The 72089-nt window shown below is 38.2% G+C and overlaps 2 protein-coding genes across 3 annotated transcripts in view; one reads left to right on the top strand and one right to left on the bottom strand.

The window, feature by feature from the left end:
• The window catches only part of LOC146318199 (WD repeat-containing protein 48), a 14912-nt gene extending 6738 nt beyond the window's left edge, over positions 1–8174 (bottom strand). Inside the window, exons 1-12 of one of the 2 annotated variants that reach the window (XM_084732098.1) lie at positions 8093–8174; positions 7263–7403; positions 7043–7121; positions 6477–6689; positions 6081–6169; positions 4404–4505; positions 3467–3691; positions 1379–1453; positions 987–1089; positions 801–898; positions 258–365; positions 51–147 (exon numbers count right to left, since the gene is read on the bottom strand). In XM_084732098.1, coding sequence (XP_084588224.1) covers positions 51–147; positions 258–365; positions 801–898; positions 987–1089; positions 1379–1453; positions 3467–3691; positions 4404–4505; positions 6081–6169; positions 6477–6689; positions 7043–7121; positions 7263–7403; positions 8093–8140 — 1378 coding nt within the window. In that variant the 5' untranslated portion in view covers positions 8141–8174. The remainder of the gene's footprint in view (positions 1–50; positions 148–257; positions 366–800; positions 899–986; positions 1090–1378; positions 1454–3466; positions 3692–4403; positions 4506–6080; positions 6170–6476; positions 6690–7042; positions 7122–7262; positions 7404–8092) is intronic. The other variant, XM_084732099.1, reaches the window with a different exon arrangement.
• A 14766-nt stretch (positions 8175–22940) lies between these two features.
• LOC146318198 (sodium channel protein type 5 subunit alpha-like) lies at positions 22941–68416 on the top strand. The gene is made up of 26 exons (XM_084731800.1): positions 22941–23220; positions 25371–25489; positions 26618–26707; positions 28457–28585; positions 29645–29736; positions 29888–30130; positions 31076–31139; positions 38470–38611; positions 39647–39844; positions 39932–40114; positions 40199–40570; positions 40706–40841; positions 41645–41883; positions 43200–43373; positions 44016–44372; positions 49866–50276; positions 56081–56198; positions 56356–56510; positions 57958–58131; positions 61018–61140; positions 62479–62751; positions 63717–63770; positions 63863–64000; positions 64266–64370; positions 65734–66004; positions 66968–68416. The coding sequence occupies exons 1-26, from the start codon at positions 22954–22956 to the stop codon at positions 68197–68199; spliced, it is 5859 nt and encodes a 1952-aa protein (XP_084587926.1). The 5' UTR covers positions 22941–22953; the 3' UTR covers positions 68200–68416.
• Positions 68417–72089: the final 3673 nt, after the last annotated feature.

The raw sequence follows: 72089 nt of genomic DNA, 5'->3' as shown, positions 1-72089 counted from the left end.
TGAACTATTGGCCTTGGTGGGCGTGATTGTAATTGGGCCAAATATCTTACACTTTGGGTCAGATCCATCAGAGCTTGAAAACCCAGCATCTTTTGCAGACACCCAGGCAGCGAAGCAGTCGCTCTCATCCAATGTAATTGTGAGCATCTATTGAAAAAGAGAACACGATGTATGAGACCACCAGCTAGGCTCAGGAAGGGAAGTCACAGCTGTCAAGACAGATGAAAAGCTCTTGTATTACCAGGTTTGTGACTCACCCCAGTTTTCAGATCAACAGAGAACCAATTTGGCACATAGACCATCTTGAAGCGTTTTTTAATTTCTTCATCAAATTCCACTTTCCCCAAGTCTTCACCCTTGCATGCCTGATGGCAAAACAGACATAAAGTAAGTTAAACCACAAGTATCATCAGGATTGAGCTCATGAGGAGAGCAGTGTTTCCCCTGTCATTGTTTTGGGTGGGCATCCAGCCCCAGTGTGGGGCTGAAGTGAGGAATGCCTGCATTATATCAAAAAATATCTCATCGTAGGAAGATTCAACTAGAATCATAAAACTAGAAAGACTCCTGTGCTCTTTACAAGAATTAACAACTTTTCTTCAAGTTGAATTCCTGCATTATTAAATGATTTATGTGTTTACAATTTCTAGGCCGTTCGAGTTGTGCTTTTGTTAACCGGAAACCAGACCAACTGGAAAATTGTAAACAATGTATCATCCTCATATTGGCTCAGTTCAGGGAACAGACCTTTAGGTGCAAACCTGTTCCTAGAAATATCTTAACTGCAGCTTGGAGTGTACCTTCAGAACGTCCCAGAAAGCCACATTGTTGTTGGTATCTTTGGTGAGTATGTGTCTCTTGTCATTCAGAATGTGGCACTGGATGATACTGGCACCTCCTGCAAACACAACACAGAATTTTACTTTTGAAAATGTCAGAGATAAGGAAAGAAGATAGTACAGTTTTAGATAGATAGATATGTTTACCCTTGATGACTTGCTCTGGTTGAGTGCACAGTGGTGTCAGAGGGGTAGTGCAGTCGTTGTCATACTCCCCTGATGATCTGAAGTTGTGCATTCCCTTTAGAGACTGCACAGACACATACAGGAAAGAATAATCATTACAGATTATCCTGGATTTTAATAATCACTTCCTCAGTCATCTTTGCAGCAATAGCTGTGATTAATGTAATGCAATTATCTTTTGTGTATCATCCACCCCGTCACAAAGCTGGTTTAAATTTCTGAACAAATTACAGGGGGATTACTGCTGAATAGTATTAGGTGTGGCAACATGCACAAGTCTCTATCTATGCTGTATTCCAGAGTCATTATGTTGACAGTCAACCAGTGATCTCAGAGGTGTCACGCATGCTTACCCATTTATTAACGGATGACTTCGTGGTGGAGACCCAGATTGCTGGAGGTGGGTCAGCAGATCTGTCCAGTTCCATCTGAGCAAAAGAGAAAGACGGCAAAAGGTTGAATGACTCCAAATGTTCAGCTGTGAGCACGGGAATGACTGGAGGAGAGTACAGGGTCAATATTCAGAACCATTTTTTAAACATTTTACCCATTATAAAAGAAATACGGAGCAACTTTTCTGACAATAAATGCTGTAGCTGCTAACAAAGCACAGAAAAGACAAGAATTTAAAAAAAAAGAAGAATAAACAAAACAAAAAACTGTGACAGACCCGATGATCTGACATTTTGAGATCATCGGCATCAGTGTGTTAACAAAGCCGATAAACAATAAATGTCTGCAGACACATCTGCAGGCTGCTCTGGCAGTCTTGCTGCTGTGAAACAATGTTAGTGCTCCCCCTTGTGATTTTTGGGATGGTGGTGAAAGTTAGTTTTGAGCCCTGTACTGTAACTCTCATTCATCCTGCTATAAACATTTGCCTTAATTTCCTCAGTCACCATTGCCTTTCCTAAATGTTAACATGTTTTTCTCATTCTAAATTACCACAACCCTAATCTGAAGCTGTTCTTAGTGAGAGTTAAATGTTAATTTTGACAGCAAATCTTGATTTTGTCATGCCATTCAGTTTCAGTCTTATGTATTCTTTCAGTCTCATATTAGTCTAACTCTACAGTAGATTCTGTCAACTAAATTGTAACATAAAACATACAACATTTCTTCAAACGTATGTTCTTCTCTTCTTCTTCTTAAATAATTGTTTCATTAATACAAGGGCAAATTGATATATATATATTTTGAATCTATGGTCATATTTATAGGGCCAAGTGTTAATATATTATGTATTATAGACCTGCCCTGCACAATGCCCATGTTATTGTTAAATTAGTCTACATATAGTTCCAAAATTACAAACTGCAACTTTACAAAACAGACCATTTATAATAAAACATTGCGTCAGAAACCCGGTCACTTTTTTTTATTCAGGAGCACTGTGTTATGGTTTCTAAATTAACAGTCAGTGTGCCTTTTTTTTTTAGCTAGTGGCCCTGTGCAGCTGTTAAGCTATTAAACATTTTAAAATGCACCAAAACAAAACCCCTACATAACTGTAGCTTAACATAATGTTGTTGGCACATTGTATTATGCACAAGTTGAAAGCAGGAGGGAGAGGACTGAGTGGAGTGGAGGGACAACAGAGCCACCAATCCCACAAACAGCTATTGAGTTCTGGGGAGCTTCGGAGAAGAGAGCCTGGGGCAGAGTTGGACTTCTGGAGGAATACCCTGAGTCATATTGGATTCTGCTCTGATCTGATGGACTTTACATCATGAATGCACAGAGACATACAGGGAGAAGAAGGAAAAGAAGAGAGAGTGGAAGGAAATAACAAAGGGAACTGGAATCTCTTGAGTGCACAGTTCAGTCAGAAGCTGAACTTGTCACAGACACACATCCTTGCTGTTGTCTTGGAGATTGGCTCTCCACTATCTCCCTAACATTTTTTGTCTTGCTTTTATTTGTTGACAAAAGTGTCAGTAGATTTCATAATAGTTTTTGTCATAAATTACTGTTTATTTCATCGTGTCCTTTTCATCAGTGAATAAATATTGTTGACTACGACAAAAAATATTTGTCGAAGAAAAACACTGCTGGAGTTAAATATATATCATGTTATTATGTATAGAATAACGCAGTTGATTACACTTCTGACATATGACATAATTATGTATGGAATTACATGTGACTTGTCTTTGTTTTGATATCAGCATTACATATCAGACACTGCGTTCTCTAAATACTGGCATCGACCATTGAAAAACCCATATTGGTTATGCATGTGAAATGGAAGAATGATAAAACACAAACTACAACCCAGTATTTACCATCTACACTGTAAAGAGGCGCCAGTTGAAAGCACTAGGCAGCACACAGACAAGACCTGTACTGCTCAACAATGAAACTTTTCAAATGAGAAGGTCCTACAAACGACAACAACAACAAAAAAATGTTTTCCAGCTCTAAGTGTACTGGCTTCTTACTTTGAGCACCGGGGCCTTCTCTTCACAGATGAGCACACGGATGTCTGGGTTACGCAGGTCAGTGCAGTAGATCTTTTTGTCTCTGCCACCAGAGTAGACGTGTGTAAAGGCCTCATTGACCTGCAGGGCCCAAACCCCTTCATCGTGCACCCGGTAGGTGGCGATACACCTCTGCTGGCCGAGTGACCACAGTCGGATGGTCCCGTCTGAACTGCCTGACAGGCACTGCAGAGAAGGACAGCAGGTTTAGATTTTAAAACTGTTCTGTTAAGCAGCTGCCACCCCTGCACAGGGTTCTCACACATTTTCATGGACAAAATTTCAAAACTTTTCAATGACGTTTCAAGCACCCATAAAATCATTTCATTGACATTCACAACCTAATAAGCACAAGAGCAGAACTTTATTATACAGTCCCTGGATCACTGCATTTCCCCCCTAGATACAAAGATTCTATTCTTGAGCCAACAGTACTGTATGTGAGTTTTACCTCACGAGCAAAGCATTATTCTCTGTGTTTTAACCTTGCCAGTGCCCAGTATCACTGAAACATATAAGATTCAACCTCTATTCAAACATCACTTAAGCTAGCTGGTATACATAGAGAGAGAGAGACAGAGCATGGAAAGAAAATGAAGACATGTATGTGATGGTTAACAAAATATTGTCACACAATGACACATATTAGAGCTACGTTCCATCAACAGCTACAGACAATAAATTTGCTGTTACGTTACATTACATGGAACGTTTTCCATGGAAGATTACTGTATTAAATTAGTTCATTACACAGGGAAAAATTCCATGATGTCTCAAAAGTTTTCAAGGATTTCACTAATTCCAGGCCTTGAAAACAAATGTTTTAAATTCCATGACTTTTCTGGGTTTTCTATGATCATGGGAACCCTGACTGTATATTTCAGACATTTTAACTCACTTGAGTGCCATCTCGATTCAGAAGCAACGACTTGACGTTGTCTGTGTGACCCTTGAGCTTCATCAGTTTTGCACATGTTCGTGGATCCCAGACTCTCAGAACCTGAAGGAAGGCAGGAAAAAGGAAGGGAGTGAAGACAGGCACTTCTTCAGTACATTCACAGGCACACTAGAACCTTGTTACTGAGACTAAACAAAGTGAGGTTTGAGTAAAGCATTCGTGTGGTTTACACCTCCTATATCCCCTGTTCACATTTTTAAATCCAGTAAGGAGGTTATGATTTTGATGCAGGTTGTTTGGCTGTTTTTCTAGAAATTTTGCTGGCCTGATTTTCATGAAACTTAGTGAAAGGGTGTAGCGTGGGCCAAGAAATAAGCCATTAAATTTTGGAGCAGGGTAGATACAAAAAATTGTTTTTCACTTTCGTTGCGAGATAGGATATTTGGCTTCGGCCAAGGTCTGCGCTCTCCAAGTGCCCCTCTAGTTTGTTATGTAATCTAATTAATGTCCACACAGCCTACAAGAAACATCTTCTGAAAATCTCAACAGAAAGGAAGGGAAAATAAAGCAATGTGTACATGTTCTTTTTAACTCTAATGCATCTGAAGAGAACTTTAAGATCCAAAACTTCCCCCAGCTAGCGATAATACTACCAACATTTATGTAGAAACTGACTCTGAAATCCTTCTGCAGCACATGTGGAATCCAAACAACATGCAGAAATCAACTCAGACATAAATGCTCCACAATAATTCAAGAGACCTTTGAGTAATTTACTGTGCATCTGTAAATCTGTATCTGTTGGGAGTACATTTTCGCCCCATGTTTAGACCGTAAACGTCACATCAGTATCACACTCGTATGACAACAGCGTTCATGCTACACTGAAGCGTCTGTTTTAGTCTTGTCCGCACATTTTAAAACATCATCAAATGAGCAGCCAATGAAAAAAAAACAAATGAAAGCCAAAGAGCTGCCTTCAATATGTGAGAATATTCCTGATCTATTTTTCCATTCACACAATGCATTGTGGCATAAGCCACCAGAGAGTGTGTGTGTGTGTGTGTGTGTGTGTGTGTACACGCGCATAGTAAGTGCCTGGCTGAGCAAAAGAGGGAGCATGCCAGGGGCTGCACTCAGGGTAGACAGGTTGTTGGCGATCAGAGCAGAGGGATTAAAGTTTAGCAGTTAAGTTGTCTTGTTGCAGTAAATGTACAGTGAAGGTTACAGTGCTTTTCCCATAAATAAACACTGCACAGAAAGTTCAAGAAGTTCTCATGTTTTGCTTCCCAGGTGCTGGATGAAGTGAAAGGGGATTACAACCCGGAGCAGACTGAACTGCTCTGTGGCTCAGGAGCAAATTCTGCTCCTTCTAGGTTACAACATATATATATAAAACATATTTATTCAGTGCCTTTTTATTAGGCATAAATAAACACTTCAGGTCACAGTTTATGCCCGTGAGATGCAGCTCAGACATAACCCCGCACGGAGCCTGTGCAGATGGCTGGATAGATTAAAATAAAAAATCCATCTGTTGCATGAGATGTGCAAGCAAAAAACTAGTCTTACAAGCTTGCGGTCGAGACAGGGGGTCAATCTAAAAGCAAAAAGTTCCATAAATAGCCAAGATAAGATGTTAACATATCAATAAATATATGTGTGTGCAATCCAAACCTTTTCTGTGGATCCAGATACAATGACTGTGCCCATCTGGTTCATAGCCAGACTGTAGATAGAGTCCTTGTTCCCGCTAAGTGACGAGGCTGTTAGGAGACAAATTAGAATGAGCCCACAGATACGGAATATATCTCAGTGAAACATTCAGCAATTACAAAACAGTGGCCAGTACAAATTTACAGTGATTAAAATTAAATTATGTATTAGGGATGAAATGGTTACCAATTTCACAATAAACGAAGGGAAAATTCCCATGGTTAGTACTGCAGTTGCAAATTTTAATAATCATTAAAACTGTATCAATACAAAACTTGGTGAAATGATTTCCATTTCATCTCATTTGTACCAGTTTGAAATGGGCAAAACTGTCACAAAGAAACAAACAGTACTTACTGGTGACAGTGTTGTTTGAAGCAGTGAGTGCTGTTAGTGTGTTCACATCCCAAAGGAAGATCTGCCGGTCCAGACCTGCTGATGCCACAAGCTCCTTGTCCTTAGCGTAGGCCAGAGCTTTCACATAGTCCTTGTGTGTTCGTAACGTTGACATACAGAAGCCTTTATGCGCATTCCATACTTTGACTGTTGTATCTGATGAGGCAGATATCACTGAAAATGGAGAACAGTAAATAGTGAATCAGATCAATCTGTCAGCAGAACAGCAGAATGAAAAAAACTGTGTCAGATGCTAAACACTGCATGAACTAGGCATGTCACAAGAAGTGATACTTTGATACCAAATCAATGCCAAAAATCTGAAAACATGATGGTACTTGTTTCATGAGTTTTTATTTCAGGTTGCAAAGAAAAATATCCATGGACGAATTTTAATGTTTTTGCACTTTACCATGGTATCACATTAGGTGTCACTGGTATGAGTTATCGACTACTTCGATTATTTCTATTAAGGGACATCCTTAGCCTAAACCCAAAATAAAACAGCTGTCAGGTATCAAACTCACATGTTTTTCCATTGCAACACAGGACTATGTCATTAACCCAGTCTGTATGATGCTCCATCGAGGCGATGTATGGGTCCTGCTACAATAACAGAGAATACAAATTAAGACAGTTCCAGTATTGAAAATTAGAAAATAAAATGATGCATGGGACACCACAGCTGCCTGATCATGTTGGTGGTGAAATATTTTTAATAGAGATGAAAAGTCTAAGAAGCTCTACTTTGTGCTGGTAGACGCTCCATATCCGGATGATAGAGTCTCTCCCAGCAGTGAAGAGCCGGTTCAGTGCAGGGTCGAGCTGGAGAGCATTCACCCCATTTCGATTGTATTTCTCCACTTCATCTCTAATGACATAGGACACCTGAAACATAAAGAGGAGAGTGAGCACTGAGGTCACACTCTTGTCTCGACCACCTCCAATTTATCCCACAACACACCCACTTCCTCGTGCACTCAACACGCTAACGGTTAAGTTACATGTTTGCGTTGCAAGGACGTACAGAGTTAGTGAAGGAGCTGAGCTAAATGATACATATTTTCAAAATATTTCCCCATATATTCTCATTAATTACGGACAAATTACAACGTGCTTTCATTCGGTGGCAATGAACACTTGCAAGGTGCATGACAGAACCACCGAGCCGCGTACGTTTACCCAGCAATTAGACCGAGCCCAGATACAGTGTAGCTAAGCTACTGTTAACGCTGTAACTACATAAAAATGCAGCTACGACAGCATACGAATCATTTGCGCTAACTAATGACCTAGGGTGTTGTGTTATGACGTATTTAACACGTACTTACACGATAATTATTTACAAAAACATGTAATAATTTAGACGCCAGCGTTAGCAGAACACGCTAACAAGTAGCTAACGTACGCTAAGCTAGCTAGGTTAGCCGGCTCGAATCATGACTCATAACAGCAAAGCTGTCTTTTGCGGGCGGTTAATGATGTCCGTCAAGTATCCCTGTAGCGCTTTTGAAAGCTGTAGACTCCAATGCTGCCGTTGCCAGACACTTAGTAATAATGCAACTATTATAAATTACCTGTACTTTTCTCCGCCCAGCAGCATTTTGCCTGTGATGCGTGGCCATCTTGCATGTTGACAGTCAATTCATGTGATGCTACATCCGGAAAAAAAAGAAAACATATGCACCTGAGCATTATGGGTAATGTGGTTTTCACCAGTAGTGAAACGAGTACTGAAAATCTGTACTAAAGTACTAGCACTGTTACATTTCTAAAATATTACTAATTTACAAGTAAAAGTACTGGTGTTAGAAATATACTTAAGTAAAAGTACAAAGTATTTGGTGCAAAAACTACACAGAGTATTAGTCACTTTTAACCATTGATAACACAGTCACCTGTCCAAACATGGGTTGCAAATTTTGTGCGTTTTCCTTAACCAATAGTTGAAAACACTAATAAATGATTAATCAGTCATTTATAAGATACTAAACACATTTTGCCCTCATTTTCAGTTTTTTCTCTTGTTTTGGTAATTTTTCTCATTTTAAGTCCACGAATGACTGCAAATGGCTGCACCAGACAAAACAATGTCAAATGAGGTGCAATTACTGCTATGTCTACTGATGAAATATCCATGAATACAGTTTTAATTGGTTAAATTCTTAAGAGGAATTAATCGATTAATGCTTGATCATTTATATCCTTATTCCAAATATGTGACATTGCAGCATTTTGTTTTGTTTTTTGTTTGTATGTTGTTGCTTTCATTGACCCATTTGTAATCAGATCACCTTACTGTCTACTAAAATGCAGATGAAAAGTTTGGATATTAATTCAAGCTGTACTCAGTACTCAACTATGATTTTAAAAGTAACTATGTTACTACGCCTATGTACTATGTATCTTGCAATGCTTACTTCAGTACAATCAGTACAATCTACTCATAAAAATACAAGTAGACCAAAAAACTACTTAATTACATTAATTTGAGTATTTGTAATTAGTTACCTCCACCCCTGGTTTTCACTGTCTTCTAGTCTCCCTGTAGAAATGACATTTTTTTTAATCGAGGATTTGTCCAGTTTTCAACAGTGTCAGAGCTTTGGAGACCAGAGGAATCAATACAATATGAGAAGATGTCTTAAAGGTACTATGTGAAGTAATTTATATGTATTAATCACGTTATACGGCCAGTGTGTGAATGCAACGTAACTTAAATGAGCTCTACCAAGACTTTCTTGGTTAACTGTAACAACCTGTGGACTAATTTCAATGAAAAGGAATGTCTTCAGCTCCCCTGCAGCCTCAACAGTGCAACACTAGCTAACATTGGTTTAGAAATGGAGTCTGCTGATGTCAACATACGACCACACCCATCACAAAACAACCTCATCTATCAATATGATGCCGGTTATGTCACATCACAGTTTCGTGATGACATCACTGATTTTTTGTTTTACAAATACAAATACTCCATGAATCAAAATTCATAATAGAAAGAGTCACAACAGACTTTGTTTGCAGTTTGAGGTGTCGTGTCAACAGTTTTATAGATGTCTCATTTATAATTGTGGCTTATGGGGAAAATGCGTTTTGGGCCAGTGGAGAATTTTTTGCTGCAATATCATAAGTGGTCACTGGGAAAAATTGGAAGCAGGGCTGAGGAGCAATGCAGTGCCTACAAAAAACAGTTTTTCCAAGGCCGATATACTTGGTCACTGTTCTCTGGCAATTAGCAAGTATCCTGGAGCAAAGGAGAACTGCAACCAACGCCCAGTCTCCACCAAGAGATAAATTCCAGTGTAGGCACTGCAGGGGTTTTGTGGCCAAATTAGCCACTGGGCTCCTGAAAGAGATCGGAGCTCAACCCAAGCAGCAACTGACTTTGGCTGAAGATGAAGGACCCAGCCTGGGCTGTAAGATGACAATCAACCTGTAGGAAGGGGTAAAAGCAAGGAGGATGCATCTAGGACACCAGATGTTGCCATCAAGCCCTCTGAAAGTTGTGTGGGCTTATCAATGAACCACCAGTGAGGAATGGGTCCCTTTTGATGACCCTAATGAAGTGAATACTCCCACCACCACTCAGGAAATCAAAGAGGTGCTGATTATTGAAAGGAATAGTTGCAACAAGTTCTATGAGCTCAACAATCTAGGTTCTATTATATGTCTATGGGATCGACTTGCTTTTGGAGCCAGCATCAAGTGGTCATTCGAGGAACTGCAGTTTTTGGCATTTCTGCATTGGTTTAATTTTTTAGCCCCAAAGGTTGCTGCTTGGTGAGTACAAGAAAAATGACTGCGGTTAAAGCTGCAGTAGGTAGAAAGCCCAAAAACGGTTGATAGTTGAGTCTTATCTGAGTTAGGTTTCATTTTCTCTGTCCTGAGCCCCTCCTATCAGATGAGCAGTGAAACAAAATTGACTTGACTCAATGTGAAAACACCAAGCAGCCCTCTAATCCTTTAAAGAATGGCTTTGAAAGAAGATAATTTCTCATTATGTTCCTGTTTTATACCACAGTGTTGACATGCAACATGAATGTTGACAATATGGTGAACCTCACCAATGAAGTCTTTGTGCTTCAGTGTCAAAACAGAAATATTATAAATATTATATCATGGTGACATGTGTCAAAATCATATGCTATTGTTTTATTTCCCAACATGAAAGTCTAAATGCGTGCACCAATATGCCAAAAAATGTTAGAATCAGAATATAAATGTGTATATTTTTAATCACATGGTAGAATGTAATCTCCTCCAGGGTGCTTAAAACCCCCCAATTTACCCCAAACAAAGCTACATTGGATATGACATTATGAGATATGTTGCAGCTCTTTGTCATCCAGCAGAACATATACTGTACCTCCCAGCCAAACTTACTCATAGAAAGTCTATTACTGGCCACTGGAGGGCGCAACAACACACCAGCACTCACCACCTCTCAGCCCATTGGAATCACTCTACAATAAAAAATGCTGACAGCTTGTGTTGAACCACGTCCTTTTAGGATTCATTCAAGTGCAATAGGTTTTGGTTCCAAATCGAGTTCACAGCAGGTGATTTCACTGATTAATTCCTGTCTGGGGTTGACAGTGAAATCATTTTCTGTAGGCTTCTGAGTACATGGTTGGCTGACTCTAAACTGTAAGGCAAAGAATGTGGTTTGACTGCAACTGTGATCAAACTTCAAACAAGTTCACATAGTTTTAGATAATTAGACATTCCTTCCATATGCCAAAAAAAAAAAAAAAACAATCCTGACATTAGGTTGCTACTAATGTTTACCATAAAAATATCACTCAGACTCATTAAAACAGCCTATAACAATGTATAGACTCATATAAACACAACACTGTGCGCATTATACTGCATGTTTTTGCATCTTTGTGATGTGTAAAAACTGCCACTATATCTCAGTGATATTTGAGTGTGCCATGGGGCAGCTATAGGAGCGGTAATCCTCTGTGGCCCAGCAGCAGCAGCAGCAGCAGCAGCAGCATCCTCCCTCCCTCATGCTCTTGCTCAAGGGCAAATCGAGGCGCGTCTCTCCCGCCGCTGCGCAGCTGCTGAAGACCGCGCAGGCAGCATCCTCTCCACGGCTCGGGACCTGTCCTCTGTGGGATGACTGCAGAAGTGCCAGGAAGGGAAAGGAAGGAAAGAGGACAACTTGTGACAGCGGTTTCAAAATGTCCAACATAAGGTGATTAGACTATTTTTTTTTTTTTTGTAGAAGTGCAAGTTTTAGTCGGTAAACTTTGGATTCCGGTGATAAGGCGCACTTTTCTGTCCTGCTGCTGGATTGGAGTTTTTAAGTCCATGATGAAGAATAAAGCTTGAAAAGAAGACATGGATTTTGCACGGAGAAACTGGCTGTTCCTTCTTCTAAAACCCGAAGAACTCAACTCTGGAAATGATGCTGTAAATCTCAGAGTTTCCTATGTAAGTACCCGTGTAAGGATTTTTAGATTTTGGACTTAGTATAAATATGCAGACAAAATTTGTAACCTGTTTTGGCTCTTTACTTTTCTCTGAGTAAAAGCAGGATAGTGGAGAACTTCTCCGTACAATAAAGAAATATAAACAAATAAAAGCAAATTAAAGTTTAAAAAACGTCTGGTTTTAGGGTTAATCTATAATGTAAAGCAACACTAACATGGCATATGTTAGACAATATTTGATAAAAAAAAAAAAAAGACGAATATATCAGAAAGAATAAAATGCAAAATATCAGTTTTATGTTTTCATTTTGAATATGCAGTGCTGAGCATTAATGCACTCCTTTAATTTTGTAATTCATTTTCATGATGCTCACTGCAGCAAATACCACACTGGAGTGGCATACATTTCTAACGCACAATTTAAGTGTTTCATATTGAAATTTGATGGGTGATATATTGCATAATGGAGTACCAGGCAGTGGTTACACATTTGAGATCCCCTTTCAAAATCTTTAAGTGATATCTGAAAGATTTGCCTGCTTTTGGAGTAGAATTCGAATGCGCATTATCATGGATATGACTGACAGAGCAGGGCTCATAAAAATAATTTTTCATCAATTCATCACCTGATTCATAGTAATAATTTCACCACTGTTCATTTTGTCGGTCTATACCTTCTGTAACCTACGTATTTAAGCTATCAGATGCAATTACATTGAAAGGGTTTTGCAAAAGAAGTAGGTCATCAGTTCAGTCTGCTGCACCTAGGATCGCAGTATGTACCTCTGGGAGGGCACAGACATGTAACATGGCCCACTAAGAACAGACAATATGTACAATCTCACTTCTGGTTTGCGGTGGAACTTTGTTTCCAGACGTTTTATTAGTATTAGTGGTATTAGTTGTATTTTTATTAGTAGTATTGTTTTTAATTCCAACATCTGTCTGCTCTAATTACACATAATCAGATTGTTTAATTTGATGGCAAACATCTGTCAACAATTCCACATGTGGCACTCGTGTTTACAATAGGTAAGATAGTTAACAAGTCTTCAAGAAAGAAAACAGACCTTTGGTATAATCCAAAACAAACTCATGAATACATGCTGTCCCATTCATTTACAATTTATAGACCTTTGCAAAAGTAAAGAAAGTAGTCCTAAATGAATCCACTAATTTGAGATTATATATTCAATCACGATGACGGAGCAAGTAAATCCAAATACTGTGTTATCCTACTGCCCTGAAATAACTTTCTTAAGGATCTAACCCCATAAATCCAAAGAAAAACCAACCCTAATGTTAGAGTAAAAGTAACGGAAAAGCACAGACACATTCACAATTTTATCTTCACTACATCAACTTTTATATAATTGTTTGTTTGCATAAACATCCCTTATTATTTTTTTATGATTTTAGTACATGTTACATAATGACCAGATGTTACTCTATTTTAAAAACACAATCTGTGATATTAAATGCAGGAAACACAGAATACACGTTTTCTGGCATTTTCAACTACCAAAAAAAGAAAAGATAAGATAAGAAAAAACAATTACAGCTAATAGAAATAGCATAACAGAAATTTTAAAATGTATTTCAAAGCCTTGAAGACATTTTAATAAATAGTCACAACTTTGAACTTTGAATAATATTTGGGTGACAAAGTAACAGAAAACATACTTGTAAGAGTTACACTTGATAAATAACTTGAGAATATTCATAAGGAAGGATAAAAAGTGACAATCAGCAATTAGCTCGCAGTAGAAGCAGTGTCCTTGTAACAACATCTGTTTCTGGAATATAAATTGATAGAAACAGAGATGTACAATAAGATGGATATTTACCAGAGAGATCGACCCTCTCACATTGAAAATTAAAGTCTCAAAGCTGAGAGGAGCTGAATCGACGTAACACAACAACATTACGTGATGTGACGTCATGTGGGACCATGGTCTTCTCTAACATTGTTCAGACTTAGAGTCACAGCATTTCTCAACAGCTTTAAAAGTTTTTTTTTAAGTGAGGTATGTTTTGTTTTCACATGCAAATTTAAAAATGTTTCTCATCATTAGCTTCCTCCATGAAGTCATTCATGACCAATTACTGTATTTGTTTTGTTTTTCAGTTTGACTGGAGAAGGTTTCCAGTGAGAGCAACAGGAAGCAGCTATAAACCAAAGCAAAAAGCTGCAAAATAAATAAATAAAAACAATTTATTCCTTATACAGGATAAGGCCTACAACTACTTTCAACTTAAAGCAGTCTTAATGAATGTTTATGAGTGTAATGACTGTTGTAATTATGGGTCATTTGGTCAATGATGTCATTTTTTCTATTTTTAATGAAAAATGGTTAAATGGTATCACTGTGGTTGAGGTCAAGGAAAGTGTTCATATAATATATTTTAAGCTTTAAGTTTGATAATTAAGCCTGCTGTGGCATGCTTATGACAGGTTATGTCATGGTTAATGTCAGGTTTTACAATAAAGACAAATCAAATGATGTTTTCAAAAATGCCATAATTGACAAAATGACAATTAATATAAGCATGCATAAAGACTCCCTCGAGTTTATGAAAGGTGTAATGTTATGACTGTGTCATGTCAGTCTTATGCAAATCCTTTCAAATTAAGTGTAACATGCAACAACACAAGGGTTTTACTCCAGCAGATTAACAATCAACAAGTCACAAGTCATCACTCAGTGCAGTTCCTAATGTCACAGTACAGTTTTATTCCTGAAGGCCACAAAAAACTTCACATTAGCATCAGACTGTGCACCACATCTCCTTCATCACACAGCATTTACTAAATGTTGCCAGTGTTATTGAACTGAATTTAGTATGTAATATCTTAATTGAATTAATCAATTTGATTTGTTAGAAAGAAGTTAATGTGTTACCCTTTGCTTACACCAACAAAACTACATAATGAGAAACGTTGTATGGTCCACATGTGAAGTGAATGTGTGGTAATTACAAAGTATTCCTTGTAATATTGTCCCCTCAAGTCTACAGCAAACTGTCGCGTTGCTTTAAAAGTCCAGCGTGTGAGATTTACAGTGGTTATATCAGAAATGGAATATGATATTCATAAGTATGTTTTTCCTTGTGAATAATCTCCTGAAATGAAGAGTTATTGTGTTTTTGTCGTTTTTTGTAATTTTCTCAGCTGCTTAATGGGTTCAAGGCAAACTAGAGTTAGTAAACCAGCCAGGCCAATATATCAGCTGATATTAGCTAATTGTCGATAACAATCCAGAACCCAGATTAAATTTAAAATCATCTGGAAACCAAGTTAAGATAACAAGTTAAGATAACAAGTTGATTTTTTTTAACTGTTAAATGTCCTAATAAGCAGGATTGGGAGGGTTACTTTAAAAATTTACAGTTCCTAATTACCTGCTAAAAGTCAGTAACCTAATCCAAGTATCACAGTATTTAATTAATGTAATATGATTACTTTTGGATTACCTCAAGACCAAATTTGGTGAAATTGTTTAGCCCAATAAAATGTTTTTTGGACACTGTAGGTTTATGAATTGTTTACCTGGTTATTCCTTCCTTTGAATAAGGACAGCATTTTCACAGCTGGAAGGCAGAACTTCTACTGTACTATGATGTCCGCCTCTTGATTTATAGATCAAATAATGGCAAAACTTCCACCCAGCGAAGGCATATTTTCACTAGAGGCCATGATAATGAATTACCAACTGAAAAATCAGCTGCGTCTCACTTGAGACCACACAGTAAATCAAAATATTTGTATAGCTCAATATCACAAATCAAAATTTGCCTCAGCAGGTTTTCTCTAAATGTTCGCCACCCCCTGTCCTGTGGACCCTTAAAAGAGTGAGGGCGAACCCCCCCACCAAAAAAAACCTTTGGTAGGATATCATTCTTTATTTCAAAAAGTATTTTAAAGTTGTCACTAAATGTCGTTATCACTAAATGTGTCAGTAATCTGATTATATCTTGTTTCTCTAACGTTGATGAAATAAATTGTTTGCATCCTAATCAAGTAACTCAAGTAAAAAATATATCAGCTTTTAAACCCCCAAATATCGGTATCAGTATCAGTTGGCCTGTAGTTCAAACCAGCAATCACAATGTCACAATGTCATTTGATTTATTGTTCTGAGAATTCAAAACAGTAGTACTGCAGAACACATGTTGTCAAGTCGTCTGTGTGTGTGTGTGTGTGTGTGTGTGTGTGTGTGTGTGTGTGTGTGTGCGTGCCAGTCCATGGCTCTGCTCTACTTTCAGTCTAATTATGATAATTATTTGCTGTGATGATGACCATATCACATCTGGCTGTTATGGGAATTAATTTTCATTCAACTAAAATACTTTTTCTCTCTGTGTTATCTAATTCTTCATCACCATTTCCTAGTGTGCAAATGAAACAGTGCACAGTGGCAGATATTCTCTCTGCGCATTTGACTGTAGATTAACATTATTGAAAGATGCTTTAATTATACACGCTACAAAGCAGAGGTCAGCGTTGTCAGAGCTTCTTACTGTTCTGTATCGTCCTTTTGTGGAGGAAATGCAGCGACAGTCTGTGTTTCTGTGGACGGTTCAACTCATCCTGTTACATCCTGTCACATCCTGACAGAAATATCATTGCTTTGAACCTGTTTATCTGCTTTGTGACGTTGCAAATGGACCTTAACCTATTTATTTTGACAGCAAATGGGAGAGCGCTGGATTCAGTGTATGAGACGAGCTGATCTGAGATCAACCTGGGCCAAATAAGCAGATCAAGTGAAAGCAGATAACTAGCGTCTGGCTGGACGTGTGAAGGGATCAATGCATTTCAGGACAGGAGGAGATGGAAAAGTCACAGAGCTTAGTCAATATGAAAAGGATACAATAGTATTTCTCTGTCAAAGGGGGAACATAGAAATGTAATCCTCTCTTTGGAAAGCTTTTTCAGTTATTAAAATATCAGACTCCGTCACTGGCTAAAATCGGGGTAAATTTCTGGTCGTGGAAAGGCCGTTAGTATTGTCTTTATTTAGACAGTGGCTTTGGTCTCTGATCAGCTTATCTGCGAACTATCTTTATGCTTTATTTAGGTCCAGAGGAACAAAGTTCCCAAAAACGTATGTATTCTTTAAAGGGTAATTCTGCTATTTTAAATCCAGTTTGTTTGCGTGACTTTGGTGTTTTATCACACAAGTATCAGAATGACTCTTTAAAATACACACAAAAAAGGTCACAGCATGTTCTGCAAGGTATAAAACATACTGTTTTTGTCAATGGAGACTTTAAACAGAGCAATATAATCTATGTTTCTGGTTAAACAAAAATGATCTTACCCTGTAAAGCTGGAGTAGGAAATGTATTCATGACATCATGGGGCAAAAATTCCATAATAACCCTGAAGCATAAAGTAATTCAAATGGTCTGTAAGAAAACATGTGTTCCTCCTTCTGGCTCTGTGTTCAGGCTTTAGAAAATTCAGCCTGTGATGGGAGAATGTGGCCAATCACAGTTCAGTGAGATAGTTGGTTGTTCAAAACATCCAGAATTGCGTACTGAACCTTTAACAAAAAGGTGAAGGTCTATCTTTGTGGTGGCCCTCTGCATAATGTTGCCAGATACTTAGAAACACTTTTATCAGAAGCTAAAGCTAAGCCCTGATGGATTATGTTGCAGCTATCATGACCAGGGGCGGATCTAGAGGGGTGGCATGGGGTGGCAGTTGCCACCCCTAAAAGATGTCTTGCCACCCCAGCTGCCACCTTACTAGGGACAGTTCGAGTTCATGCAGCAAGAGATGACGCTCTAATGCATATAATTTAATGATTTGTTCTGGCCGCATTTTTAGGCTAAATGCACTGGCTAAATTTATTCATTCCTGTTGCCACATTTAGATATTTCTATTCAGCTTTATTAGTCATAAGAAATAAAATATCTTTAATATCTATATTTCTCAAGATTTGCCCTGCTGGTTGCCCATTTCAAGGCTGCTGACTAAGGTGATCAACTGAACCAACTCCAAAACTTTTTGTACCTATTTGTCAAGACCTCAATATATGTATAAATAGGGCCTAGATTTAAAAAGACAATAACTGCCCATTAAGTTTTCAGGCAGGATTTCACACAGCTCAAACTATATTTAGTAATGTCTCAGGTAGGCTACAATTTATTTGTCAGAATTAATGGAAATAAACACTAAAAATTGGCTACAGCCAACGTCTGATTTTATTACCGTAAAAGTAAACTAGACAGGCAGTAGATGTTTTCTGTACCAAAGAAAATGTATCACTACAAATCTGTGAAGTCTTCGAACCCTGTACACACAGAGTCTGCTGCACTGTCACCTCTTTATCAGGCTACTGATAGATAGATTGATAGATTGATGGACAGACGGTTAGGTAGGTTGGTCTGTCCGTCCCTCTGTAAGTAGGTAGGTTGCCTATGCCTATGATTGTTTTGGTCAATTCCATATTTATATTTATATTTACTTATATACCTATCTCTACCATTTTGACACATTACTCCACATATTGTTATGCTATATATTATATCAATATTTAAAGCTGCACATACTTTATATTGATAATGGATAAAACGACAGTGTGTACTTTAAAAGGGGTCCCTCATAGTAATGATCTGCAGTTCCGCTCAACTCTACAGAGAGTTTTTGCATCTTTTAACTTATAGTTTTGGTTTTATAGCCTGCAATTTTAACAATTTTGGTTCTGTCTAACAGCTCTCATCCTGATTTTCTGCAGCAGCAGGCAGCTGATTGCACTAAAAAGGCTACCTTACCAACACAAAACAGCAGAGACAGGTTTAGTGACAGGTTGGCAAGCAGAGCGGAACATTTAGAAGATAAAAGGTGACAGATATTTCACTCAGTAGCTGGTAGAGACCAAAATAAAGTTAAAGGGAAAGTGAATATTATATAACTCCAAATGAATACTTTATTCAGTGATTTTATTTTAGCAATTGAAATCATTAAGAGAGAGCTAGAAGGGCATTTTAAAGTATACAGTTGCACTTTGGTGTGATGTTAAAAAATGATATAGTGTATCTTAAAGGTTGCTGACAGGTCGATGTCCAGTTGCTGCAGTTTACTTCAGTTCAGCTGAGGCAAACAAGTGACCGTCATCCCAAATCAGTGCTGGTGAAAACCCCTGGTCAGAGCTACAGACTGTGGACTTAATCCCTCTGACTCAGAACTATGACTGCCCTAGTTTGACAGAGACTGTTGAATAACAGGAAGCTAGTGGTCAGTGGTAAGGGTAAAACATTTATATCGTGTCTCTCGACCTTCCTCAGTATGATCTTCCAATCGGAAAATCAGAGACAATCCAGCTTTTAACTTAAGCCTTTATACATCGCAATTACGCAATGTTTGAATATCGCGTCAGTGTTGGAGACATACTTGTGTCCTTGTTAAATATAACATGTTCTATTACAGTATTATTAGGCTTTCCAAAAAGCTTTGCAAGAGAAAATATTCATGTCTTCCGGTTTCTTGATCACTCTGGAAATTATTTTTTTCAGTCAATGTGACTTTTTAGATTATTGGAAGATTCCATTCATACAAGTTTTACACAACCACATTGATACTGTAAGAACGTGTTTCAGCCACTTTATGTAGAACTTAATAATTCTGCTGTCATCAATAACTTCCTGTCCTTCATTTTCACCTGGGTTTTATTCCCCAACTACAGGCTTTAAACCTGCAGTAATTTATTTTTTGGACATTTCTCTACTTGCACAATGTGTCATTCTCCGTTTTACAAACATTATGTCTGTTTACTTCCTGTCAACTGTAGAGTAACATTACACTTTTTCACTCTTAGGGTGATTTCACATTAGGTACAAATGTTTTGTTCTGTACCCAAGAATGATTGCCTCCCCTCCTCTTCGCTCACCCCTGGTCAGCTTTCACATTAGTACTGTTGTGAGTACACTTGCATCATCACCTACACAAAATTTGCATTTGTTGTTGCTTTTGTGCAGAAAAGCTTAGCCATCACAAGATCTCAATAGCAGCCTACATCCTTTTTTTGGCACAGCTTTTATACCTGATGCAAGCCGTACTTGGATACACATGAACCATACTCAAGACCACCTTTTCAGGTGGATCCAGGCACAGATCAATGAACTTGACTTAGTCACCAAGTGTGCTCAGATCCCGAGTCCCTGATGTGAAAGCTCCCTTAGTTAGTTAGTTCACTGTTACGTTAATGGTCGGCCCAATTTATGTTTGTTTTTGTGTTTACTGTTTTTGAGCATTTTGATAATCACCTCAGTATCTTAGATAACCATTAGCATTGTTAGCTAGTTACTCAGCGTAGCTAGTACCAATATTAGCCTGATTTTCACAGTGTAGCTAATGTTAGGTTGCTATTTGCTTAGAAGAGCTGCCAAAAAGGAAAGTGATTGATGCATGCCATCTTGAGAAAGTGAGCAGTAGCTCCGACCTCATTGCTAGATGAGGGGTCCAGCTAACGTTAATAGCTTTTCACTTATTTCACTAATATTGTTCCATTAATGTTAGCTAGCTACCACAGACAAAATACACATAAATACAGACAAATTTGTCTTGGTGACTTTCAGTTTGAATCTTCTTTTACTCATGTTAGTTTGTGCCTGGATGGTTTTGAACAAATACAAGCTGTCAGGAAGTCAGTGTGAGATCTTGTTGCCAAGATTAATAAAGAGCAGCAGAGCTTGATAATAAGGTGAAATCTGTAGTGACTGTTGCTCTAAGCTGTCGGCGGAAGTTGGCATTGGAAGACAGGTAGCGATCTAACATTAGCCAACCTGTGAAAATCAGGCTAATGTGGGGCTACACTGAGTGACTAGTTAACATCGCTCATGGTTAACTAAGACACTGAATTGGTTATCTAAATGGTCCATCAAAATGATCAAAACCTATATCGAAAAGGAATGGTAAATACTGTTAATAATACGTACAAAGCTAAAAGGTGAAGTGACAGATCATTAAAAGACACTGTAAGTTGAGGATTAAGGTTGGAGGCATAACTTTACAGGAAATAATCAGTTCATACAATGGATATCGGTTACCTTATGCTACATTGTGCCAGTAGAGATTTGAGTGCAGCTTAGCAAGCTGTGAAAGCAATATTAAAGTTGATATGATAAACTTGTTAGCAAACACTTACTAACGGCGTTACTTTTTTCAGTAACGGGTAATCTAACTAATTACTTTTTCTATCGTTACAACGCCGTTACCGTTACCAACACGCCGTTACTGCGCGTTACTGAAGCTACTCACTGAAGCTGTCATCCGACTTGGCTCACACAGACACAGGAGCTGCAAATGTGTGCGTTTTTTCCCTTTGGTGAGGGGGTAGGGGAGGGGCAAGATAACCGCCTAAGTAATGATGATTGGCTAAGGTAAGATTTCATGTTAAGCCAATCAGAGACATCAGGTGGGCGGGTGTTTACACACAAACCCAGCACATAGCAGCACGCGCACACAAACTATCAGAGATAGCGAGTCCGGAGTCGCAGGGAAAGACGGCGTTTTCGAGGTGGAAATACAGGCACTACTTTGATCTCATCGAGGTAAAAGGTAAAAAATGTACATGTTGAGTGTACATTATGTCCTAGAGCAAAGAGTTTGTCCACGTCCGGTGTAAGCAACTCCAATTTAATGAAGCACCTCTCGACGGCACACGCTTCTACTAAACTAGTGGCCAAAAACACTGTTGACACCGGTAATGATGATAGCAGGCCAGCTGCTGTTAATGTGAGCTCCGCTAACAAAGAAGGACACAGAGCCACGCCGTCCAAGCAGCAAAAGCTGGATTAAAAAAAAAAAAGTAACGCAATAGTTACTTTCCCTGGTAACTAATTACTTTTATAGTGGAGTAACTCAGTTACTAACTCAGTTACTTTTTGGGAGAAGTAACTAGTAACTATAACTAATTACTTTTTCAAAGTAACGTGCCCAACACTGATTACATCAAGCAGACTTGGAGCAATGTTCGCACTAATTTCTGGCCACCTGATGAAAATAAGTCCAATATTCACTTTCTTTTAGCTCTGTTTTGTTCTTCACCAACTCCTGAGGAAAATATCTGGCTCTTTAGCTGCCAAATGCTCCATTATGTTCAACAGCTAGCTGCCAACTTCGCCCCACTGCTGTTTGTTGTTGGGCATGCTTAGTTTATCTGAGCTATTTTCCTGAAAACAACTGCTGCACGTGGCTTTAAACTATGAGAATATGAGCAGTGGGACTCACTGTGGACAGTGAACAAGAAGAATGACCTGGAAGGTGCTAAAAAGCACTGTAGAGCTGAGGGAAATGTAGATTTTGCGAGTTTATCACTGCAAGCAACCTCTTTTGACATTAAACACAGTTTAATGTCAATGACATCCATTGGTAATTTGCACAGTGTAGTGTATATATGTATGTATGGTTTGTAGGGTTTAATTTGACCAGACCAGAGTTGGTCATTGTTGGATCAGTGGAAAAATGAGACTTTTTTGGTCAGTTTTATTTTGTTTCTCTCAAGCTTAAATGAAGATGCCGATAAAGCAAAAATTGAGGATCTCTTCTTGACATTGCTGGACACTGTGAACATAAGTTTGGACACTTCTCATTCCTACAACAGGATTTTAGTTATGGACTTCTCCTTTGCTTAAGCGCCTCTCTGGACAGTGGATAAAAAACTTCCTGTCCAATAGGCGACAGCATTTAGTGGTTGTGATGGACAATAAGGTTTTTCTGATTCTGATCCTGCTTCTGAAGGAATTTGAAAAGTTACAAATACTTTTAGTTTGTTGAAGTAACTACTGAAACAAAAAGAACTTTGAATTTTGGGAGGTGATCTGATCTGTGTGTTGACTGAAATGTGAAGCAATGTGGTCCATAAAGCCTGTATGATTGAATTTAATTACTTATTCTTCCATGTCTGTTTTTCTCCATCTTCACTCCCCACTTCCCTGCCTGTAGCTGTAAGTAAATTCTAGTACAGGAGAATCAGGATGAAAAGATGGCAGCCATGCTGTTACCAACGGGTCCTGATGGCTTGCGGCGGTTCACTCGCGAATCCTTGGCTGCGCTGGAGCAGCGGATTGCGGAGGAGCAGGCCAAGATTGCCAAGGATGGCCATGATGCTCACAGGAATGCGGAGCCATCCAAACCCAGGGCCGACCTGGAGGCAGGCAAGCAGCTGCCACGCATCTTCGGTGACATCCCTCCAGAACTTATCGGGATGCCACTGGAGGACATTGATCCATTTTACTACAAGAACCAGAGGGTGAGAGTTTCTGTGTGAACAAAACTAAATCTAGATGTATCAATAACGTTACAGGACAGAGGTAAAATATGTATTTTGGATTTTGAGGTAAACTGTCCCTTAAAAGGATAGTTTCACAATTTTCCACATGACATATGTCTGCTGAACATTGATTGTTTTTACTTGGGAAAAAAGTCAAAATGAGATCCCTTTCTAATATGTCTCCATTTGAAGTGACGTGGGACAAAATCCACAGTCATAAAAAGATTCCAAAGTTTAGTTTAAGTTAGTACGAGACTTCAGCAGTCTGAGTTAATCAAATCAAGTTGGTCCCTGTTTTTGTTTGCCTTGACAGTGTTTAATTAAATGCACAGTATGTAATTTCTGCCATTATGGGTCTCTCAATCAAAATACTAACAAAAAAAAAGTCTTTTATGTCGCTTGGGATCATGGGAGTTGTTGTCTTCACTGTTAAACAACCACCATTGCCGATGAAAATCTGTCTGATACGACTGATTAATTTATTTGAATTAATAATGAAACAAATAATTAAAAATATTTTAATGAAAGTTTTATTCATGTTCTGTTTAGTCACCGACTTCCTTCCTCTCTCTTTGACGTATAATCTGGGGGGCGTTCAGCCCTGACAAAACGTTTAAATGGAAATGGTGTTGTGTTACACACTGCACTTATTTGGCAGCGTTTATATACATGTCGCTTCTGACTGGGTGAATCCTCTGATACACCTATCAAATGAGATAAAATGCGCCTCAAAGCTCGTTGCATACTTCTCACTGTTTTGAGGAAACATGTCATTCAACCCAGAAACCATGGCGATATTGTGCACATCATTTTCAGGTAGATCGTGCCCCTGGTGTTTCCCGTGCTTCCCTGATTATAGTTATATGTGATGCCATTGACAGAAATCAAATGAAATGCACGTTGAATAAAATTACGGATTTCTCTGTGTTTGAACATGGTTGGAAACATTTTGGATAATGCGAGTGCACAACTCAACAAAAACTATAACATAGGTTGCGTCATTTTTAGTCATAGTAAGTCTTTGATTGACCGCTTTGGAAAACATATTTAAAGACAGCAGAGACTGTAGACTTTGTCCCCCATCACTTAAGATTGGACACAAGAGTTAAGAAATAATTTTTGAATGACCAGTATGATCATGAGGAATATTTATGTCAAGTAAAAAGAACTTTTTAATAGACATATGAACACCTGATTATTGTTTTAAAAGACTATTGTTAATGTTCAACATTCTGACTGAATGGTTTTCATTCCCCAAAAACAGCTTGTATAAAATAGATCCCAGATTTATGATTTTTTTAAACATTCATTGACATGACTGCATCTGCAGAAATGATTAATGATGGTAAAAATTGTACCAGATGATCAATCATTGGCATATGATCCGTGTCTGTGATGATCTTGTACTGTTGACTGACGCATGTTAAAATATCAAAGCTCTCATCCGGACTTACGAACATGATACGTCAGTGATCCTCCTGATCAGCTGAGGTTTTCACTGAATTCACTGAGTTGCGTTTTAGAGCAGCTAGCTGAGACGAGAGAAGAGCGACCGCATCTCTTTAGATCTCTTTTGGATGCAGAAATGGGATTAGCAAGTTTTGATTTGCAGAGTAGATCAGACTGCTGCCCATTAATGGGCCGCTTATGGAGAGATGAAAAAGGACGTGGCAGTCATTCTCAGGGTCTCTTTGTTTTGGCATGTGATGCGCTGCTGGATGGGAGGATTATCCAAAGACGAAAAAATATTTAAATAAATGCCACATCTGTTGGGGAAAGGTTCAGCCCGCCTAGAGTTGCCTCCATTATCACAACTGGCCTCGCTCGTTGCGTGTATGTGCACTCACTGCTTTCTTGGAGGCAGGAGTGCTTATGGGGGAAGTTAACACAGATGGTAGACAGAGTGGTAGACTCAACACAGCAGCTACTGTATACTATCATCTCTGCAGGATAAAGAAAACAGCTGAACCGCTGCTCAGAGTGGGCTGGGGGAAAAACAATGTGCTTGCACGTTTGTCTGTGAAATGTATTTATATTCTGATGACTTTATTTACAGTAAATATGCAATAATATTTGAAATGTTTTAATTTTTCTCATTCTGATTTCTGTTTTTTCTGTTTTCTTTGCAGACTTTTATAGTACTTAACAAAGGGAAGGCCATCTTCAGATTCAGTGCCACATCTGCACTTTACCTATTTAGTCCTTTTCACTTCCTCAGATCAATCGCCATAAAAGTTTTAGTCCATTCATATCCTTTTTGACCACCCAGTGCCTGTGCAAAACACCCATGTGACTGCTTGGTTGTCTGTTAGTTTGTTTAAGGGTGATATTAATGAAATTTGTGATACAGTACTGGTGGATGAGCACCATTTTGGGTGAAAATTATTTAAAAAATATAGAGATGATATGAGGATATCTTGGTAGTTAAAGGTCTTAGGGTTGCTTTTGCATGCCAGCATTTGACAACCGCTCCAGAAAGTGTTCATTTCAAAATAAAAGTGTTAAATCAGACTGTGAATTAGGTAGCCATCTGAGAACAAAGCACTTTTAAAACTTAACACCAAAATAATAATTTCATGCTATAAAAAGTCCAGATCTCACACTGGCAGATAAGCCAATTTCTAATATTTACTGATTTCCCCCCGTAGGTTTCTATTGGATTTTTCCATAGTCCCATTTTTGAAACAGCTTTGTAATGGTCCTCTCTGGCATCACAAACCAAATCCCCTCATATCCCTCTTTTAATCTCTGAAATGAAATAAGAGCAAGGAGATTTCACATCATCATGTGACGGCTGCCTATTAGTTCTCAGACAGCCGATTCGTACTTTACATGCAGGAGAGAATCTTTCCTCCAGATGTGTTGTAGATGTCGTAGATGACAAAACTTATAAATAACATCTGTCAACTGTTATTGATTCTCTACAACTGATAAATCACAGCACGAAGTGTAACTGACAACATTACGCTACATATTGTGTATTTGGTAATAAAATTCATAGAAAATTATTTAGACTATTGAAAGAAACTGAAGTTCATTTTTAAATGATTATTCTGATGATTTTATCCTGAAATTTTTCATTTCAAAGTTAGCAGCCTGCAGATCCTTTGTTATTATTTCATTCATCCATGGGAATGATATCATATCTGCCCTGATTTACTGTTGATTTACTTACATTATCCATAATCTGCAGTGACTTCTAATGCCGTTGGCACGCACAGTGATGGTTTATCCGAATGGGTATGTTTCATAGGATTACAAGAGACATTGTGTTATTGTGTGATATATTGTTAGCATATGATAAAAAAAAACTATCTGACTATGAAACTCTAAAATTTCTATTTTCACCATGCACTTTCCTTAACTTGGTTTCCACATTGTTTAGCTTGTTCATAATGTTCACTATATTGACCAACTGTTTCTTCATGGCCATGTCAGATCCGGCACCATGGACCAAGTACCTGGAGTAAGTACACACACCAATATTTAAGCTGTTATCTGACTCTAAATTCTGAGTCTGGGACAGAAAATGAAACTGTGGTTCATGTGTGCTAATGTGAGGCTTTGCTGGGGTTTGTTGTTTTGTCAGTGGTGACTGAAGAATCAGTCGGTAAGTACATGATGAAATCATGTAAGTATATGATGCATGCGATATTCAATTCAGTCAGAAGGCCGCATAGGCACTTTAGAAGGGAGCATGTGATGTGGAATTAAAACGGAAGCTTAATCAGAAATATTGTGATGTTATGCATGATGTGGCCAAGTTGTTATCATCAGTGATTCACAGGCATTTTCAGCATGCGGCACATTATCTACGTTAACAAAGATTTTTAATTTGTTCATTTACTTTTGCAGTGTTAGAAATTGATTTATAATAAATGTGAAAAGATAAACGGTTGAGTTTCTGCCAGAGTTAGATGAGAATATTGATACCACACTCATATCTGTATGATGGAAACTTCAAGAAGTTACATTTTTACATTTAGGTATTTGAACAAAGTAAATAAACGAGATATGATGTGTGAGTTTTAGAGATGTGAGTATGCCAGGCTAACTGTTTCCAGTCTTTATGCTAAGCTAAGCTAACCAGCTTCTGACCATAGCTTCACTTTAACTGTACAAAACTAATTTAAGTATGAATGAACCACTGGAAAGTCTTCATTACAGATGAAACGGCATGAAATTTACATATCACGTTTATAATGGCCAAAATAAGTATTAGTATTATTGCGTTATTGTTAAAATGTGCTAATAAATGTTCAAAAAGTACTGATACAAACACTGAAATCATTTTACCAAGTTTTACACTGAGAACCAGTTCTAATTAGGGTTAATGCTTGACAGTATTTTCCCATTTTTTTAAGCGCGATAATCAAACACGGCTTTAAGGATACGTTTTAATGAAAAATAATACTGATTGACCCTTCCTGAACTCCACCTCTTTTTGCATTGTGCTCTAATAACCGTTCAGCGAGCTTGGTTGGTCAACTTTTTCCTTTCTTGTTTGCTGTCCTTAGATAAACTGTGTGCTAGGCTTGTCTATGTTGAAAAGAAAACTAAATTTTGAGGACAGCTAAAAGACCTGTAAAAGACATATATTCAAATCTTAAGTTAGCTAATATTAGTAAAATGATGCTAACTAGCTTGCTAATCTACGTTAATCATTAGCTGACCAGTTAGCTAGTGTTTTTCTAACATTAGCTAACTTAAAATTTGATTAAGTTGTCACGTTTACATAAAAAGGAGAAAGCTGACTAAGTTTGCTCAACTGTAATTGGAGCACAGATGAAAAAGGTGGGACTTAGGAAAGGTCAGTTGTCTTGCTATCATGAAACTGGTAATCGTTCCATCCCTGGTCTTCACCATGTCTTTTTTTCAGTTGATAGAGTATGTAGACATGTATGTAACATATATTAATGTAGACCACAATAATGTATGTTACTTTTAAGTATAACTTCTTACATGTAGCACACAAACTGTCAATTATATCACTCCTCCATTATAAAAGTTACTACAACTTATCAGCTGCATTCAAAGAATTCTGGGTTGACAGTGTTTGCACATTATTCATTCTTTGATTTTTCATGCTTTGCCTTTTAGTTCTTATTGTTCCTGATCGTGGTTTATTTTAATGCACAAATCCGTTATGATCCTGAAAATGTTACACTGGATTTAGAGCTAACTGCATCCCCCTCCCTCCATAAATATTTTTCAGGTATACTTTCACTGCCATTTACACTTTCGAGTCAGCGATAAAGATATTTGCGAGAGGATTCTGTGTAGTGCCCTTCACCTTCTTAAGAGATCCATGGAACTGGCTGGACTTCACCGTCATTGTGATGGCGTAAGTAACAACATCCTTCATATTATAGTCGTATTTTATTCATCCACTTTCCATTAGCCTTTGCTACAACTACCAGGGAAACATCCAATTAAAAAGCTCCAGTTTTAGTGCAGCCTGTAATGATGGGCAGAAAATCTGTTCTAAAAAAATCTAAACAATCTATTCCTTTTTTCAGTATGTTTCAGTAATGTCAAAGTGACCGTTGTCAGTTAGTCATCCTGAGTGGTGATTTGAAACACCATGAACGATAAGCCTATTGTTGAGGTCAGAGATCTGTGTGCCATGACTGACTACCCATGATGCAGGTGGCAGATTAGACAGGTGACCTCTTGGTGCATTGATGCAGCGTTGTCAGAGACCAATCATCCTGATAGGACATTTGCTTTGTTTGAAAACAGCGAGACAAAAGCTCTTTTCCTGGGTGTGGACACACTGAAAGTTGCCATTACCTTCAGCGATTAATTTGTTTTTGATTAATTATGTTTCAGTCAGCTAATTCATCTGTCATCGCTTCTCACAGATGCTAAACACATGCTATTCTATTAACTCAATCAATCCTTTTATGCAGAGTGCTGCAGAAGTGAGTCCTAAAACCTGTAAATGAATTAGCATTTTTGCACTTCCGGTTCCCTCATCTCAAAGTCAGTAGGTTTTCTGAATGGGATTTTGATTAGATGACTGAAATAAGGTCTGTAGATGACACAAGCTAAAAGCTATAATATATAGCATTGCTTTTAGGCTTAAAAATCATAAAACAGGTGTTAATTTGTAAAGATTATCTTGCAGAAGAAAACATGGCAGGGGAAACCAAGGAACAACATGCCAACACTGGCATGGATGCTCATGCACAGTGTATCCTGGTACATGTAGACACTGCTGGTATGACTACACGGGCTGGAGAGCTCAGCTTTCTTTTCAGTGTAGCACACACTAATCTATTGCCTGACTACATTTACCATCAACACTGACTGGACACCCACATGAATTTTCCCTTTGATTTGTAATACTTTGTTAAATCTCCCTGCAGAGGATCTGAAATTTCTTTATATCAAATTCCAGATATGTGACAGAATTTGTAGACCTGGGAAACGTCTCAGCATTAAGAACCTTCAGGGTACTACGAGCACTGAAAACCATCTCAGTTATCCCAGGTAAGACGACCATCAGCTCAAACCTCAGACCATGTGTCTATGTTTCTTCTCTTGTTTCTAATCATGTCTGAATCTGTTTCTGTCACATAAACAGAAAACCTCACTTATCATTACCAAACATCTGATACATTGTTTCCTCTCCTCTGTCAAGGTCTGAAGACCATCGTTGGCGCTTTGATCCAGTCGGTGAAGAAGCTGGCAGACGTGATGATCCTGACCGTCTTCTGCCTCAGCGTGTTCGCCCTCATTGGCCTGCAGCTTTTCATGGGCCTGCTGCGACAGAAGTGCATCCGCAGCGTCGCGCACTGCATCAACTCCTCCTACAGCTCCACCGCGCCCTTCTTCTGCAATAACAGAACGTGGAGCTCCCGGGCGGACTTCCTCAGCAGCGAAGGTCAGCCAAAAACAAAGAAGACTGGTGTTGAGAAAGCATTTCACACTTAAACAATGCTCTGAATACTGTCCAGCACCATTACAGGGATAGTTCAGATTATTTAGTGTGGGGTGGTATGAGATACTTAGCGATGGTGTATTTCGTACAGCAGATGCTGGTTGGTATGCACCCAATTTGGAAAGGCAGCAGGAGCACCAGTGTAGGAAACAGGCAGGGTCTGCAACAAAAGGGGTCCACTGAAAAGAACTAATATTAGTATGTGTATGCTATATTTAGAATATTTTCACTGTGTTTTCTTGACATCAGACAGCCTTTTTTGACATGAAATGCTGTTATAGAAGCCAAATATCAGTCTTTCCAAACCAACCAAACTCCATAGGTGAAATCAGTCATTTTTCCTTGTAGAACACAGGAGTCAGTCCCCCGCTGCGTCAATCTGCTAGTTTGTTTGTGTAATTGTGTGACGATGGTGAATCCTGACTATCCACAGAATGCACACATCAACACAAACAAGCAAACAAGTCGAGGCAGTGGTAGACCAGCAGCTCCTGTGTTTTGCAAGGTAATGACTGATTTTGCCCATGGAGTTGGTTGGTTTGCAGAGAGCGACATTTGGCTTATATAACGTTGGTTTCCCGCCAGAAAAGGATGTCTGACAGCAAAGTAAAGTGATGAAAATATTCTAAATATAGCATACACTTCAACTGATACAGATATTTTTAGGTGGACCTCTTTTTTTAAAGTGGCTAAAATATGTTGTGTTGCTTAGCTTCCATGCTGGTACTCCTCTCTGCTTCTCTAAACCGTGGATGTGTCGACTGGCATCTGTTGTTGGTAATACACTGACTACTGACCTCATGCAAAGATTCTGAACAATCCCTTAGCATTCAGTGACATTAGAAAAAAAACATTTATTTCTTATACTTCTTTTCCCCTTTTCCTTAGATAATTTTTACAAAGTTGAAGGAGCAAAGGATGCCTTAATATGCGGATACGGAAGTGATGCAGGGTAAGTGAGTGTTTGTCCTGCTTACTGCTTGTTAATCATCTGCAGGCTATTACATAATATCAAAGCGTCTAATGGCTTTTGATCCCATGCATGTCATGTGTATAATTGGATACAGTAGCTTGAGCATCGGGCTCAGCGCAAATAGTTTTTGCAGAACAAGAAAGGCAAAAAAAAAAAAAAAACATCCGATAACAGATGATTTTCTTTAGACTTCATATTTAAATCTGGGACTTAATGTATAGAGGAATGATCCCTTCAGCGGGGGTGGGGGTGGTGGGGGTGTGACGTGAGAGAGGCTGTACACAAGACGACATGTGGTGTGGATAATCACCCTGACTCCACTGGAACCCTTTACTGAGAAACATGGAGTTGCCAGCTGTAGAGAGGGGGGGTCTTTGGAGATTTCATCATCTCAAAAGCTCTATGACATGATTAGGTTTACCAGGGCGGACCGGATCACTTCAGATTGATATTCTATATTGTTAAGAGGGGGAACTGTCCTGATGTCTTAAAGCAGTGTCTCAGGGTTTGTCTTTGTGATGTAACACATTTGACTTAGTCTCTAACATCAATATAAACACGCAGAGACAATATTTTTGTCCGACAGACTTTGTTCCCAATCAAAGGCACAGTGTGAAACCATCCAAATATTGCTACTCAGCCTACGCACTGAATAATCCTATAAATCCAAATGCTTTTGAAACAAGCACAACAGGATGACTTTGCCCATGCCAGGCCCAGTTCAAGGGTTATAGTGAACTAAATACCCATCTGTGTGAATCTGAAATCCTGTAGCTTCAACAAATGGCTTCCATTAGGTGCTCTTGTTAATGATACAAGATAATGGATGATAGCAAATAACAAAAAATGGTGGTGATATTAAGCTTCAGCACAGAAGTTTAGAGCAGATTTTGTCTGTCCTTATACTTTAAAAATAAGTAGTTCTATATTAAACATTTTTAGGCTCTGTGTCTTTCATATAGTATATGGTATCCATAAGCAATTTATTAATAACAATGTATTTGATTGGGAAGTTAAAGTAATCCAAATCACTTTATTGGTAAACAACAGCAATGACACATATTCTGATTTACACCTCTCTACTACTCTACTCTACTGACCTCTTCTCCTATGGATATTGTTGTATTTAGATCCATCAACCATTGCAAAATTACAGGCAAAATATGATTTCTCTTTCTGTGTTCAATAACACTGAATTCAGACAAAACCTGAAAAGGAAACTAAACATGTAGTAGAACCTGGACAGGGCTTTGCCACCCAGCTTTACTTCCAGTGTAGCCCAGTGGCCAGTTGCATTATTGTAGTGAAAAATTCCCCTGCAGCCCGAAAAGTATTTTCCTCCATATGCATTTTTTTTATTATAAAAGAAACATCTATACAACTGTTGACAGGACACCCTGAACTACAAACAATGTCAATTATGATTTTTTTCTATTATAATTTTTTGGTCCATGGGGGTTTTGTATTTGTAAAAACTTTCCTAGAGCAGACAAAAGTGATTTAAAAATCTGTGACATCACCACAATGTAAAGTTTATTGGCTGAGCACACTAAGAACTATAACTATAAAAAATATAGTTCAGAAATCATCATAACTCAAGTGGATGGTGGAGTCCAGACCACAGATTTATAGCTGTGGTGTGGAAACCTATTTTTATAATATAGTACATAGTCAGTGGGCCTCATACCAAGGAAGTAAACCTGAAAACTAGTAAACTTTTTTTTTTTGTTTTTTGTTTTTTCTGCACCAGGTGAGTATTTTGAACCGACTGGGTGCCATTTTTGTGTCCAGAACAAAACTTCCTGCCCTTCCCACATGAAAACTCTGTAACTGAGAGAGAATGAGGGCTAATCCACATAGACTCCAGCTTCATGCCTAGCTAATGTTATCTAGTGCTGATGTTAGCAAGGCTACTGTCTTGAAAAAAATCTAAAATCTGAGAGAAGGCACACTAATAGAACATTTTCTATAGTACATCACTATAAAATCTACATTTATGACCCACTGACTTTTTCAAATTACGTTAATGTTACAGGGAGTATGTTATGGGGAATTTTCTGGTGATGATTAGCTAGTTAAATTTAGAAGGTCGATTGGCTAGCTAACAGTTAGCTCAACTGACATTTAGCATGAATTGATAATTGACACATTAGCACATAACATAATACATACATATATCTTATCTTTTCTTATCTTATCTTATATTAAAATACTCTTAGGCTACTAAAGAAACAGGGATGGTTAAAGTGCAAGAGGAAAGGCAAAAAAAAAAGCCTGGTTTTGTCAAAATTGTGTTAACTGCTATTGCTGACTGACAAGTCATAGAACATAGTTGTTGTTTTTTTTGTTTTGTTTTTTTTGCTTTGTTTTTTTTGTTTTTGTTTTTTTTTCTTGTGCAAATTTAATATTGAGCATTGGTCTTGAGGGGAACCTGTAATTGCTTACCAAACCTTTTTATGTGTGAGTGTGAGACGTCGACATCAATACAGTATTTTGATTCTGACTTGACTCAGTGAAGGTAGTTACACATTTTTATTGGCATCAGAGAGCAGCCAACCCTTTGGTTTTTAATCTCCCTCTGTAACCTCTCCTCCAAAAACACAGGAACTTAATCTACCAAGAAGTAAAATCTGATTCAGTAATTTGTGTTCAAGTCAGAGCGAAAAGAGGATACATTTGAGGGCATTCAGTGGGAAATGACATCATCAAACTCTCATGAATAGTAGGTCAGTAAGATCAGACTCGTACCAATGTGACCTATCCAGCTGTCCCAGAGTTTACCTAGCTAAAAGTCACTGCAATTGGACTTGTTTTTAGATTTGTTGTTGCCTGTTGTTTGTGTTTCTGCCATTTGTGAAGCTCTAGCGGTTCACTGTGATCAACATTCAGGCTCATTCAGGTTTAATCTTTGTTTCTGTGTCTAATGGGTGGATTAATGGCTCTTTTGACAATAAGAGAGCACGGAGGATTAGTCGTTTTGTGTCTCTTTAATTTTAAATTTGCTCTGTCACCATTGAGAATACAGTATTCATGGGATTTTTTTTTTCTTTGTGGTTAAGATGAAAGTTGAAATCAAAGATAAGATGACAGTTATGACAGACTTGTCAGGTTATAGGCTAAAGTAACCATAAGGTAGCTTACGTATTTGTTGGCAAAATGATAGAGACCGCCTTTGAACTTCTATGACATTTTAGATGCAACTTTCTGAGGCTGGCTGTGGAGACAAGCAAGATATTAAGCAGGTCAGGATGGAGGACGTAAAACATAGAGGATGCTTAATCTTTTGAGTGTATTCCAACAAGTAATCCCTGAGTAGATTTCCAAATTAAAGCTTTGGATACGTTATGATGACACACACAGCCACACACATGCACAACAAACACACACACAGACACAAGTGGGAACATATGCACACACGCACCAACATATTCAAATGATATTTTCAGCCTCGATGGTTAACAAGTTTGCGATAAATGATTTGCTCAAAGGTCCAAGCTGTTTCTCGTCGCGCCTACTGTAGAGTTGAGGCGAATGCTTATCCAATCACATCTTAAAGCCACTGTGCATCAAGGATTATGACTTTCAACTTATGCCCTTGACCGGACGGATGTGGGCATGGAAACCCACCGCCTCAGCCCCGCCCACCGCAGGGGGAAAACACTTTGCTGTGATTGACAGATGTTCTTCTGCTCTGCTGCAGAAAACTGATGGTACACTCAAAAAAAATTATCTCTAAATAATGTAAACATGTGAGCAAAGAGCTTTTATAAAGCTCTTACACACTGTGATGTGTTGCTTTGTTTACATGAGATGGCTTTTATGAAAATTTAAAGGATCATACTGTAGTATTTGACCATTTTTGCTCCTTCATACCAAATCATTTATACTCTTTACTTATAGATCTTTTTCAAATGCATGCTGTCAGTTTAAGATTTATAAAGGGATAGCTTGCATTATTTGAAGTGGGGCTGTATGAGGTACTTGATAGTCAGTGTATTACAGGTCAGCATGCCCCCAGTTTAGTGAAGCAGAAAGGGACACCAGCACAAGAGCCAAACAATAAACTGCTGTGGATAGGGTCAGCAACAAACCTGATTTTAGTGACTTAAAGAAAACCTGAATATAAATTTAAGTGTATCCTATATTTAGAATATTTTCACTGCTTTACTTTGCTGCAGACAGCCTTTTCTGATGGCAAACGGCGTTATATAAGCCAAATATCACCCTCTGTAATGCTTTGACTTCTGTGTTTAAAAGGATAGTTCAGATTCACCAAAGTCATGCAATAACACAAACTAACTAACAGCAACTCCTGTGTTCTGTGAGGTAAAATGACTGATTTCACCCGTGGAGTCTGGTTGGTGAGGAGAGAGCAATATTTGGTTTTCTTTCAGAAAGGCTGTCTGATGGTAAACCTTTTTTAAGTGGCTAAAATCCAATTTGCTGACCCTGTCCACAGCAATTCATTGCTTAGCGTCCGTGCTGGTATTCAGACTCTTGAAACTAAAATTGTGTTGTTTAATCAGTGTTACACTATACTTTTTTTTTCAATCAATATGCCTTTAAACTAAATTACAGTGCAATGGCAATAATGTTAAACCATGTTTTAAGAGTCTGCTTACTGATTTCTATACCAAATAAAAATAAATTAAAAGCACTGATTGCCTTTAATTGTAAGAAAATAGGTTCAAAAATCTAAAAGCTAGATTTTAGAAGGGTTAGACATGATGTAAAGTGCACATGATTTGTTTGTAGGGTTTTTTTTAACTTCTGGAGAAGGGCTGTGCCAGATTTTGCCTCACAGGATAAAAGAGATCTAATTAATACGTTTTACCCCTGAGTAATACACTGTAGGATGTCCAGTGTATCACTAATGAGTACAAATGATGTACACAGAAAAGAAAAACACCCTGTGCAGACAGTACTCAGTCCTCTGCTCTTCATGCTAGCTATGGGTGCATGTTGTGGATGTGTGGAGGCAGATCAGATCCCACAGCGAGTCCATGTGGCATAGCAGCTTTCCTTGAGGAATGCTAAACCTGTTCAAGAGCAGTCTCCTGGGACAGTTACTATAGAAACCTGAGGGACATTAGACTAACAGGTGTCTTGTTTTTTACAACATCTAATTACAAGACAAGTCTCACATTCATGTAGGTGTTCAAGTGTCCTCGCTGGTCAGCAGGGATTAACAACCACAACAGTAGTTGTAGGAGTCCATTTGTGTGCATTGCAACTTAAAGGGATAGTTCAGATTTTTTGATAAGGTATTTATTAATAGTCAGTGTAATAGCTACAGATGGCAGTTTAAATGCTCCCCAGTTTGGAGAAGAAACAGGACTACTAATGTAGGAAGCCAAGCAATGTACAGTGGTGAAAAGGGGCAGCAGCAACACAATTTAGACACCTAAAAAAGGTCCACCTGGCAGCAAGGTAAAGCAGTGAAAATGTAGTGTACTGTACTGTAGGTAATACACTGGCATAAGTACCTCATACACCCCCACGTCAAAACATCTGAACTACCCCTATAAACTCTGAGGGTATCCTCACTTACTTACTTACTAATTGAATACTTACTTAAAATGAATCCAACATTAATAAATGGAAGAATATTTTTTAAAACAGGAGCCACTGTGCCCTGCAAAAGCCCATGACACCTTGGATTGGAATTTAGTTGAATGCTTTGGCTCTGATTTTGAGTTAGAAATCTTTCTTTTAATTCAGATTAATTACGTATCTTTTATGCAGCCATTTATTTCCATTAATTAGATTACAGTGTGGAGATAAATGCAGAAATAAATTTGCTGCAGCAGTTATTTTAATTGCCGACTAATCTGCAGACCTTTTCCAAAACCAATAGATTAAATTGTATCTTTAAAATACCCATTTCAAATACCTGAAGCCAAAGGTGACATCTTCAGTGATCTTGTTTTGACTGACGAGCGGTGATAAAAAAACCTCTTTTGGATTTCCAATTTACAGCAAAGAAAAGCTGCAAATCCTCATAACTGAGAAGCCTGAACCAAAGAACAGTTGTTCATTAATATTCTGTCGATCAGAAAAAAAAGTACCACACTCACAAGCTGTGTGGAGAAAGAGGATTAAAAAGGTTGACACAGTATCCTTGATTGAAACAAAAACATACGAAAACTTCCTCTGATTTCTAGTCTTTTTCCATGATGCTAAAATGTGTTTACAGTAGAATTAAAATGTAATTATTAATTTTTATTTCATTAATCATAATTAACTGATCAGATAATATATAATATACACATCCTGTGATTACACACAGAGTGTGCAGTACTTGTCATGTCATGTTTGTGCTTTTTGTGTTTTTTTTTCACCTGTCCAGGGATTGCAGATGAAAAGTAGCTTTTAGCTATATCTCTATATAATGCATCAAATTTCAAGTACAGAGGTTTATATGCATTAGACATGGTCCTTGTCAAATAAAATCGTAAATCAATAAATAAATGAATGAATAAGTAAATATCGTTCATAGGAATTTATATGAAATAATCCTCCTAGAAGTTAGAGCATCAGTGTTAAACACAAGGTGTGAAATAGTCAACAGCAATGTAATATATTCATAAAACATAAGACAACATAATATCTGCCGGTTCTATGTGTGTATGTTTTGTCATATTGGTTTTGTTGGCGTGTTGATCAGTGCGGCAGAGGGAAGGTCCAGTCTGACAGGAAGATGTCGCTGGTCTCACGCAGCCTCCTCTGTCCTCTCTGCTCTGGATATTAGCGAGCATTCCTGCTCAGCTGGCTGGTTGGTGAGATCTACAGCTGTTCTCACAGCAGCGCTCTGCCGCCCAGCTGTTTCCCGGCCATTACGAAATTATTCTGCACTCAGATTGACATGGCAGTCCAGCTTGTTCTCAGCTGCTGGACTTAAATATTTGCTGTAATGCCACTATGCTGACAATGAAGATCAGAGATGAAGGCATGGAGCTGAAATTTTTTGAACTGCAATTTGATATCCATCTGGCTCAGCATAATCCCTTTTGCTCCAGTGCATTTTAGTGCTCCTGCCCGGAACAAATTTCAAGAGGCCTTTATTTCAGTGGAAATAATAGTGTTGATAGCAGTGTATGTACTTACTCACTCATCCGCTTCTCTGCCCGGTGAAGTCAAAGGCCGCAGGGCAGCATGTAGATACTGGAGTTGTTTTTAACTCTGGTAAAAGCAGCCTGCACGCTATATCTGTCCCAGCTGCCTTTGATTTAATTTTGCACAGCCTTTGTTTATCAGTGTTGTCCCATAATCATCCGTCTTCTGCCTTTCGACTGTTTGTGCATTACAGGAAGTGTCCGGATGGATTTGACTGCCTAAAAGTAGGGAGGAATCCAAACTATGGCTACACCAGTTTTGATACTTTCGGCTGGGCTTTTCTGGCCCTCTTCAGACTCATGACACAAGACTACTGGGAAAAACTGTTTCATCAGGTGCAATTTTTAATCTCACTTTTGATCTTCCAATATTCCATGATGATATTTGAGATTGAGATTGTTAGATCCACATAAACTCCAGCTGATCTTCAAATAGATAGAGGATATTTACTGTTTTTACCACCTAAAACACTTAAAGGCTCATGTATGATCTATATCTCCGACACCAGAACTCAGCAGTTACCTTAAACTCCATGGAGGATTCTAGCATCTTTTAGCTCATTGTTTTGACTTTACGGCCTGTAATTTAATTGTTTGGGACCCTTGCAATTCTCTGAACAATATCATTTGCTACAGGAATTACACACCTGCTCAACACCAAGCAGCAGACAGACAAAGTTAGTGACTGGCAGGCAAACACAGGGGAGCATTTAGCAACTAAAAAGCCAGATATTTCCCTCAGAATTTGTGGAGACCAACTCCTTTCACTTTTTACCAGGTCACCAGAAACTTGATTCTAAACATATACTTGTCTGTTTTTTTGCTAAGATATTATGATCCATAACAACTTAAGAAGATGATAGTATATCAGTGTTGTCTTTAAAGCTTATTCTACTGCCCCCAAGTGGTGTAAAACATTCAGTAATGCATCATTAAATAGTTGATTGGGGAGATATGAAGCTATGTCAATGTATTGCATAATGGCAAGAAACACAAGCATTAAACAAAGGGGAGTGTTTTTTACCTGGATTGTCAACTGTCTTTTAATTTGGTAGGTACAATTTACAATGCCTATAATGGCTCTTTTAGGTGCTGTCACCTTTATTTTTTGACCAAATAAGGGATTTAGATTTAAAAAATGGATAAGACTGAGGATTTGTGTAGCTGTAATTATCAAACTGTCTGTTGCTTGGATTGATTTGTGTAGCAGAATCACAGTGCAGAATCTCTGCAATGAAACTACTGAATAAAATACTCACTCGTAACCATACATGACGCCAAAAGTCAAATACATGGCTCAGGTTTTAAAAAACAAGAATTTTCCTTGAAGAAGTGAATATGATTGGACTGCCTTCATGTCTGCTCCCTTAGACGCTGCGCTCAGCAGGGAAGACCTACATGGTTTTCTTTGTGCTGGTAATCTTCCTGGGCTCCTTCTACCTGGTCAACCTCATCCTGGCTGTCGTGGCCATGGCCTATGAGGAGCAGAATCAGGCGACCATTGCTGAAGCCTGGCAGAAGGAGAGGGAGTTCCAGCTGGCTATGGAGCACCTTCGCAGAGAGCAAAGAGTAGGTGCAACACAAACACCCAGCACCCAGTGTTTTTAACAGTCAACGAAAACGAAACCCTATAACATGATTTATTTCTGTCTCAAGTTGGCAGCAAAAAGACAAGCGCAGGAAACAGACTCTGTGTTGTCCCCAGAGTTGTCACCATTTAATCTGAAGGTGGGCAGCATACGTCGAAGCAGCAGCAGAAGAAGAAGGTCGCACAGGACGTTGTCAGAGGAAACAGAGGAAGCTGCTGAAGAGAAGTTTGAACCACTGGATGAACCAATGGTACACACAATGATCACACTCTAAATGTTTTTCTCAGTCTTTGATGTCTTTGTAGGAGCTAATGTGTCCTCTTTGTTTCTATAGCCTCCGCTGTCTCCCCTTCCAGCCCACCCTCTGCTGGCCACGCTCTCCGCTCACCCCCTCAGCACCAGGAGAGGAAGCCAGATCAGCATCTTCAGCTCCTTCAGGGTGCGCAACAACTCCGAGGCTGACTTTGGGGACGACGAGTACAGCGTTCACGGGGACGTCTTCAGGAGCCGCACCAGTTCGACAGCAACACCCTGGAAGAGAAGGACGGGAAGTGTTCGGAGCCACTGCTCCCAGATCTTCACCCCCAGCCTGAACGTAAACGGCCGGCTCAACATCTCCCTGGACCAGAATGGAGTCACCACTCTGGGCCTGCATACTCCCACCTCCCTGCCTGCCCACAGCATGGAGAGGGTCAGGGAAGACACAGTGAGTGATGGAAGCCCGAACATTTCTTTCATTAGGATTTAACCTGACATTTTCCTCACATCTTAATTAAGAACCTACCAAATAAAAGGAGGAGAAAGCATTTTGTTTAATTTCTGGGTGTTTTCTGTCTATCAGAAGCCCGCCAGTGCGGAAGACACATTTCCCATTCCCAGACCTCCCCTGCAGCCTTCCCCGACTGTGACAGACCCTCCTCCAGTACAGAGGAAAAGAGGGCTGAGTTCTGTCAGCTTCCTCAGTGATGCCATGGATGGTGAGTCCTTTTGAATATTAAAATAATAGTTTAAGATTCTGCAAAATACACCAACAGGTAGATGAGATGATTGATAGCACTCTCATATCTGTGTGATAAATATAGTTTATTTTAGAATAGAAAGACTGGAAATCGGTAAGTAAGTCATATGCAGTTAAGTCTTGCCATTACGGTTTATTTTATTTAGGTTTATCTTTATGCTAAGCTAAGCTAACTAGCTGCTGGCTGTAGGTCATATTTAGTGTACAGACAAGAGAGAATCTTCTCATCTTAGTCTCAGTCAAAAAGCAAACAAGCACATCTCCAAAATGTCAGACTATTCTTTTAAATATTTCTCTCATAGCTCTCACTATGTTGAGCTTCAGAGACCAGAGGTATCGACTTGATTCACATGTCTTGGACTCGAGTTGGCCTCAAGTCACTAATTTGATGACTTTAGCCTTGACTTGACAAAATCAAAAAAGACTTGTAACTCAGCTTGGACTTTGGCAAAATTTACTTGTGACTTCACTTGGATTTGAGCCTTTTGACTTGCAACAATACTGAACAATCCTCTCAGCATCTACAAGGTTGTTGCAACAATTCAGTCATTTTGGACTCCTGTAAATTTCACAAAGTCCGTTAACATTTATGTAATGATAAAAACAAAAGATTTTACAGATTGAAGCTAGCATAAAACTCTGGCCTGCTCTGCCTGGTGTTTGAAAAGAAAGGAAAAGCTGTCTTGTTGTGGGTTCATTTTTCAAGGGGGGTTTTAACAGAAGGCCTGAAGATAAATGGTTGACCTCGGTGTCTCTTTGCAGAGTTGGAGGAGTCGAGGCAGAAGTGCCATCCCTGCTGGTACACCTTTGCCAAGAAGTACCTGATATGGGACTGCTGCCCCTGGTGGCTGCAGGTGAAGGAGTGGGTGAAGTACATGGTGATGGATCCTTTCCTGGACCTGGGCATCACCATCTGCATTGTGCTGAACACCCTCTTCATGGCCCTGGAGCACTACCCCATGACTGATGAGTTCAACACGATGCTCTCAGTGGGCAATCTGGTAAGGGCTTTTTAATGATACGGGCGGGCAGGTTTCCAGCATTTGACGCACTTTCTCCCAAGTGCTGTTGGGTTAGCGGTGGAGAGGACTGAAAGCCTCACTGAGAAGACAGTAAAGAGGAAACATTCATTCAGATAATGTACTTCTATATCAGACAGCTGGGGTTTTTTTATAGCCAGTGTTGTGTGGGACTTAAGGTCAAACAGGGCCATGTTGTCAAAGGTTCTGCTTTAGACTATTTGTGATTATCCTTGGTAAGAGGGAGTATTTTTAGCAGCAGGTGGGACTGATTCCCTCATCTGTATTTTGCCATCTCCCCCTGCTGGTAAATTTTAGACTCTGCCAGAGCCTTCAAGTTTGAAAACCTTCTTAAAAGAAGACAAATGGAAGCAATACTTCACCAAGAAGGATAAACTTCTTGAGATGAGCGGGGGTCCTTAACACAAATATACAGATAATACAGTACATAAAGCAAAACAGCACAGATATGCTAACACATACACAGAGATAAGCTCTCCCAGGCTGAGCCAGCCACACACCCACTGATTCCCCTAAATATGCCAAAATAAGCACAGAAAATATACACATAACCATAAACAGCTATATTCGTGAATTTACATGCACCTAGAAAATACAGATAAATTATTTCCATAATTTAAATATTGAAGAAATGAAAGGAGGCAATCGATCTTAGTGAACTGGGTGGGTTGTTCCACTCAGATGGAGCTTTAAAGATTTTGGAGGAATTCTATGAAATTGTTTCAGGGAACCTGTTAGCAAACACTTGAATATTTACACATTAAATTTAGAACATCATTAGCATGCATTTTGAGTCATGTTTAGGTTCACCTGTCCAGTATTCACTCTGATTTACAGCTCTGTTTTGCTCTCCATCAAGTCCTGAGGGAAATATCTTTTTAGCTGCTAAATGTTCACCAACTAGTCTCTGTCTCCTTTCTAATGGTGAAGAGGTAGTGTATACTCAAAAAATGACTAATTTTGACTCATTTTAATAAATTGTGTGTACAAGAAAATTATAAGTTGATAAAAACATAGGAAATTGTTGTAGTTTCATGTGAAGAAAGCAAAACATTTTTGTTTTTAGCAAAACACTGCAATTATTCTTATAATAATGTATTTTTGTTATCATAAGTTAACACAAAATATTCATTTCAATTCATTTGACCCACTATCTATATACAATTATTAATAAGTTTTAAGTACAGAAATTCAGTAAGTTATATTCCACTTGAATGTAAAATCTTAATTTTTTTTTCACCTGTTACTGGTTTTCTGTCCCTCTGCATGTCTTCTAGGTGTTTACAGGGATTTTTACAGCTGAGATGGTGCTGAAGCTGATTGCCCTGGATCCATACTACTACTTCCAACAGGGCTGGAATATATTTGACGGCGTCATTGTTTGCCTCAGTCTGATGGAGCTGGGTCTCTCCAACGTAGAGGGACTGTCTGTCCTGCGATCTTTCAGACTGGTATGCTTTTTCTCTGTTAAATTTCTTTAAAGCTGCTACAAGGAACTTTTCTATTTTGTTGATTTTGGAGGCCCCTGTGGAGAGACGTGGTAGTGTTTCCACCAACATAACCGCAAAATATCATGTCAAATATAAATTTATCCAAATGAAAATCTCTGTAACTTTTGGTGGGAAATATAAACACAGGCTTGTTTCATCTGATTTCAAGGAGAAGCTGAATTAAGAATATTGACTACTGAAATAGCCGATCTTCATGCTGATGGTCTGGTTTGTTTATGTATGTCAAATAGAGGCATCAGTGTTAACCTGAGACTGTGTCATAACCAGTTAAAAAACTCTTTATAATAACTTTAATGAATGCACAAATCTAAAGCCACCGACATATTGGACTCATGATGGATTACTACTCTTTACATGGCAGATTAAAATAAAATTAATACTACATGAGAAATGTACATGGGTAGCTTGATTATTATGTCCAGCTTGATTATTTTTTGATTTGAGAAGAAAACACTGACTCAGATATTGCAAAAAGATTTTTGAAGGTCAGAACATCTTCCAATCCAATATCAAACTTAAACACCCAGTTTCTTGTAAAGATATAAAGATAATTTGTTCTCTTCACCTTGTTGTCTTCATCAGTTACGGGTCTTCAAGCTGGCAAAGTCCTGGCCCACCCTCAACACTCTCATCAAGATCATCGGCAACTCGGTTGGCGCCCTGGGCAACCTGACGCTGGTGTTGGCCATCATCGTCTTCATCTTCGCTGTGGTGGGCATGCAGCTGTTTGGCAAGAACTACCAGGACTATGTGTGTAAGATCGCCATTGACTGTCAGCTGCCTCGCTGGCACATGAAGGACTTCTTCCACTCCTTCCTGATCGTGTTCCGGGTCCTGTGTGGCGAATGGATCGAGACCATGTGGGATTGTATGGAAGTGGCCGGGCAGCCACTCTGCATCCTGGTGTTCATGTTGGTCATGGTCATAGGGAACTTGGTGGTGAGTATTTAACTGGACATTTTAAAATGATTTTTAAATATCTGTCAACAAATCCCATGACCAGAACTGACACAAACTGATCTCACTGAGTCACAGCGTTACACTGGGTGTCATGTTCCTTCATTATGATGAACATGTGCACTGTAGTTTATCTTTAGTAAGTACAAAAAAACACATTGTCAGCATAAATACATGCAAGCACACAAAGTCTACAGCTGAAAAATGTCCCAGACAAATACACTTTTTAGTCATTTTAGGATAACTAGCTCTAAACCATAGCGTCCTGCTGTTTAAGGAGATTATTTAGCCTTTTATTAAAATGAAAATCTATATTTGTGTCCAGTTTTCCAAAACCAAAGACAGGCTGTGGATGCTGGAAAGTACTGAAAGAGATGCTGCATCCAAAATCAAAATCACATATGCACTAACAAAATGTGTACTCGTGTTCAACATACTCAGTGGTATGTATCTATTTGGACGCACTACTCAGCTTGTATAATGTCACTTCTTGAGAGTCTACTTGTGTAACCTTTGTAACCTCAATCAACATTGAACTAATTAAAAAAAATATATTATGCCAAACAACTTGAAACCTTACTTACACTTAAATTGGAGGTTATTAATGTCCACCTTTGTCTGTCATGTTACCGCCATTGTTGTCACTACTGCATTGTACACCTTGACTGATACTAGATTTTTGGGGCCGATGCTGATACTGGAGTTAAAAAATTCCAATATCAATATATCAGCCAATATTCTTTATACAAAATATACACTTTTATTTTTACTGTATTCCATGAAATGTGGTTATCAAACACTTGTGACAAAGATATGTGGAGGCAGGATAGGATAAATTATAAATGACTGTAGATTAAAAAATAAAGATAAAAATATATATTAAATTTGAAATAAGAAAAAGGATCAAATATACACAAAATGTTCCCTATAAATCTAACAAATTAAAGCAATCTGTGTTATGCTCTGTAAAAGTTTTTTTTTCCAATGTAGTGTCCAGTGCTTTCATGCCATTTTTTCCCTAGAAACAGTATGCACCTTGGTGTCATACAAAGGTTTCGGAGACACCTAAAAAATCTCAGATACTGTTTTAGCGCACTAAACAGCGTGTCAGTATAGAATCTCAGACAATATCACCAGCCTTACCATTTAACAGTGTGTAACAGGAAGTCTGCCTAGAGAGAAATTCAGGCACACGTCAGTGCAACCAAGTGTAGCTGCTGTCAGATCAAAGTGATGATGTCAATGATGATGTGTAATCAGGGATTACGTTGCACCAATGAGGATTGGTGTTTCCATATTATGAGGACGGGACATCTTTGTTGGTGGCACTTCATGATACATTTTGCAAACTCAGATATCTGTGTAGCCGCAGTGGTTTGTGTGTTTTTCCTCAGGTGCTTATGAACACATGCTCGTCACTGAGAAAGTGGGTGTGTCACAGCATCATGCTAACTGATTAGCATTAGCAGATCTCAAAACAGATAATGTCTGGGCGACATATAAACCATCTGTTGTCCCTCCTATGTGATATATGTATTATCTGCACATGCTGCCGTGCAAACAGTAGCCACAACACGCACACTCTGCGCGAGGAGCGGCTTTGCCACAGCCGCTGAATGTTTTATCCGCTGCTAATGAACTAAGCCTTATGGGAGAAATTGTGACCTAAGGACTGTACAAAGGATCATCCAAGGCCACGGGGTGTTCTTGCGGTCGTTCCAGCCTTTTGAGCGGTTCTTGAGTTACACAAAGACGAAACACAGCTTGCACATCGCTGTGTGCATCTGTTTGTATAGACTATAGAAAAGTTCATCTGTGTGACAGCTCTGTTTGTACACACTGCTGTCACTCGGTGTCAAAGCAAGGATATGTATGTTCATTGGCCCACCCGTATGGTGATTTGCTGTCCAGCTGTGTCCCGTCAGCTAACGTTAATGAGAACAGATTAAAGAAAAAAAAATCCCGGAAGTGCAGACAGCCGGCATTCACAGCATTTATCAGCATAGCATCATTTTTTAAATATGTACTGTAAAATCAGATGTTGAGTAGCACTATTTCACCCTCAAGAATAAAATCTAGTTTTTATTTTATAATTATTATCATGATTTTTGCCCTAATCTATTTTCAGGATTTCATTCTATTTTTACTAAGGGCATTTAGACTCCTGGCCTGACCTTTACAAAAATGAGCAAGAGATATATTATGTAAGTCCGAGCAAGAATAAATGTGCCATTGGCTAGTAGGTTTTCCATCTCATGCTAAGCACATATTAGAATAGTATTATACACTGAGGTATGAGCATCAACTGCACTACAATCAATTCAGTTCTGTCGCATAATTGTTTTAAACCCCTGTCAGGCTTTTAAAAAAATGGAGCAAGGCTTTGAGTTTGGAGTTCTTGTTGGATATGGTTCAAACACCTGTTCCCAGCATGCCCTCTGTTCCCTCTGCCATTAAATGCTAGTTTGGTCCACAGTTAATCCTATGCTCTGAAATATATCTGTCTGTCAGAAATGTTTTAAACCCTTTTTGGTTAGGGTTACGGTTACGGTTACGGTTAGGGTTAAACTCTAAAATAGGTCTTTGCCTGGATGATGACAGACACTGTGCTTCATGCAGAACTATAGATGGCACTATTTAAACTGAAATATCTCTGGATCTGATCTATGCATGAGAGCAGCCTGTCATAGTTCTGTATTTTCTGACAACATATACAGCAACAACATTTTAAAAACGTTTCCTCAAACTGTAAGTTATAATAGAACAGTTGTTCATGAAGAACAACTACAACAACAACAACAACTTTCTATGTCAATTTAGTAATTAATTGATATTAATGAATTGTCATTAAATCACTCAACCGAAGAATTTGTCAAAATGTAAAGAGTTTGATCTTTTTATCACCATAATCATAATTTTTAATCAAGAGTTAGGAACAGATTAAACTGAATATTTCTCTGCTCTAATGTAAGCTGCAAACATTAACATTATGGTTGTCTATTGGCAAGAATCTGGCAAAATTATGCATATCGTGATACAGGGGTTATTATTTAATATAGTACAATATATTGCAAGGTGATATATTGCTATTTTTAAAATCTGATGTTAGGAAAACTGTCATATTATAAAGAACGGAACACTGTATGCATAACATTTGATTTTTTCATACAATCAGAAAAGGGAAGATAGATAAGAATAACTAATATTCAGCAGTTATGATTTTAAACACAACAAAAAAGTAACTACTGCCATGAATCTCTGCGTTAACAAAAAAATCCTGTTACAGCATTTTAAGAATCGATACAGTATCACAAAACATAATATCGTGGTACTTGTTATTTTCCATATTTTCTTACACCCCTAGTTAGCATATCCGTCTAGTTTCATACCTACAGTAGTAACCATTATGTCCACAGGCAAGGAGCGTGTCATTAACTAACTACATTATTGTCTGGTATTTTGTGGAGGTACATGTTGTGTTAAAAGACTGTTTGTTCAGGACTGAAACGTCCACTGCATGGAAGCCCAGATACTAGCTCTTTATTTGGTTTACTCTACAGTCAAACTTACATTAGCACTTTTGCCCTTTTCTTACTTTTACCCTTTGGCCTAGGAAGCTAAAATTTGGCATCAAGGTTAAGTGTGTGTGTGTGTGAAGGTGTGTGTTTAAGTTCATTCCAATTGGCTAAAAGGGAGGGTGGTAATGGAAGTTCCCTATCACAAAAATGTTCAATTGAGCAAAAATGAAGAGCATGTCTTTGTTTACTTCTGTTTTAAGTTGAAGACCCATTGTTTCAAAGATTTTCTTTTTTCTAATAATTTCAAAGGTGGCATAGCTTTAGGCCTGCAGATTGCAAACATCTCAACTCACCCTCCCCTTCCAAGTGTGTAGGAGAAGGACTCAGCAGAGGACCAACGACCGCTATATTTAAAAATGGCTCATTCTAAGCTAATGAAAAAATACAATCCTGATTTTTAGGTGATTATACACTACACAGAAAACTTATTAATACTTTATTCATTTCTGCCATACTCCATCAATACATCCTTGTAAATCTACATACTGGACCTTTGAATCTGCCAAGGTAATTTTTGTAAACTTCAATATGTGTTGTGCCCAAATGCAAAACTTGACGGGAGTAGTAGGAGGCAGCGCTTAACAAATGCTCAGTTGCAAAATCACCTGCGCAGTCTACCTCCAGCACCATTATATCATCTATACCCAGGTGGATTCACTCCAGCTCTCACCTTGTGACTCTAAATACTCACATTCCTTTAAAACTCATCAGCTCTGCCCTTTCAGTAGCACCAACAAATGATGAGCGAGGAAACGATTTAAGCAGCACAAAGCAGTTTCTGTTGTTGTGCTGGACATAGACTCCTTGACTGACTCAGCTGCCTTGTCGGAGCAAAGACCACAACAGTGCTCCTTATAGAGTTTAATGGACAGAAACCTCCTCTGCACATGAATCGTGGGAAAGCTGTTTATCCAAGGGATTATCCAGGATGCTTAGGGGCGAGAAGGTCGGAGGGCATTCATCACTAATCATCTGCTCATGCTCCCCATCTCTGACTGGCTAAAGATGATCCTTACCAACTGTGCACGTCACACATGCACACAGGCAGTACGCACACACACACACATACGCGCATGCACATGCCACTGTGCAGAGATGTGCTTGATGCTGCTGCTCTCTAAGCTAGTAGACAGATTACTTGGTGAGCTGGATGTTTGAAAACTTGAGTTCAGTGTAGCTGAAATCACCCGAAGCCATATGTGTCTAAGCATATCTGGGTAGAATATCCTCCTGAATTTACAATGCAGGATTTGTCAGTGTTGACAAAATAAGTGGCTGATGGCTATAAAACTGATGGCAGTGTACTGATAATTTCTCCAAATCGAGTGATGCCTCAGATGCTTGTTTGAGCTCCACACCTTCAGGATCAAACAACTTGGTTAATTGTCTTATTGTGTCTTGTGACACAACATATCCTCTCTGAAACACACGCAGGTGTAACCGTCAATGTCCTTGAATTTGTCCATTACCAGCTATTTCAGTTTGCAAGAATGTGGCCACCTCCTCCAAGCTTGTGTGATTTCTCCTTCTGAACAGATGCAGTTTTCACCTCACCTCACCTCAAGTCCTAATACTGATTGTCACACTGTGTTTGTGCACAGCTGATTCTGAAGTGCAACTTCATCAGTTCATCTACACAAGGGATATAGTAGAGGTAGTCATATGTGCTCATGTTAGTGGTTTGACATATTCTCAAAGTCTTGAAATTTCAGTTTATTCTTGACATTTCAACGTTCTTGAAATGCAAAATTTAAGAAATTCTCTTCTGATTTATTTTGACTTTATTCTTACCATTTCAACTTTAGTCATGAAATGCAAAATAAAAAATCATTCTCTTCTCATTTTTTTTCTTAAACCTAGCACCGTAATACTCTTCCAAACATTTGTCTGTCAACAGGTGTTGAATCTTTTCCTCGCCCTGCTGCTCAGCTCCTTCAGCTCTGACAACCTCTCTGCTCCAGACGAAGACGGCGATTTGAACAACATCCAGATCGCCATCGCCCGCATCAATACCGGTGTCTCCTGGCTCATCACGAGTGTCGTGGACCTCTTCAACCGCAGCTTGAAGCGACGAAAGCAGAAGACCAAAGAAGTCAACCAGGCCATTAAGCTGGTTGGGAATCACGTGGAAAGTAATGGGGGCCTGTTTGGACGCTACGGGGAGAAGTACGTCATTACAGAGGAGGACAGCTACATGACAAACCCAAACCTGACTGTCATCGTTCCCATCGCACCTGGAGAGTCAGATGTGGAGTTTCTCGAGGAGGAGGAGATTTCTGAGTCATCAGAGGATGAAGACAACAAACCGGTGAGTTTTCAACCTCCAGATGCATTTTTTTTACACAGGACCTAAGCCCTGATGGGGTCACCCTGTGTTGTAGTGATCTTTCAAAGCTATTATCTACCAAAATGTGATCAGTCTATTCAATCAAATAACAATATTTACTACTTTTAAATAATATTTCATCACATCCTACTCTGCTTTCTATGGGTTAAGATGTGAAGATTTTGCACACAATCCAGAGGTCACTGTCAAAACAGCCTTTGCCTCCCGATAGAAACTACTTCTATTGCCATTACATTAATGCATTGAATGAATCCAGAGGCAACAAATTTCATATACATTGTCAAAGCAAGAGGAATTCAAATTAATTTCACTTCTTGTTGTATTTGTATATCATCTTTGTGTTTTACACCACATGGGAGAAGATACCCTTTCTGCAAGAAAGTCCTTTCTGGCAGAAATCCCCATGTGAAGATTTTTGTTGATTTATTTTTAGACTTATTTGACTTATTATCTTCAGTGTTTTATTATTATCAGAAGTAGTAATAGCAGTTATAATATTGGTTGTAGTAGTTGTAGTATTTTCAGTTTTCTGTTGCAGTTTAGTTCAGTTTAGGAAAAAATCATGACTTGGTTCAAAATAGACCTAATCACAAAGGCTTTCTGCCAGCAAGCTCTGAAGGCTAACATCTCCAGTGTGCTGTTTTAAGTCGATTTCCATGGATTTCAGACTCTAAAAACTAACCTAAGTTAACCTTATCTAGGTTGTTTCCATGCTTCCTGCACATTGCATGTTTGGATAGCTAACAGTAGGGGTGTGCTATATTGTATCATTCAAATTATATTGTCAGAAGGTTTACCATGTTTAAAAAAAAACTCATGGCATGCTGATCTCAATATTACAACTTGCTGACAGAATGATGTCAGACCATTACACACAGCAATAACAAGCGTGGTTGAAAGTGAATGCAAGGTTCCTACCGATTCCACAGTGGAGGAGTTAGTTCCAAAAAGGAGAGGGACTTGGAGGTTTTAGTTACAAAAGATCAAATATACAATAAACCACAGTAATATGTAAGAAGTGCAAGAAGACCTAGTTGAGTATGAGGCGAGACAAAAATCCCAGAAGGAGAACTCAGCTGCTATTGTGAGTTCTAAACCCCAAATATTTTCTTATCATATTGTTATTGCAGAAATACCATGACTATCATGATATTGAGATACTATCTACATTTTCAAGTCCCTCCGTAACAAGAACAACCTCACAGTGAATTAGCGGCTGGGGTGCTAATGGTACAAATGCAAACAAGCTAATAGCTGTTATCTTTTCTTTTGCCATGATGTGTTGAATCAAAACAAGTTCCACCTTAAGACTATTTTGCAGCTTCAGTCAAGAGGTTTGTGATTGGTTTAAAGAAATGCAGGACTGTTTTTTTTCTATAGCAGAATGTGTATGTGTTGAGGCGCTGAGTGCTGACCTGGTTGTGTGAGACTAGGCTTTTCCTTGAAGGAGCAGGTCCATTCAAAACCTGGTAAATATTTATCTATTATTCATTCATAACTGGAAAGTTCACTCTTCCTATATGTTGAACTGATTGCTCCCATGTAGAGAAAATCAGATTAAGATTATTTTGCAGATTAAGCTGCCTTCCTGCAGAATGGTATCTTACACTAAAAATTAATTAGAATTCATTAATTGGAAGAGTACTAAACAAAGACACTGTCTCTATTTTTCCAATTAGGTACAAATTACATAGTACTCTTCAAGAAATTTCTAGGAAGGGAGGCATTTAAAAAGTATTAAATGATGTTAATGATGCCTGTCTGACTGTTTCAATAATCGCTTTACCTTAATCCAAATAGAGTGTTTCTTTTACTTTGTTGTCATACTGTTTACAGCACAAGTGTAAGAAGTAAAAGGTAGTTTTGCATATTTAAATAATGGGGACAATGGCAACAGGACGAGTACCATCATGATTTTTAGTAGCCGGTTGTTTACTGGCTCAGTCTAGAAAGTTCTTTCAAAGGATTCATCAATTCAGCTCAGTGTTTGTTTTGACTCCTGGTCTTAAGTGAACCAAGTTGCAGAATCCAATCAGTTTTCCAATCCTCTGTCCCTGATTTGCTACTGCTCATGTCATTCAGAAGTAAGAGCACAGTCGGTGAGAGGAGGGGGCGGGACACAGGCAGTTGTAGAGGTCGGGGTGGGCTGTGAAGGGGACGGCGATGTGGAGGCTTTCTGGACACGTAAACTGTTAATCTGTCAAGCAGACAAGGTGAACTGTGATGGAGACGAGTGCTACGGCGAGACAAATATGACTTGGGAATCTGGATGTTTTACCTCAGTTTGAACAACTGAGTTATTAAGAGTTAAGAGTTCCTCAGAAATCTGAGTTATACATGGAAAATATGACCATCATCAAAAATATTGTTTTTGGAAATATTTATCCCAAATGTGTTACACCTTTAGAAATCATAAAAAACTGACCAAATAACCAAGACCATGAACATATGTTTATTGACAGCAAGTTTCTGGAGGAGATAATTATATGGCCAGCTCTATTTGGGCTTGAGCTGTCATTGAACAGCTACACTCAACCGGTTGGGGTTTCAGTGTCTTGTACATCAAAGTATAATACTGATAAAATGCTGTCATGAGACGCCTTCCTGTATGTCACAGTAAGATGCTGCCAAGCTGACCTGCTGTGAGCCTTAATCTCTATCAGACAGTCAGACAAGCATGTGGATCAGAGCTTTTCAACACTTGACATGTAAACCTCTCAGTATAGTTACTGTCAGTAGTCATTTCACAGAAAGATTTTAACATGTCACAGAAGGAAAAACACAGGTGTTTGTAATAGGGCTGCAAATAACCATCATTTTTTATAATTTTTGTTTTTATTAACTGGTGGATTACTACCTCAATTAATCAGTTAATAATTGCTTGTTTTAAAATGTCAGAAAATGGTGAAGAATGTTACTAAGCATTTCCAAGGGGCTAAGCTAAAGTCTTCAACTGTCTTGTTTTACTCACCATCCAAAGATATTCAGTTTACTGTCATAGAGGAGTAAAGAAACCAAAAAGAAATTCCCATTTAAGAAGCTCAATCTTAGAATTTTTACATTTTTTTCTTAAATAAAATACAAAGTAGTTGGTGATTAATTAAATAATCAATTAATAATTCATTTATCATTGCAGCTCTAGTAAACATTAAGATTGATGGTCAAATTACATTTAACTGCTTCAGTTTCAGGGTCCTGTTATTGTGCATGAAGACTCACTGTCATGAATTACTGGGACACTTGATTAAAGCAGATTTCTCATTTATGTCAAGTCAAAATGTCTGCTGTGAAAAGGTCCTGTGATCATAGGGACAGTATTAAAAGGCCCTGCGCTCCAACAGATTATTTTGGTCCATTTGACTGCCACTCAGTTTAAAGGTGAACCAAGCTGCTAAAAGCCACACGCTAATCAATATGTCAAAGCACCCTGATTCTGCTTGACCTAAATGGACTTGACTGACTTGAATTGGCTTGAATAACCTTAAGTTTATCCAACGATTTCATCTCAAATGGCTGCTGTGAAGAAGGTCTTTTGGTATTTCTTATTGGTTCTTCCTCACACACTTGTAAGAAGAGGTCTAATTGGGCATAATAATTAACAACACTATTCAAGTCTGAGAGGTAGTTAGGTTGTATTTGCGCTATCATTTGTTTTACAGCATTAGTATTATTAGACAATTAGCCTATTAGCCTTGGTTGAGCTAGCTATAATGAATGATATAGTTTGACATTTATAAAAAGTGTCCTTCTTGCCAAAAGTAAGATAAAAATGTCTGTAGCGCTCTCATGTCTATGCAGTAAATATTAAGTTAGCTTAGCTTAGCACAAAAACTGGTTTCTCTGTCTCTCACTGTCCTGGGGGTGTTTGTTGAGGTGGAGGGTGTGTCGCTCCTGTCCTCTCTGGCAGGTGGACAGCAGCAGGCCAGATGTGGAGCCAGGCGCTGCAGAGCAGATTATAGTGACACAGCTGAGCAGAGCCAGGCAGGGCCAGGCTGAGCTGAGTGGGCTGCAGTCTGGCGCTCTCTCCTCCTCTTTCCCTGCCATGCTCCGCTCCACACCACACCAGAATTAGGCATCAGGGAAAATGGAAATGAAAAAAACTCCTCCAGCTCTCCATCAGCTTAACTGGGCATCAGCAGCTGCTCAGCAGTAAAGGAGAATACATTTTACATGTGTACCACTTTAAATACACGCAAAAATGGCAAGATTATGATTACTAAGAAATTAGTTGCAAATAAATTGTTACCCACATTAAAATTTTTATAAAGAAGATCACTTTAAAGAACAAAGAGTGTAACAACCGCTGAATACACATAATTGTTATCGATCCTGCTGATAAATACAATATTGAATCAACAAAATGCCGTCAGTGGTTGTTCTCTCTGGTCTGTCTTAGAGCACTTTGACTGGTAATGCTGGTAATCTGTTCTCCAGGTCCTGTGGATGCTCTTTAATGCTGGATTAGACTTCGTGCCGGTTTATAGGATTGAAGCTGCACCTCTGTCCTATAAATCATGTTAAATATGTTGCTGTTACAACACACGAAAAAATCTCATCAAAACTGTATTAAGGCTCAGAAGAGATTGAAAGGCAAGGCAGTACATGTAGGTGAGCAGGCTTTGATGGGATGAATCCACACCGAATACAGGGCTGAAAAGGGCTCTGTTTGGTGTGAGGCATATTGCACATATGGCCACACATGGATATAGAAACATAGATACCTCATTGGCTGCTGTTATATATCTCCACTATGTGTCTGCGTCTACTTGTTATACCCACCAGGTGATCATGCAATTGGTTCTGTTTGTGTGTGTGTGTGTGTGCATGAATGAGTGAGTGTATGCGTACATGATCAACAGACCTTCATCTTTTCTGGAGCTAATCTCGCATACTATTGGACTGATCAGGCTAATTTCATAAATGCACATAATTCTTTTGTGCACATTCATAACTGTATGCTGAAGGACCTCTGTGATTCACAACTTTTGAAAAACTTTGAAAAACCTTTGTTTTCTCTCCACAGCTGTGGCCGCAGGTTTTCAGGTCATCCCATTCTTATGAACATGATATCTCAAGAAGGCCTTAAGGGAAATTCTTCAAACTTGGTTAAAGCATCCATTTTTGATTCATAGGTGGACTGATTTGATTTTGGTGGTCAAAGGCCAAGGTCACAGTTACCTCACAAAACACATTCACATTCAGTAAATTTGAAGTTACTGTGGGTGATCTAATCAGCTCTATGCGCCAAAACATTAAACTTCTAAATAGCAACAACTTCCACTGGGACATGCAGACTTTAACCTACGAATAGGCAACACCAAATATAAATCATTCAGAATTTCATCTTTTGTGATGTGATATAATGTAGATTTTTCTAGTTATTATATTGTTATAAAGCTGGCTGGTTGCTTGTTATTCTATTATTAATTATTAATTAGTTGTGGGTGTTCAGGTGGTTGATGTTTTTGCACAGAGCAGCTGAATTTAATTCCAACAAGAGACCACTATCATGTATATGTGTGTTATAACACACCAAATTTTATGGAAATCAGCCCAGAATGAAGCAAGTTACAATTGATTTTGTAATTAAATCTTCAATGCAAAATTAATGCAATTATGTACAAGCAGACAATACCTGCCAAGTCCAGCAAAACAAGAAATTCTTCTCTGTGCTTTATATGTGTATAACAACTCAGTACTGGTTCATACACTGTTTCAAAATTGGTCCTGATTGGTTGGTAACAGTGCAGCTTCTCACTACGCAGGAGGTGATCAGCCTATCAGAGGGCAGCACGGTGGATCTGAGGAAGCCTGGAGATGAGCTGGACAACTTATCAGAGCTGGCTGAAGAGAGCATGGAGCCAGAGGAATGCTTCCCAGAATGTGAGAATTAAGAGCTGTAACCCTGAAAATTATGAACATACTGTCTGATGTGTCTGATCACATTATAGGTTGTTTTTTACTCCCTAGTTCCTTCATGTGGTGTAATCTGTGGTGTTTTCTTTTTTTTGTTTTTTGTTTTTTTTATCTTCCCATTCAGTTTGCTCGAGACACTGTCCGTGCTGTGACATCGACACCAGCCGTGGTCTGGGCCAGGCCTGGTGGAGGCTGAGGAAGACCTGCTACCAGATCGTGGAACACAGCTGGTTTGAGACTTTCATCATCTTCATGATCCTGCTCAGCAGTGGAGCTCTGGTACGGCTGCTAACTGCCATTAGACAAAATAACATAATTATATACTCTTTTTATCTTAAAATAAATTCAAAGCATCTTTCAAAATATGTTATCCTCAGGCTTTCAGTCCTGGTTGGTTTGGTGACACCTGTGGTTCCTTCCTGGTTACACTGTGGCTTAAAATAAAGATGAAACATCATTTTGAGAGTATCTAACATTTATATTGTGACATATTTCAGAGTGAAACAGGATCCGCAGGCAAGACATAAAATTGCGAGGAATTTGATTTGAACATTGAAAAGTGTGTACAGTATGTCGTATCCCAACGCACCATGCTGTTTCTAGCCAATGAAGATTTATTGTTGGGTGGATGTTGTAATTGTATTGGTTGAAACTGTTTGGTTCAAGCCTACATGTGCACACATCATAGTTCTTATTAAAGGAAGGAAGAAACATATTTGATTGTAATGTAAATATATTGGTAAATAGGTGCATAATATGTGATCTAAAAGGGTTAAAAAGGCATTTTTCATTTCATCTTGATTTTAATTAATTCCAGGAATTTTGGGGGCAGCAAAAACTCAATTAGCTGCTACTTTGTCAGAAATACACCAGAAGAGCAACTGTTTTCAGAACAGCCAAAAAAATCAAGAAATGTTAAGTTTGCATTAGCAGTAACATGAACAGTAACGTGAACAGTTAACAGTGGGACTAATATCAGTGAGGTAAAATACCTGTGATCACAGTAACATTAAATTAAATACATGTTTTGAATGGCAGACTGTCAGTGACAATGTAAAACAACTATATATAGAGAGGTAATTACTGAATGTAAATTCAAACAATAGAGACAATACAAAATTATTCCTATACAAACGCCAAAGGCCAAATAACTTGCTTACAGTAGTCAAGTAGTACGCTTTAAGTGTTCATTTTGGGTCTTTTCATACATGACAGTAAATGGAAAACACTTATAAAACTTCTTTTTTCACTCCCATGCCTCAGTGTAGCCTGTCTTTTTCTGCTGCTGCCTCTGTTCAGTGCCTGCATATTGAAACCCTGACGGAAAAAAGAAAGTCATTTTGTCTCAATGAAAAACGCAGTCTCCTCAAAGGTTATGAAAAAATAAGCCAATGAGATGAAGCGGTGAACTTGCTGTTCCGAGTCTGATTACATTGTAGTATTACTGAAACTTAAGGGCTGAAGTTTAATGATGGCTTTGGGATTATGGTGGGACGTGTAATGCAGAGTTCATATATCTAAAACAATTGGAATCTGTAATATAATCGGGAAAAGTGAACTTCTAACATCAGCTTGCAGGTTAGAGAGCTCAGCTGCAGCACATTAAACAGCATGAGTATTTTTTGACTGCAAAAAAGACATCTAAATGTCATTTCAGCTGGAATGTAAAAGCTTTCCAGACATATATTTCATATGTTGTCACACTGCTGTCCCTCTTCTTCTGCAGGCATTTGAAGACATCTACATTGAGAAGAGAAAAGTGGTAAAGGTGGTGCTGGAGTCTGCTGACAAGGTCTTCTCTTATATCTTTGTGCTGGAGATGTTCCTCAAGTGGATTGCGTACGGCTTCAAGAAATATTTCACCAACTACTGGTGCTGGCTCGACTTTCTTATCGTGGATGTAAGTGAACATTTTGCTGTACCTCACGTGATTTGTTGCACTATGGAAAGGACTATGCGAAGGTGATGGTAATTAAGTCTCATGTTGAGAACATAGGTTAAACTGTAATCCCTCTCATTGTAGTACAGCTTGGTTATGTGTCATATTATTCACAGGAAAGCACTTGACAGTTCCTTTATTCTTTGCATTAACTGGCCTCTTTCTTGACTGAAATTGTGTTTCTCCCACCAAACATGAGAGCAGGCATACTATATCACCTTCCTGCCATCAGAACGACCACGTCCCCTTTTGGGTGAAAACAAGTGCTGTAAAAGTGCCAGCGCCAAATTGAAAAAACTATTGGTACCATTCCTAAAAGATAATGCATTTTCCACATCAAACAATCAAATTAACCCCAGTTATGAAATGAAATTTTAGATAATATGAAATTCTTTATGTAAGAGCTATGTGGCTTCAGGCCATTGCCTGTCCACTCAAAAGACTGCTGGGGAGCAGAGGGTTTTTTAATGTTAATAACTCAGATAAAACATAAAGGAATGTTGGAAGCGGTCCTGGACATTTTTCTACTTCACTCTGCTTGTGGTAAAAGTTTGCATATTAAGTACAAATGACTATTAAAATAGAGACAGGAGTTCCACTTTGCCACAAATGTAATTAGTTTACAGTAACGTCATATTGGACAGACTATCAAACAGCAAAATAGTGTCTTAACAACATGGAAAATGACAGATGTCAGAATTCAGTAACATGGTTGTGTGTGTCAGGTTCAGCCACTATTTCTTTCATTTTTTTCTTCATAACGACACTGATCATTGACCAGCAATGACATATTTGTTTTTATTTGTCTTACTGGCCACAGGATTTGGGTTCCTAATAGCTAAAAAGCAATACAGTATTCTTATTTTATGCTATTAAAGGAGAAATCTGCAGTATATTTACTGTAATAAATCATGAAATAACCACGGGATGTCATCAGAGATGAAGGAAACATCCTTCTATGAAATTTTTATTCCAATCTGCAACTTGTGTTATTATTTGCCCATTTCACATTAATTAAATGTTAATTAAAACCAAATGAATTAGTGTCTGTTTATGAGTTGTCAGAAATCATTAATAATCTTTTAGAAGGAGGAGATGTTTAAAAGAGTTAAAATGAGCAATTTTTGGACACACACTTATTGTTCCTTTAAACTGGCAAAGACCTTGTTATTTGGATTAAACACTATTTAAATCTGAGGGGTTACTTTCACCCAAAGCATGACTCAAGGGCAAAGTACCCAGATGTGCTGCTCTCATGTCTCAGCTGCTCTAGGACCCCGATCATTTCACTAGAAACAGAATTCTAAATCGCACGCTAAACATTTATTACTTTGTACAATTTTACATTTGCTTTTATGCACCAGGATTTTGCCAGACAAATAAAAAGAGGTGATCCAGTGACTGGAGTCATGTTACACTTTGTTGGGTAAAATGGATGTGGCTCTGTAGTGTGTAGTCATCCAAAGTGGCCGATGGCATGCAGCCCGAGGCCTGACTTGACCTCCTCTGATTTCACCTGCTGTTACACAGATTGCCACAGACCGCTCTATTGTTAGGGTAAGTTGTAGTTAGCAGGTCCCAGGTGAGTATGGGCTCTGAGATTGGAAACTTCTGCATCTGCATCACAAATGCTTCTGTGTTTTCTTCACTCGTAAGTGCTTTCTGTTGTGATATCAAAAGCCACCGTCTTGTTCTCAAACAAATGCACGTCTTATGAAATTTTTGTTGCGCTGTAAAACAACTCAGCAGTCATTCTTTGAATCCCTGATTTCAGGACCTTGGCTTTTATATCAAAAACAAATGCAGTGCCATGTATTCTAAGGTTTATCTACAGAAGATCTAGTTTTCTTTGTACAGCATATTAAATGTTGCTTTACAGACATCTTTAAGTCTTCATGTTATAAGAGATATGTGCTGGTGGAGTTTATGTCTAAACTGTTGTGTCTAATTCATGTATAGAGGGTTATTTGTTACGTCTGTTTAGAAGAAAAGTTCAATTCTGTCTCATTTCTCTTTGTGAAAAGTACCACCTTACTTTTTTTTACTGTATTTTTGTATTTTTCTAACTGTACTTTCTTGGAGCCAGAAAGATTTCTCTTGTCCCGAGAATAAATCTTCTTTAGATATATTGGACAAACACATGTGTAAATAGACTTTTATAAAGAAATACAGATCATTGGGACGTTATTGGTCCTAAATTATTTTTAATGAACTTATTGGATCAATTGGATGCAAATTGGGAAACAAATTTGGCAAAGACAGATATAAATTCTTTATAAAACTCACTCTATTTGATATATATACATATTTTATATGCATATATAGCTGAGTATGCATGCATGGACACTATTTGTCTATATGTGCATACTTGTCTGTGTTTTGTCATCATCAATCATGACATGAATTTTCTTTCATCTTTTTTTATCACGCCATTCCCATTCATAGCTGTCATCCAAGGGTCATTCAACAGCGGAATACCATTCTGTTTTGTTCTGGATGTAGAATAGAGTGGAAGTCTAAATTTGCTAAAAGATGATACAACAACCAAATTAAATCTAAACTTCAAAAATGATGTAATCGTGTTCCTAACTGTGGAATGTCCCAAAATACACAAAAACTCTAAAATATGGCTCTTCAAATGTTTTCTACCTGTATAATTGATATTTTATTGTTTTTTTCCTTTAAAAGTTATAAAATTGTTCAAGAAATATATGCAGTTCCTTGAATAATGTGTTAATAAGACAACGTGATATTGCTTTATTCAGTGCTTTTCACAATGTTTTTGTTCTTTTTTATGATTTATTTTATGATTCTGACAGTATACACGTCTTTCTGTACTCCAAATAGGTCTCCTTGATCAGCTTGGTAGCAAACTCATTGGGGTATTCAGACTTTGCTGCAATCAAGTCCCTGAGGACCCTGCGGGCTTTGAGACCTCTCAGAGCTCTGTCCAGATTTGAGGGCATGCGGGTAAGAAAAAATTGTTTTCTGAACTGCGCTGATGTCACATACACTTTTTACAAGAGTCTCTGCAGCAGGTTTGAGTGTCTCAACAAGATGGGGTGTAACTCAGACCCTCTATGAAGAAATGCACCAACATTTTTAAAGTCAAATGTCTATAAAGAAATTTGTACTCTTGGAAACAATTATGTGCTACAGTGCTAAAATACATATGAATGGTTATGACACAGCAAAAGAGTCACACATGAAATAAAGAAAAGTGGTTACCTGTGGTGAATTGGTTTATTTTTTAGATAAATATACTGGAGGAGGAGGCACATTGTCATTTCCCTGTTCAACCATGAGGTGGAATAATTAGCTTTTAACCAAAAATAGATCAATTTTGACTGAAAACATTTTTGGGGGATGAGCCAAAACGTAGAACCTCATGGGTGATCTAACCCCGACTTGGCTATTTATTGGATTAATGTTAATTATCAATGAAAACGTATACAATAACATTATCTGTTTGCTGTTGTACATTGATAATGATAAAATTGTTTTTGAACCACTGGATAGCTACAGTTAATCCTGAGGATGAGTGGGCTTTAATGCTTTGGTGGTCCCCTGACTTTTCCTCTGGTGCCACCATCAGGTCAAAATGTCAGTTTGCCAAATGCTTTGGTTTGGTTTGGGTCCAAATACAATCACCCAATCCCATCAGCCTCAGGTGTACTTTGTGTTCAGTGCTAACTAGCAAATATTAGTATAACAAGCTTAACTAAGATGGTGAATATGGTAAATATCACACCTGCTAAACATCAGCATGTTAGCCTGCTGAAATTAGCATTTAGCTTGATGTATCGCTGTGTCTAAGTGCAGCATCACAGAGCTGCTAGTACGGCTGTAGGTGTGGTCTTGTTTAGTCATCATTTTAAAACTTACAGATATGTCTCAATCGCAGATCATTCAGGCATATGATTTATTAAATTACTGTCACAGTAATTGAGTACCATACAGTAAGTAGTTTCCACTGTACCTCAGCATTATGATGTTTTGATTATTGTTGTAAATCATTTTGAATATTTATACTCTAATATATTGCTATAAGCACATTATAACCCATTACATGTTTATGATGAGTTATAGACATGAGCTTCATAGAAAGTGTTACCAAAGCTGCACAAGTTACAAATAAGTTTAAATTGTGTACTTAAATTATTAGTCAAGTATCAGATGATGAGCCAAATAAACACCAGCTTTATAATCAGACTGGATTACCATGAATTTGTGAAAAAATCTGACACCAGTCTGATACAGAACCTCGGTGCTGTGAGACTGACCTGTATCTGATCTGCTGCTCGTCAGGTGGTCGTGAACGCTCTTATAGGAGCCATCCCCTCCATCATGAACGTGCTGCTCGTGTGTCTTATCTTCTGGCTCATCTTCAGCATCATGGGGGTCAACCTGTTCGCTGGCAAGTTCGGGAAGTGTGTGAACAGGACAGGCTTCATCCACAGCGTCTCTTTAGTCAACAACAAATCAGAGTGCCTCGCTATGAATGACACGCAGTTCTACTGGACAAAAGTGAAGGTCAACTTCGACAACGTGGGACTCGGCTACCTTTCCCTTTTGCAAGTGGTGCGTTTTTTTCGGCTGGGCTGTTTAATGAACAGGTTTTCATTTAGATATCATGTTGTTCTTGTGTCATGACAAATTGATGTGATTTTAATATTAGTTTGGTACAAAGATGTATCAGAGACACTTTAAAAAAAACAGTGCCAGGAGGCTAATATTTTGAGTGAAAAAAATTCAGCAATTAAATTTGTTCTTTTCCAAATAAAAAATGTGGATATACTTAGTTGCCTGTAGATGTAATTGCAGGATACAGTATAAGAGATCATCACATTAATCAGACCTCATTTACCTATCGCTAAATCTAATTGCAATGTATAATTTGATTTGGTCATCCACTGCAGACATAATGCATGACAAGCCGAAGCAATGAGGAATAGATTTCTGTTTTTTCTCAGAAATTTAAGACTTTATAATATCAGAATATTCTAGTTTTTTTCTAGTTGATTTGTTTGTTTTTCATTGCAAATTTAACACTTTAATCTCAGAGAATGTCTGAGTTTTTTCTCGTAAATTTACCACTTTTTTTTCTCACAAGGTTATGACTTTATGATCACAGAATACTTGAGTTTTTCTTTTGTAAATTTGTGAGTTTGTAAATTTACTACTTTAATCTCAGAGAATATTTGTTGGGGTTTTTTCTTGCAAATTTATGACTTTATAATTTCTGAATATTCAAGTTTTTCTCCTGGAAATGTTTTTTTGTTGTTGTTTCTTGTAAAATTACTACTTTGATCTCAAAGATTATCAAAGAGATTTTTCTTGCAAATTTTTTATTTTATTTATTTATTTATTTTTATTATTTTTTTTTGAAGGGGGGTGTTTTTTTGTTTTTTGTTTTTTTTAAATACAATGGCCCTAATACACCCTCATAGAAATGTAATATTGTTTTTCTATTGATAAAGTCGATGATGCAAAATACAATGCAGGGCTCAGACAGTAATGTTGTGTAATATGATATTGTATTACAGGCTACATTTAAGGGATGGATGGAAATCATGCATGCAGCTGTTGATTCAAGAGGAGTAAGTATGCCTCTCTACTTCATACATACATCATTCATACTACATGAACATGTTACAGTAACCAGCTGACATACAAAACTACTTGGTTTCAGGTGGAGGAACAACCCATCAGAGAAATCAACCTCTACATGTACCTGTACTTTGTTGTCTTCATCATATTCGGCTCCTTCTTCACACTCAACCTCTTCATCGGTGTCATTATTGACAATTTCAATCAGCAAAAAAGAAAGATGAGTATTGACAACACTGATATCAGGCCTGGATCTCTTGGTATTTGCAAGTAATTCTGTATCTGTACAAGATGGATGCAATTTAGTGGTCACTCACAAAAATTACACATTTCAAATATGTTACATATTTCTTTCTTAAGGTAAAATCCAACATGAAGATTTTTTTTTAAATGCTCACAGAGTTGCAGCAAAGAGCTTGTTTTTATCACCTTCTGTTCCTTTAACAATGTTCTGTAAAAATAATGTTAAGTGTTTTTGTCTATACTTAGGTGGACAGGATATCTTCATGACTGAAGAGCAGAAGAAGTACTACAACGCTATGAAGAAGTTAGGATCTAAAAAGCCTCAAAAACCAATACCAAGACCGTCGGTAAAATACAACATTTTCAGACAAACATTTCTACAACACTATGAACCACAATTCATCCATGACACAAAAAATATAGTGTAGGATCCACACAAATGTTCAGAACTGTTAAAATTACATGAAAACTTCATGTTCACTTGACATAAATGTTCATCCCTCATGAGATTTATTTTTTATGAAAGCAAGTTAACTTTACTGTGAAATGTATAAAGCTGATATAGCCTTTCTTGTTCAGTAAAACAAATAATTTGTGTCCATTTAACATAACAAAAACACATTAATACAACAAGAGTTGCAATACTATGCTGAACACAAAAATGTTTTGCTTCCTTAACAAAAAACTGCAGGTACAGCATATTAGCAGACTTCCCAGCAAGCATGGTGTAAGAGTTAAAACTCTTTTTAAAGTTTGAAGAAAACGTATGTGATGAAACCTTGCTGTGTGTCTCTAATAAACTTTAAGATGCTTGTTTTCACAATAATAAAAACACTGTAAGCTATGGTGAAGATAAGAGGATAAGATAAATCTCAAAGAAGAAATCTGTAATGTATTTACTGTAATAAATCATGACCATGATACATCATCAGAGATTAAGGAAACATGTTAAGTTGAAATACTGATGTCTCTGACATCATCACTGCAGCCGCAGTGGCTCCCTTTGAAATGTATTTTCTGGGCCAGAATAACTGTCATTATCAACATTAATTAGTTCAAATTGATGTTGAAAGTTTGGCAAATGACTGTTTCTGATTTGTGAGAAATCATTAATAATCTTGTAGAAGCTGTAGATGTTCACAGCTAAATTGAGCAATAGTGAATAACAGGCTTAACTTTACATTGACAGTTAATTGACAGATATAAACAGCTGATCAATTTACAGTGTTGGACTCGTTAGGGTTAACCATATCTGGAGAGAAGAGGGCGGGAGAGGAACAACTTGCTACAACCATAGATATATATAATGCATATTAAATGGGATTTCAACCTATTCAATATATACTCTATGGCTCCAACTCACTACTTGGACTGCTATACCCATTTTTGTATGCACATTTGCTGCATATCACTCCTTTAAGCTTATTGAACATGTTTTCTCAAGTCAGTTAACTTATCTCAACTGGTTTTATAAACTCAAATAAGACTTTAAACTAATTATTCAACCATAGGTCAGTTTATTTACATTTTCAAGTTGAACAAACAGTCAACATCCTTTTGTATATGTATATGTACACATACATTACTTAAATATTTTATGTTGTATTAATAATCCTGCACATTGTCCTGCCTGCCATCATCCACATTCTTGATAATATTGTACTAATGATATTTTATTCACTGTTGCCATTTTTTATTTTTCAATCCCAGAATATTCTTCAAGCCTTCTTCTTCGATCTTGTGTCAAAGCAAGCCTTTGACATCATGATCATGATGCTCATCATCGTCAACATGGTGACCATGATGGTGGAAACAGATGAGCAGTCAGAGCGCATGGAGTCTATCCTCAACAAGATCAACCTGGTCTTCATCGTGATCTTCACCACTGAATGCCTGATCAAGATCTTTGCCCTCCGTTGTTATTTTTTCACAGTAGCATGGAACATCTTTGATTTTGTGGTGATAATTCTGTCTATTGTGGGTAAGTAGAGACACAAAAAGAGATACCTCATTAGCTATTACTTCTGTCAAAGGGATTATATATTTATGTTGTTGGGTTTTTTTTCATCATTGGTTTGCTAGCACAATAGAAAACAAGAAAACAAATGTTACTATGTTAACAGCTGAAAGCAGCCTCTCTAATCATTAAAGTACATCTAAATCAACACAGCACACAATAAAGAAATGACCTGGAAAGCTCGACATAATTTAAAAGACAATTTAATGATTAGAGAGGCTGTTTTCAGACATTTTGAACATTTCCATGCATGCAGTAATGTCACTGCTGCAAATATTGTTCATACTGAAGCAGCAAACCTACAAGCTGTAGTTATAAACTTGACAGGACAGAGGAAACTCTCTAAAGGAAACAGGAAATATATTTTGAGATAGTTCGGATTGAAGTCAGGATTTATATGGCTGCTTTACTCCAAATAATTTCACTGTATGAACTTTGACTCTGTGTGTTTGTAACCTTTTATATGTAGAAGAACACAGGATATTAGTTAAAATCCTGACTGACTCTGATTTAAACAATCAATGAAGTTACAGCTACTGTGTCTCGTGTGTAAATGCGCACAGCATCTGTCTTAATGGGCAGACTCTTCACCCTGTTTCACCCACCTGCAATCTGCTGTTAATCAGAATCATTTTAATGAATAATGTGCCCTTTGAGTGGCAGGAAAATACTGCACTGCTTTAATGTTTAGCAGTTTATGCTTTGCATGGCTGTAATAAACCAGAAACAAAATCAGTTGTTTTGCCAACGACTAATATGGAAGTTTTTTTTTCTGCTGTTACCATCAACTTTTTCTTATGCAGTACTTCAAAATGAGCATAAACATAAGCTTATGGAAACACTGCTTTTGTTAATATAAAACTTTTAATCATCTGCATCATTGTGCCATGGGACAAACCTACTCTTGCCTTATCTCTATCTTTTCAGGGATTGTTCTTGCAGACATCATTGAGAAGTACTTTGTGTCTCCGACCCTGTTTCGAGTCATCAGACTGGCGAGGATAGGACGTGTACTTCGACTTATACGTGCAGCCAAAGGAATAAGGACTCTACTGTTTGCCTTAATGATGTCCATGCCAGCACTGTTTAACATTGGCCTCCTGCTTTTCCTTGTCATGTTCATCTATGCTATCTTTGGAATGGCAAACTTTGCCTACGTGAAAAAACAAGACGGGATTGACGACATGTTTAACTTCGAGACCTTTGGGAATAGTATGATCTGTCTTTTCCAGATCAGCACCTCAGCAGGTTGGGACAACCTCCTGAGTCCTATCATGTCCAGCTCCCCAGAAGAGTGCGACCTTAACTTTGTCAACACTGGCACAAACACACGAGGAAACTGTGGCAGCCCGTCAGTGGGCATTGCTTTCTTTGTCAGTTACATAATCATCTCTTTCCTCATCGTGGTAAATATGTATATAGCTATCATCCTGGAGAACTTCAGCGTTGCCACAGAGGAGAGCACAGAGCCACTGAGTGAGGACGACTTTGAGATGTTTTATGAGGTTTGGGAGAAGTTTGATTCTGAGGCCACACAGTTCATTGAGTTCTCCATGCTGTCGATTTTCGCTGACACTTTGTCGGAGCCGCTGCGCATAGCCAAGCCCAACAGGATCAAGCTGATCGCCATGGACCTTCCCATGGTCAGTGGGGATAGGATCCACTGCCTGGACATCCTGTTTGCCTTCACTAAGCGTGTCCTGGGAGAGTCGGGTGAGATGGATGCCCTCAAGCAGCAGATGGAGGAGAAATTCATGATGACCAACCCCTCCAAGGTTTCCCACGAGCCCATCACCTCCACACTGCGCCGCAAATTGGAGGAGGTGTCAGCGATCATCATCCAGAGGTGTTACAGGAGGCATCTGGTGCGCCGGCAGATGAAGCAGGCGTCCTACCTCTACAGACAGATCAACTACGAGACTGTGGTGGATGTGGAGAACGCTCCAGAAAGGGAGGGCCTCATAGCCTCCATGATACAGCACTATGGGCCTGTGGGGGTGGAGGTCGTAGAGACAAAAGAGGGCAATCCCATGTCCTCGCCACCATCTTACGACAGTGTTACCAGAGGAGCCAGTGACCTATCTGAGGTCGACAGATCATTATCCAGAGACTCTGAACTCGGGGAGCCTGGTGAAAACTACGAGGAGACTTTCCTCTGAGACTTGATCGAGTGGAGACTGTGTGTTTTTTGTCTGTTTTGTTTACAGCAGAGAATATAGCTCAAAATAACTCATGGTCAAAGAGATGAACTTTTTTTTATATATATAAATATATTAGCAGATGCAGAGGAAATATGCAATATTTTTATGTAACTCACAGCCTCTGTTTAAATTGAACAACCCAGAAGTCAATTTTGTGATACAGGCCATGAGGGGGTGGGGGGGGGGGCTCTGAAGTTAAACTTGTCCTCACAAAATCTTAAAAAAATGAGTATTTGGCAGATAGTTAGAAGATATTTTTATCTATACCTATATTACACATGAATAACACATGGGCTTACCTTTAATCACTCAAAACACATGATCTGCAGTTTTTTTAACATCAGTAAAAACTGAATATCAGCTCCACCACAGGGCTCCTTTATGAATGTTACATTCTTACTTATTATTTTCATTAATTAAAACTTGCAGCGCAGCATCTGTTAGGAATGTTTTTTTAACATTGTACAACCATACATAAAACACCTCCAGTATTTCAGAGGCCTGATGACACAAGTCGTCTTCTTGGACCTGCGACATTTGTCCACGTTCAGCGATTTTGCCCCTCCTACAAATGTTGATTGTTGTTAGCTCACTAGCTAGCTAGCAGGCTAACTCCCTAGCTAGATTCACTGAAATTTACTACAGTTCTCACTAGTTTCGACTATTTTTGTTGCAAAAACTCCTGAGTACTTCTACAGTGAAATTTGTGTCTGGACTGAGGCCACCTAAAGGTCACCTTGAGGCTGAGGATGTGACACTCAAAGGGACAAATAAAATCCAGTTCACCTAATTGACCAAGACAGCTGTAGGGGACATACATACATAATACCCCGCAAAATAAGAAGCCTGTAAAAGTTATTTTCACTGGCAAAGGTAGCCAACAATGCTAATAAAAAAAAGTAAACTAAAATTTGCATAATTTATTTCAGAAAACAGCATTTGAGAATTCCTATCATTAACAGACATAAAGATGGACAACATGAGAGCTCCTCAGAAGTGAAGCCAAAACATGTCGATCGCCTCCTAGTGGCTGGCTGCAGTACAGGTCATAAACCCAAACCCCCCCATGTTAGCTGAGAGGACATGGGCCAAACTAAAACATCAAATCAAAAACATCAAAACATGTCAAGTGAAAAATTTTTTAGAGATGGTTTCTCCCTTTTTAGGTAGTTAAAATCACACTGGGGTTTGTTCAAGTGTCTATTTTACTTTACTTAAGAGTGGTTTTACTTGCTTAAAAAAAATTATTTTTTACGTCATGATTGACAGCACCAGCACAAGATGGCAGCACTCATAACTAGGATATTTTTTTGTATCGTAGCATCAAGTGGACAAACACCATCCAACTTCCTCGTTCTTGTTCTTTATAAAAGATTAAAGCAGCTGTAATTACTAATCTGTGTTCGTGACAAAAAATATTCACATTTTCTACAAATACAATTTCTTTTGTACATGTACTCAGGTGTACAAATTCCACTCTACAAGTGCTCAGAGGTTTGAAACACTGAAATGCAGCTCTGTGACTGATTCACCAACATATTACAGCTCATAAAGCAACAGACTGGCAAACTAAAAACACACTGAAAATGCACTTGTGGATGTTGCTACTCTGAAGCTATTTAACATGTGATACTGAAAAAATTTAACCAAAGCTGATGTACTCATAAAATGTTATATTTTAAATTAGAATATTTTTCAAATTTAAGCAAAACGTATATCTTATTTTAAGCCAAAATCATGAATTAATGTAATAATTTCTAATGTTTGGGAGATGTTTAAATTTATGAGTTGTGTGTTGTTTAAAATTATTTGATCTGCACTTTGATTGAGTGAAGTAGTTTTATACTCTGTGTCATGAGAGAGATATAACCTCAGTTAATACAGCACCAAGTGTATTCAGGTTGTGAATACAAACACAAGAAAAGCACAATTTCTTGCTATGTTATTATCCAGTTATTATTCAGTCTATACCTCTACTGATATGAAGAAATACACTGTAATGGCTCTTCTGTGAAAAACTACAATTTCTAATTATTTGTCAAACACAAGTTTAACTTGTATTGATTGCAAAGAAGGGCTGTGTGTACTGATAATCCCTGATTATGTGCCTGATTTTGATTGTCGTCCGCACACTTCTCTGACTCTCTTTAGACCATTTAATTAGATCTGATGGATGTGGATTGGAAAAGCATGAATGCACTGAGAGCTCATTTTGTAATTATCTGTGGGGCTGTGTAATGTATGTAAAGCTAATTTTTACCTATTTTTTTGTAATGTATTTATATTGAAGACAATTTCAGTGACTCTCATGACGGCCATAACAACAAATGATCAAATTATATAAAATATACCATGTTCATTTTTATATAAAAGATTTTCCTTGAGAACCTGACTGTCTGTATTGCATTTAGGTTGATCATTTCATGGACTGTTTTATTTAATGGTAATAAAATTCTTTTCCATATTTGTGGGTTTTCCAACTCTCAGTGCAGTTAAAACAGATGGATGACAATTTTTTTTTTTTTTTTTTTTGCCCTTTAATTATTTTAATATTTATGGATATGATTTTGAATAAGCTGAAAAACAAAAGTGAAATTCCAAACTGAGCAGTGTCTCTCCATTTTCACATGAGGAACCAGTTAGCTGATTTGACCTCATTACAAGGCAGGGTGCTGCTAAATCTCTCTCTCTCTCTCTCTCTCTCTCTCTCTCTCTCTCTCTCTCTCTCTCTCTCTCCCCCTGAGTCCATGTGTATAAAAAAAAACAGGACAGATGTGCAAACCTCTGCATCTCCATGGCTGTCTGTCCCTGTGAGTGTATTGCTCTTTAAAGCTTGAATTTGTTTATGCCTCCACAAATGCAGCACAATCACATAAAACCCCTTAACAATGTAGCCAAAATGGTCCATGCTGATTAATGATTTCATCCATTCATTGAAGCCGCAATAACAACCAAAAAAAAAGACAGTAATGCTGCTGCACTATTAACCGCCAAAAAAAATCCACTGTAGTCGTGGAAAAGTCCAATAATTAATCATGCACGGCCATACAAAATGGGGAAAAAAAGAAACTGGAATCTTTCTTTTTTGGCTTTTGTTAGTATTTTCCATCTCTAGCTCACACTTTTCCTTCTTCAAGGCACTGTATCACCAAAATGTTTTGTTGTGTTTAGATTTCAGTGACAAATTCAAGTTAATAGTTGAGCACTGCCACATTTTCAGTTTGGAAAAAAATCATCAAGGGTGCCAATTTGGATTTAGCCCCAAAGAGATTTCCTCTCTCTGGTTGTCGGGGTGGTCAAATCCAACTCTGACCAGCTGGGATAGAGGGATAATCTGTGTGTAAAAAAAAAATCACTTGTTTTAATTACACACTCACAGACACACAAACGCACGCACTCGCTCTCTTTCTCTCTCTTACACACACACACATGCATACAGTACACATGTGCACATACATGCATTAACACAACCAACACACACACACTATACTCCTGCCATCCATCCTCATAATAGACAGATGCTTCCTTTGAATTTAATTTTTGTTCGTGCGTGAAGTGCCAGAAAAATGTGACTTGACTAAATGTGACTTGGTAATTGATCTGATTTTTAAGCATTTGGACATGTGGCAGAGATTAAAGCTTCATCAGAGAGAGCAAACATTTTTAAAAAGATTAAAAAGGCACTATGTCTAATTACAAAATGCACCACAGCACACAGTAAAATGCAGCAATGTCAATGTAATGTATTACCAAACGTCTACATATCATGTGGACATGCTACACTCTAATGCAAAAGACATTTGATGAATTGCTTGTTCTACGTGTGCCATTTATTCAAATGACATTTA

Source organism: Lutjanus erythropterus, chromosome 12, assembly GCF_056507025.1.
Source record: "Lutjanus erythropterus isolate fLutEry1 chromosome 12, fLutEry1.hap2, whole genome shotgun sequence".
Classification (NCBI taxonomy): domain Eukaryota; kingdom Metazoa; phylum Chordata; class Actinopteri; order Lutjaniformes; family Lutjanidae; genus Lutjanus; species Lutjanus erythropterus.
The sequence above is the reverse complement of the archived record's forward strand: the minus strand, read 5'-3'. Positions and strand labels throughout refer to the sequence as shown.

Bases quoted from the DNA above. Each gene is read 5' to 3' on its own strand.
- LOC146318198 (XM_084731800.1), top strand. From the start codon at position 22,954: ATGGCAGCCATGCTGTTACCAACGGGTCCTGATGGCTTGCGGCGGTTC. The intron at 31,140-38,469 runs GTAAGTGAGTGT...TGTGCATTACAG, and splicing joins GGATACGGAAGTGATGCAGG to GAAGTGTCCGGATGGATTTG. The intron at 61,141-62,478 runs GTAAGAAAAAAT...GCTGCTCGTCAG, and splicing joins CCAGATTTGAGGGCATGCGG to GTGGTCGTGAACGCTCTTAT.